Genomic DNA, 72,089 nt, shown 5'->3' on the forward strand with positions numbered 1-72,089 from the left:
ATGCCCCACAGGTGTATGACAGATTTTTTGAACAGTCGTCCGTAAAAATGAAAAATAAAATGTTTCATTTGCACAGCCCACTGTTCCAAAGATCTGTCAAATGCCAGTGGGGTGTAAATGCTCACTGCACCCCTGATTAAATTCTGTGAGGGGTGTAGTTTCCAAAATAGTATGCCATGTGTTTTTTTTTTTTTTTTTTTACTGTTCTAGCATCATGGGGGCTTCCTAAATGCGACATGCCCCCAAAAAACATTTTGGCAAAATTCGCTCATTAAAAGCCCAATGTCGCTCCTTCCCTTCTGAGCCCTCTAGTGCACCAGCATATCACTTTACATCCACATATGAGGTAGAGAAATGGGGTTACAAATTTTGTGTGGCATTTTCTCCTATTAATCCTTGTGAAAATGAAAAGTTTTGGGGTAACACCAGCATTTTAGTGTTAAAAATCAAATTTAAAATTTTCACGTCCCACTTTAACGAAAGTTCGTCAATCACCTGTGAGGTGTTAAGGTTCACTGTACCCCTTGTTACGTTCCTTGAGAGGTGTAGTTTCCAAAATAGTAGGTCATGTGGTTTTTTTCTGTGCTGTTCTGGCACCATAGGGGCTTCCTAAATGTGACATGCCCCCCAAAAACCTTTTCAGAAAAATTCACTCTCCAAAATCCCATTGTTACTCCTTCCCTTCTGAGCCCTCCACTGCGCCCGCCGAACACTTGACATAGACATATGAGGTATTTCCTTACTCGAGAGAAATTGGGTTACAAATTTTTCTCCTATTACCCCTTGTAAAAATTAAAAACTGGGTCTACAAGAACATGCGACTGTAAAAAAAAATGAAGATTTTGAATTTTCTCTTTCACTTTGCTGCTATTCTTGTGAAACACTTTAAGGGTTAACAAACTTTTTGAATGTCATTTTGAATACTTTGAGGGGTGCAGTTTTTATTATGGGGTCATTTGTGGGGTATTTCTAATATGAAGGCCCTTGAAATCCACTTCAAAACTGAACTGGTCCCTGAAAAATTCTGATTTTGAAAATTTTGTGAAAAAGTGGAAAATTGCTGTTGAACTTTGAAGCTCTCTGATGTCTTCCAAAAGTAAAAACATGTCAACTTTATGATGAAAATATAAAATAGACATATTGTATATGTGAATCAATATATAATTAATTTGGAATGTCTGTTTTCCTTACAAGCAGAGAGCTTCAAAGTTAGAAAAATGCAAAATTTTTAATTTTTTCATCAAATTTTGGAATTTTTCACCAAGAATCGACAAAAATTTACCACTAACAGAAAGTAGAATATGTCATGAAAAAACCATCTCGGAATCAGAATGAAAAGTAAGCATTAATAACTCTGGGATGCTTTTAAAGTGAAAGTGGTCAGAATTGCAAAAATGCTCCCGTCCTTAGGGTTACAATGGGCTCCGTCCCCAAGGGGTTAAAAATTATAAACATAAATATTTTTAAAATGTAATAGAAAAAAATGGCCACTAGTTGGCTCTGTTCTGTTCCCTACCACAATTAGTACAGTGAGTTTGGTCTCCTCCCGGCCTGACAGGAGTCCAAACTCGGGAAGTGCTTCTCTGCACTGAGCTTGATTGTCAGCTGCACAGAAAGTGAAAGCTCCATAGATTCTCACAGAAAGCTGCACAGACTGAAGGCTGCAGGAGAGCCTCACTGATAGCAACACAGACTGAAACATGCGCAGAGCTTGAGGTCTTCTATTCATCACAGCACTGCAACCATCTGAGGGCAGAAGTTTTTCCTCCAGCAGGTTTCAATGATGTCATGCCTGCTGGGAAATGCCCGCTTTCTCCTGCTTGGAAATTGCACTACCTCTATAATGGATCGCCCTTTGACAGCGCCGGTCTAAAGGGTTAATAGCCAGCCGCGGGGATAAAGGGAGGAATCCCGAAAGCTTGTCTCTACGAAACTGTGTGAGAGAAAAACTTGAGTGATTTTCCTCCAGCAACCAATCACAGCTTAGCTAACGAGCTGTGGTAAAGTGAAAGCTGAGCTGTTATTGGTTCTTGTGGGAAAATCACTACATTTTTTCTCCCACACAATTTGATAAATCTGTGCCACTGTGACTAGCAATGATCATGGCAGCTAAAGGGTCTGTGGCGGCAGCAGCTGCTTGTCATTAACGGTGAGGTCCCAGCTACCGCCTTTGAATTGAGCACAGCTCCTGTGCTCACTTCAAAGGCAGGGGTGTGGAAATTTAATAAAAAAACGACTTGTCCACAGGACTAAAACGGAGCAAAATCTACTTGTCCCTCATGACGATCCACTTGTCCGGACCAATTTTCGCTTTTACACTCTCATTCTTTCCTCCTCGCCCTATAATAGCCATAACTACCTACTATAATGATACCTTTTAATTTTTTAATAACATATGCTCCGAACCCCCCCAAAAAAAAGATATATATATATATATATATATATATATATATATATATATCCAAAAAGAAACAGTGGCACTCCCGTACTTTTAGTGTAAAGTGATGTCTTTTATTTCACTCCACCGTGTGCTACGTTTCAACAGCCTCTCGCTGTCTTTGTCAAGCCGACAAAACAGACAGCGAGAGGCTGTTGAAACGTAGCACACGGTGGAGTGAAATAAAAGACATCACTTTACACTAAAACTACGGGAGTGCCACTGTTTCTTTTTGGACATATACTTTACTGGACCTCTAACCAAGGTTTACACCAGGAGGCACCCCTACATCCCTACACTTGGAGTACTGCTTTTTTCCTTTCTATATATATATATAGATATAGATATAGAGAGAGAGGGAGAGAGAGAGAGAGAGAGACATGCAAAGTATCTTGTAATACCTTTTTTATTGGACTAATAGAATTTTGTAGAGACAAGCTTTCGGGATTACTCCCTTTATCAAGTCCAAAGCAAATCTTGATAAAGGGAGGAATCCCGAAAGCTTGTCTCTACAAAATTCTGTTAGTCCAATAAAAAAGGTATTACAAGATACTGCAACATTTTATGATTTGCATCTGCATCTCTGGATTAATACGGCTACTCAAATTTACTATATATATGTATAGATAGATAGATAGATATAAAATCGGTGAAGTGAAATTGAAATAGTAAAAGATAATTTTGCAAATTTGGTGGTTTTCTTTTCTACACCATTTACCTTGTGGTTGAGCTAACAGATTTGTATAGTTTCCGTCATGGTTTACTAATTTAAAAAAAAAATCAGAACTTTTCAAAAAAAATTTAATTGCCATTTTTTGACTCCTGTAGCTTTTTTTATTTTTTTTATTTCGCATACCAGGCTGTATGAGGGCTCATTTTTTGCGACATAATCTTTTTTGTGTATTGGTACTATTTTGGTATTGATCTGACTTTTGAATCGCTTTTTAACTTTTTTTTTCTGCGATGTTATAAAAATTGCAATTCTATTGTTTGGTATTTTTATTTCACATTTATGTCATTTACCGTACGGGATACATAATGTTATATTTTAATAGTTCGTACAATTACGCACGCAGCGATACTAAATATGTTTATTTTTATTATGTTTACATGTTTTTATTTAAGAAAAGGGGTGATTTAAACTTTTAACATAGAAGGGGTTAATGTGTGTCTTTTAAACTTTTATTAAAACTTTTTTTTTTTACACTTTATTAGACTTTTAGGAGGAATCATTAGATTCCTCATACAGATCAATAGCGTTCTATTGAACTCCATTGATCTGTGTGCTCTGTGTTCCATTGAATGCGTCAACCACGGTTTTAGGTCCGGTTGTAAAAGCGCATACGGCGCAAAAATGAGCCGACCGGACCGAACGTTTCACTCCGGCCGGCTCATTGAAATGAATGACATACGGGAGCGCATACGGTCACATACGGGAGCGCGAGATTTTAGCTCCCCCCTGCCGAATGCGCTCCCGTATGGGACAAAACGTAGTGTGAACCCAGCCTAACTCTATAGTGGATCGGCATTTTTATAAATTTGGTGCTCCTACACATTACCAGCACACAAAAAAAGGTGTAAAAAAATGCTTCACTTACACTACAATGATAAATGCCGGCCATTGTGCTTTTGCACCAAGATGTCCATTTCTGCTGTAGATTATACCTCAAATTCACAGAAAAATCTAAATGTTTTTAAATTCAGATTTGACGCATCACATTTTACGTTATCCATTGCAAAGGGTAAATAGTCATAGAAGGATTTGCCATGTTGCAGACTTAAATGGTCAATGTCATTTCAAAAACTTCCCCTCTATTTGATACCGAGGTGATTTTCAAAATTTTTGTCACTTGATTTACCAAAAATTACTCTTTATACCCCTTAAAAAGCTCTAAAGCCTTTGCCACTAGGTGTTCCAATTTTCTGCTGTACATTGCCTGTTAGTGGAATTCAGGGCTGCAACGATTAATCGATTAAATTAATAAAATTTGATAACTGGATTCGTTGTCAATGAATCCCGTTATCGAATAATCGGCCTATTCATTGCAAAGAGACGCCGGTAGTCATGAGGCTGCTGCAGCCGGGTGCGGATGGTCAGGCACTATGTCTGCAGACCCTGCAAATCCCACACCGCTGCAGCTTCTTTAAGCTAACAGTACTTGCCCCCCAGTCCCAGAGCCGGGCAGGTACCGCTGGATGTGGTTGCGGCGCAGTTGCTGCGGGATCAGCTGCTGCTCACGGATCTGGAGCTGCCCACTGAGCTGCTGGAGACCGGCAGGTAGCTGCCCCGGCACTACTTCTCCAATCCTGGCAACTTCGAGAGGCCAATGGCGGGGGCTCTGCCCATAGCGAGCATCAGTAACCCCAGCGGCGGTGGACAGCTGAGTGAGTGACAGGGGGCGGGGCATGCTGGGGTGTGTGGAAGGATATAGTGACAGACGGGTGGCTGCCCTGATACACAGGGATCTGTAGGGTGGAAGCCATGTTGGTGTGTGTCACCTTTCATTACAGTCTGCAATAGTAAGCTTGGTGGGGCCAGTATCAGTATATAGTGTAAGGTGGCATGTGTCACCACTGCTGTGCCCCTACTATGTGTATGGCCTATGTGACATCATAGCATGGGTCTAATGGTGCCAGTATCAGTATATATATATATATATATATATATATATATATACACACACACACACTGCTATACACATGGGGGTATATGCAGAGCATTTGCACCCTAGTGTCTGTCTGTATTACTACAGCGTCTGTACTATAGACATGGGTGCAATGCTCTGCAGTCTGCACATACTCCTATGTGTATAGGAGTGCTATATAAAAAGTGTAAAAAAAAAAAAAAAAAAGTTTTACGCTTCTTTCACCCTGCCGTTATGACACAGCAGTGTGACAATCATTGGGGGAGCCGGGCAGAATAGCGGGAAGAAAATTACTGCTTGCGCCTTTTTTTCTTCCTCCGCTATTCCCCGTCAAAAAACAATGGCGCCTGACGGCCCCCATAATAGTAAGTGGGAGCCGTCGGGACCCATTGTTGCTTGTTGCTCCCAATCACAAGAACGTCTGTTAAAGTCAGACAAAAAAAAATACTTTAACAGCCATTCACGATGGGGAGCAACGGCAGTGTGAAAGGGGCCTTATTAAAATGTAAATAAACTGCTCCCTCCACAAAAAAATTGTCCCCCCTTTTCCTATTGCTATACAAAAAAAAAGTTAAAAGCATTAAAAACATTTTTTTTAATATTTGATACTGCCGCATGGCTGTCGCAATTATTAAAAATAAATCATTTACATTTTCTTTTCATAGTTCAGACAGTTACCCATGTGGCAGTATCAAATTCACATTGGTTGCTGTACAGGATCATTAATGATGATCCTACACAGCAACCGGCGTAAATGTAAAAAAAAAAAAAAGTCCAAAATTGCTGCTGTTTGGTCACATCACATGCTAGAAACTTTTAATATGGCCATTGTACCTAATTTTTTCAAGTAGAAGCAACTAAACCCCTGTTTTTGGCATTTTGAATTTTTTTTGATTAATTGATGAAATAATGGACCAACTAATCGATTTCAAAAATGATTGTTAGCTGCAGCCCTAGTGGAATTACACCTGTAACATCATAGAGAGAGCATGGTCTGAGCCTGTCTGCCTTCCCCACAGAATCTACACAGTCTCTAATAGGTAAATGAAGACTTCCCTATCATCTCAGCAGCAGTTCATTATGAAGTGTAAGCTCTTCCTTGCTGTCCTCCTGTGGTGTCTTTCATTTCTGCTCATACACCACCATTACATTACATCTGTTACCCTCTTCTCCCTTCATATGTCATCTATTGTAGATCACTGGGAATCATCACCCAGCACAGTGCCAGCTTGTTTAGTCAAGTAAGCTTTCGGCAGCACTATAGCAGCAGATAGAAGTAAGTACTGTGCTGTAATTGGCCAATAGCTGTGGAGAAAGAAGTATCTGTGTGTGTACACCTTGCAATATCCAAGCTCTGGCCCTGCCCCCTTAAATGGAGAGGATGAGAAATAGCTTGGCTCCACAGAGGGGTTTCTTAGGGGTAAAATAGATTGAGCGCTAAAATCACCATTCTATAAAACCATGAAAGTTCTTAAAACACTTTTAAAAAGACATGTAAGCTTTACAAGTCAATTTTCATGTTTATTTTTCTTCAGTGTGTGGATAAGAATTAAAATCTCATCCACTTTGCAGCTGCTGTATTCCACTGTGGATTTTCTGCCCACAAGTCTGAACAGAAAACTGAACGGTCTGAATGTTGTGGTAGCTTTTTCGAATGCATATGACAAATAATTGCATTTTACTGCTTAATATGCTAAATGCAAAATTTGTTTATTTTTCACACACAAGAATGCACAGGTTTGTTAATTGAATTTAAAGCCTTATTCAAATCACACACCCACAAATTATTACACCGTAATGTTTCTATCATCAGTATAAATGGTTAAAACGCAGTAAAACCTTCTTTGGAAGGATTGCAGAGAAATTGTAGCGTATTGACAGATCATTCTACTAGTATGCAGTTTTAAGGTTAAAATATGCCATATGCCATTGTCAGATTTTTGCCTTAATGTGCTGAAAATGTTATCATAAACATTAAAGTAATGACATCATGAACAATGCATTAAAACGTATGTCAGCCAAAGCAGATGCATTTATAAATGGCTATGTTAATCAGGGGCTCTTATACCATCATGGTTTTTTTTTACCCTTTTTCCTTTGTTTATATTGTGGTTTACAGAACTAATATCCATGTAATTTTTTCTTTTTCATTCGGAAAATGAATGCATACACAGTTGCTAATATAGCATATATGAATGATGTTGCAGTGCAGAAAAGCAGTATCTATAATGAATAACAGTACAATAGATCAGATGGATGCAAGTTCTTGCAGAAAACTTGCATACAGTTTTGTTCCTTCAATATAATTGTACCTATAAAGAAAAAAATATATAAATGATCAGATTTGTGTAATAAACAACAATAACATACAATGCATTCGGAGAGTCATCTGACCCTTTAAAGGGGTACTCCGGTGGAAAACTATTTTTTTTAATCCCTTAAGGACGGACCCATTTTTTACCCTAATGGCCAGGCTCTTTTTATTTTTTTTTATTTGACTGGGTCTCTATAAATGGGAATAACTTTAGAGCGCTTTTTCTGAGCGGAGCGATTCTGAGATAGTTTTTTCGTGACATATTGTACTTTATATAAGTGGTGCATTATTATTGACACATGCAGCATTTTTTGTGAAAGACTCCAACATATTGTGAAAATTTTTGGTGTTTTTAAAAAAAAATTTGTTTTATCGTGTTCACTGTGTGATGTTATATTTATTCTGTGGATCGGTACAATTATGGCAATACCCGTTTTATATAGCTTTTTATGTTCTTTTTCCTTTTCTGAGCAAAATTTATTTTTTCCCTTTTTTATGTTATCATTTTCCGACAGCTGTAACTTTTTTTATTTTTCATCCGACGCCATTGAGTGAGGGCTTATTTTTTTGTGGGAAAAGCTTTTACTTTTTATTGGTATAATTTTTGCGATACATTCTACCTTTTAATTTTTTTTTATTATTCCGCTATTTGCACCAAAATTAGCCAATTTTGCGTTTTTTTTTTTAAGGCGTTCACCGTGCGGGATAATTTACATTATAGCTTTAAAGTACACGTCATTACGAACGTGGTAATACCTAGTATGTATTCGATTTGTGTTTTTTTTTTATGATAATACAGAGCTTTTATTGGGAAAAAGGAATTAATTTAATTTTTTTACACTATATTTTTATTGAAGAACATTTTATAATTTTTTTTTCACGTATTACAGATTATACTATGCTGCAATACATTTCTACTACAGCACAGTATGACCTAATGAGCTGCACACACTACAGTCTGTGTGATCCAGCCTCTGGCTGTATCTCACAGGCTTCCGTAGCAGGCATACAGGAGGTCATCATCTGACCTCCTGCTGCCATAGCAACCAACGGCGACCCTCGATCGTATCGTGGAGCCACCGTTGGTGAACAGGGGGAGCACCCTCCCCCTGTCAACACGATAGAGGACGTGATCAGGAGTGATCACAGCATCTATGGGGTTAATGCTGCCAGGACCGGCATGATCGCGGCCCCAGCAGCTGCAGCGGGACCCCGGCTGTGATTGACAGCCGGGTCCCGCCGGCAATCTCCTGCAGCGCAGAGCAGGATATCGCTAGGACGTATGCATACGTGCAGTAGCGCTAACAAGCTAGCAACTTGGAGGTATGCATACGTCCTGGGGTGGTAAGGGGTTAAATCAACTGGTGCCAGAAAGTTAAACAGATTTGTAAATTACTTCTATTTAAAAAAATGTATCCTTCCAGTACTTATCAGCTGCTGTATGCTCCACAAGAAGTTTTCTTTTTGAATTTATTTTCTGTTTGACCACAGTGCTCTTTGCGGACACCTTTGTCCATGGCAGGAACTGTCCAGAGCAGGATAGGTTTGCTATGTGGATTTTCTCCTACTCTGGACAGTTCCTCACATGGACAGAGGTGCCATGATCACAATTGATCATGGATTTTAGGGGGTTAATGGTGGACACTGGTGGGATCACTGATGTCTGCCATTTACTGTGAATACACGGCTGCTAACAGCAGCTTTCACTCAAAGTCTATAAGGAGAGTGCTCCTCCCATAGACTTGCATTGAGGGGACGGGGTGTGATGTCACACAAGGGCGGAGTCGTGACGTCACAATAATCTGTCCCCGTGGTCAGGAGGCAAAAGACTGAGAACCTCCAGCGCTTCCGGCAGTACTTACAGGTGAGTGCTGCATGCTAGATTGCGGGGGTCCCCAGTGGCGGGACCCCCCGCGATCAGACATCTTATCCCCTTTCCTTTGGACAGAGGATAAGATGTCTTGGGGCATTAAAGAAATAAATAAATTATCACTAACTATAAAAGTTCTTAAATCCAAACAATCCTTACATGCTTATTTTCTCATTCTGGCCATGAGGAGCATCGTCTGGTCCACCAATACCAAGTAACATGACACTTTTTCCTAAAACATCTTCAAAGTTTTTCGCTATTGGTATTGTACCTCCTGCACGGATCATGTCTGCTTCCACATTGAAAACTAGCAAACAGATAACAAACATTAATAGCTTAAGCATTCCAACAATTTACTGCAAAGACAGTAGCGGGCTACAGCTAAACACATAAACATAAGATAATTGGGTTGTTCCAACAGGGCATGGCATAACATTTTGTAGTTCTTTATCCCACTTAGACTGGGTTCACAGGGACAAAAAAAATTACAGAATTTGACCGCTCGAAAATGTACTGTCTCATAGGCGGCAATGCATTGTCTTGCAGATTCTGCAAAAACATTGAACATGTTTAATGTTTGTGCGGACGGCGGAATCAGGATTCAGAAATATCTGGTGCAGTAATTCTGCCGTGTGCACAGTGCAGCAGAATTCCATAGAAATCAATGGGACTCTGCTGATGCGGAATTTCCATGTGGAATTGCAGATTTCCAGAGCACTTTTTGACAATTGAAGTGGTAAAAATCAGAGCTTTTACATATATTTAAATGCATTTTTAAATATTACAATCCATATTGCAAGTCCATTTCCTACTGTATTTTACATAATTTTTTTATGTACCATAAGGATAAGACCACTTTCTGAACCCAACCAATTTGGTGAATAAAAGTGCTACAATGCTACTTTAGCACCGCAACCCTTTATCCTGCATGGCAGTACTCCCTGCCAATTGTTGTGCAGAAAACTTTTCCATACTAAGCAATCTATAAAATTAGCTATACAGTGATTACAAATAAATACATTTCTTGTTTTTAAGGAGGATTTGTTGTATTTATTTAGATTTTGCACAAATTTAAAAAATCTCTTCCCTTAAAGGAGATCTCCGGTATAGAAAATGTATACACTCTCATAAGGATAAGTTTCAGATCACAAGGGATCTGACCACCGGGACCCCCGCAATCTCCTGTACAGCCCCTCGGCTCTCCTCCTAAATGGGGTGTGTCGACCACTGCATGAAGCGATAGCCGACACGCCCCCTCAATGCAACTTTATGGGAGAGCCAGAGCACTCGGGAATCTCCGGATCTCCCATAGAGAGCTAGGGCACCGTGTGGAAGATTGAGGGTTTGTTTTTTTTTTCACAGCAATTGTACTTTGTACTTACACCTTTTGCTTTACCCTAAAATGTATGGCTCACCAGAAAAAAAAAATATTTTGAGGGAAAATGAAAAAGAAAATAATCGCAAATGTCCAACTTTTGGACGGTTTAGTTTTTACGCAGTGAACTTTACAGTGAAACTGACATTTTTTTTATTCTGTGGCTCCATACGAATAAAATTTATATAAATGTTTACATGCTTTACTATTGTACTACTTGGAAAAAATTTTTTTTTTAACAAAATAAGTATGTTTAAAATCAGCCTATTCTGAGCCCCATAACATCCACATGTTTCCATATACGGGGCTTTATGAGGGCTCTTTTTTTGCGCTGCTTTTATTTGTTCCACTTTTACTTACATAAGACTTTTTGATCCCCTTTTCATGTCATTTTACTGGGATGGGATGTGACCAAAAAGCAGCAAGTTTGGATTACAAGTGATTTACTTCTCTGGCCTGCTAGAAGGCAGACCAAAGGGAAAGATTGCCGGAGCTGCCAGGAGGCAGGTCAGAGGGGACCTCCAGTGGCGGCCATCATGACTCATTGGACCCCCTGCCATTACACCGCAGGTGGTCCGATGAGTCCCTCCGAGCACTAATAATGCAGCAGATGCCATGATCAGTATCGATCCATCGTTGATGTCCACCATTACTGGCGGGTCATGCCGTGCATGAGCACAGCTCCTGTGCTTGCTTCATGTACAGGATGTAAATGTATGTTCTGGTGCGTTGGGTACCAGGATGTACATTTACACCAGTTTTCCTTAAGGGGTTAAGAAGGTCCTTAGTATACAGTATGTAAATATGGACAGTGGTTTCTCACAAGTTTCCTTAGTATTGTCACAGATATGAGATTTCAGTTATTGTGAGTTGATTTCCTGGCTGATAGTGCTGTATCACTTACCCGGATTTACGATTCGGTTTCGGAGATACCTGTTGTATTAGCCTCCATGGTTAATAGCTGGATTTTTGCGCAAAGAAGACTGGACCAAGCATGCTAGATCTCGCCTCCAATGTGCAAAGCCGACTTTTAGCAATGGAGGCTAATACAACAGGTATCTCCAGAACCAAATTGCAGGTCTGGGAAAATGATACCTCGTGTATGCTGTCAGTTTCGTTTTAAGTAATTTGTCACACCCTTGACCTTTGGTCTTAAAGGGAATCTGTGTTAACATATTCATTGTATTGGTCCATTAATTGGCAGGTGTAATAGTGAACAAATTAACAGTTACACATTTTACTACTAATTTCCTTACTCAACATTTTTCTAATATTACCTCTTCTCACTGCATTTCGGGCAGCCAGATATTGAGGGTCACTCATATTTGCTAACCAGGGCTGTGCACCTATGACCATGGTTACCTTCATTTTGTTAGGGCTCTTACGTTCTGCAAATTTGCTTTCCAGATAATTAGATACCTAGTAAAAATATAACATTGTGAATGGTAACTTGGAATTAAAAAAAGACATAACACATTTGTTAGAAATTGCATTAGACCCTGTTCACATCTGTGTTGGAGGGCAATTAGAAGCCTCTGATGCAGACAAATAGCATGTGCTATTTTGTCCCACAGACCCTATCATAGTCAATGGGATCTGTTGGGCTGTAATAAAAAAAATTTGCGCCATTGTTTTATGCCCTATGATGCACCAGACGCTGCTGTCAGTTTATTTGTGTTCATATAATGGAAAATTGGCTTCCTTGTAGGGGAAAATATAAAGTATATAACATTTTATTAATAAATGGTGTATTTTTTTAATTTCAATGTAAAATTTCTAGTGTGTTTTCTCCTCAAGTTCTTAAACATGATTTTCAAATGTCGGGAACTTTTATGGCATTGGACATATTGGCCAAAATATGCTCATTTATGCTCATTTCATTTATTTGACCTCTCTTTTAGAAGAAAAGATCAAAGGGGAAAAATTGCCAAAAACAGGGTGGAAAATGAAATAACCTGAATTATGAAAAAGTATAAAGCCACGCCCACATTTTGGTACATACTATCAATAATAAGCGATATACATTTCTGTATGCTTCTCTGTTCTTTCTGTCAAATCTTCTAAGACTATTATATAACAGATATACCTGTTTCTCTACAACAGATGGCTTCATTTTAGGAACCTGACGAATTGAGAACTTTCCAATAACCTTTGCAGGTATAACTGTTTTTGTACCAGATCCTGAAAATGCTCCTTCAATGCCATGGATTGATACAGAAGGAAACCTCCATCTGTGCATAAGTAGATCACCCTGAAAGGAAAAAACATTTTCAAGAGTTCCTGTCCTTAGAAAAATCTTTTGACATGTCTATGTCTTTAATCCCAAATCCCAACTCCACTGGAAATGTTTTTTTTAAATCAACTGATGCCAGAAAATGAAACAGATTTATAAATTACTTCTATTAAAAAAATCTTAATCCTTCCAGTACTTATCAGCTGCTGTATGATCCACAGGAAGTTCTGTTCTTTTTTAATTTCCTTTCTGCCTGACCACAGTGCTCTCTGCTGACACCTTTTCCATTTTAGGAACTGTCCAGAGCAGGATAGGTTTTCAATGGGGATTTGCTCCTACTCTCGACAGTTCCTAAAATGGACAGAGGTGTCAGCAGAGAGCACTGTGGTCAGGCAGAAAGGAAATTCAAAAAGAAAAGAATTTCCTGTGGATCATACAGCAGCTGATAAGTACTGGAAAGGATTAAAGGGGTAGTCCAGTGGTGAAAAACTTATCCCCTATCCTAAGGATAGGGGATAAGTTTGAGATCGCGGGGGGTCCGACCGCTGGGGCCCCCTGCGATCTCTCTGTACGGGGCCCCGGCTCTCCGCTGAGATAGCGGGTGTCGACCCCCGCACGAGGCGGCGGCCGACACGCCCCCTCAATACATCTCTATGGCAGAGCCGGAGATTGCCGAAGGCAGCGCTTCGGCTCTGCCATAGAGTTGTATTGAGGGGGCGTGTCGGCCGCCGCCTCGTGCGGAGGTCGACACGCCCCCTTCCAGCAGGCTGTCGGGGCTCCATACAGGAGATCGCAGTGGGCCCCAGGGGTCGGACCCCCCGCGATCTGCAACTTATCCCCTATCCTTAGGATAGGGGATAAGTTGCTCACCACTGAATCACCACTGGACTACTCCTTTAAGATTTTTTATTAGAAGTAATTTACAAGTCTGTTTATCTTTCTGGCACCAGTTGATTTAAAAACAAATGTTTTCCAGTGGAGTGCCCCTTTAAGGACTCAGTGTTTTTTCATTTTTGCACTTTAATTTTTTTCTCCTGACATTCTTAAAATCATAACTCCTACAGACCTATATGAGGGCTTGTTGTTTGTGCCATCAGTTTTACTTTGTAAAATTTTTTATCATTTTACCACACAATCCACATAATCATAATATGATTACAACGATGTTGAACTTATATAGGTTTGATTTTTGTTTTACTGATTTAAAATTTTTTTTAACTTTTTGTTCAAAAATTTGTACAATTAAAATTGTCCTCTTCCGACCCCTATAGCTTTTTTATTTTTCCGTTTATGGGAATGTATGAGGGCTAATGTTTTGCGTCGATATCTTGTTTTTATTGGTACCATTTGTGTTTCGATGGGAATTTATTGCTTTTTATAAAAATTTTTATAGAGTATACAAAGTGACTAAAATACGCAATTCTGGAATTTGGTATTTTTTTTACGTATATGTCCTTGCGGTTTAATTAATGCTATATTTTATAGTTCAGACATTTACACATACGACAATACCACATGTGTATGTTATGTCTAGGCTGATTTGAGCCTTGGAGAACCTGATCGGACGGCAAAGAGGCTAGTAAGGGCTCTACCATCGTCCTCTCAGCTGGTCGGGACATCGCGTTTTCACAGCAATGGTCCTGATCAGCTCCGCTGAGGTGTTAGAAATGTTTACATTTAATTTTAGACGCCATGATCAAAGTCTAAGGGGTAAATTCTCGGCATCAACGCGATCAATGATTTCCGGCTTTAGACACGGGTCCCAGTGGCTGATATCCGCCAGGACCACTCCGCTATTATGCGTGCTCAGCTCCTGAGCACATGTTATAGAAGGGGCGCAGGGGGTACATGCTCTGCATCCTTAAGGTGATATAGCTCATCTTGTGCAGCGAGATGGAAAAGGCAGCAAGCCCGGGAAGGAAGCACCTAGCTACACACTCCTCTCCCCTCCTTCTGGAGATCAGTGAGGATCTGAACACGTTCTTATCATATATACAGACTTTTTCGCTAAATATATATTATGCAATATATTTTTTAACTATATTTGTTGCACAGTAAATTAATCTTAATAAACTGTGTATTAATAGACATCTAGAGATGCTTCTTACTTACCTTCGTGCTATGGAGAAATTTGCTTACTCCTGAGTCTCTCTGCATATCTTTCAGGTCGAATATAAGATCTTTGTATAACTCTTTTTCTTGTTCGGTAACAGGTAAAACATCATCATAAATACCAGGAATCAGTATTTTTCCATTCACATCAGCAAGCACACCTTGAAAAGGATAAGAAGGGATCTGATTATAAAATACTTTTATACATTTCTAAAATATATAAGCAATACAGAGCTAGGCTTTATTTGTACAGCCATATGAAGGGCCCTTGTGAAAGCCTTAGTGTGTGCCAAATCAATTCCACTTTTCTGTTCTAATATAGAAGCAAACAGATGAAGATGATGGAGTGCCTGATGGATTCCACTTACTTATAATGGGGTCAATTGTTTTGAATGGCAGAATCTTATTGCATGCTGTGCTATTCTTATTGTCAAAATGACACAATTTGCAGCAAAGACATGAACAGTACCTCCAACACAGACGTGAACATAGCTTTACTTAGTTCTATATGTTACCTGCTGGTAGTGATTCTGTCATAGAATTACCTTCCAAATGTGCAAAGTCCCACAGGGGGAATCTGCAGCCAGCCAGGAAACAACTTTTGATGGATACTGAGGAATCTGGCACCTGAGGGCAGGCTGGGCTTTGTTCTTTCACAGCCTTGTCACAATTTTGTCAACTGTACATGGGCACAAGGGGTCCCCACAGATATTCTCTGATTATAAGAATAAGGGATAAATGGTAGTAAACAAAGTATTGGGCCTGTCCCTAAAATAATTCATTCTGCCCAGCCAAAATACAATATGTAATGTTACTGACCATTTGCGTTACCAGGGGGGCACAGGCTGTATCGTCAGCTGGCTCCTGACACAATACTTCTGTTAGTTTTAGTGCAGAAGTTCCTACTGTGGGGTGTAGATCAATAATTTAGCTAAAGCCACTACAACTTGTCTAGGCCCAGCCAGAATCTCATCAGTTCCCAGATTGCATCAAGGTCCTTGTGTATTGTGGCTTCTCCTTGCTGTCTTAAAGAGGTACTCCACTCCGTTGTTCGGAACGCTTGGAGGGGGCGGTGGGGTCGTGATGTCATGGCCACACCCCTTGCGATGTCACACCATGCCCCCATAATGCAAGTCTATGGAAGGGGGCGTGGCTGCAACACCCCCTCCTCTAGACTTGCATTGAAGGGGCGTGCTGCGACGTCACGAGGGGCATGGCTGTGACGTCATGACCCTGCCGCCCGTACCCAGCATTCTAAACGAACGCTGGGTGCTGCACAGAGATCCCGAGGCTCCCAGCTGCGGGACACCTGCGATCAGACATCTTATCCCCTATCCTTTGGATAGGGGATAAGATGTCTAGAGGCAGAGTACCCCTTTAATCTGCAGCCTAAATACCCTTACTAGGATAGGAGATAAGTGTTTGATCATGGGGGTCTGAGCGCTGGGACCCCCGTGATCTCCTGCACGTGGCCACGGCTCTCCCGTGCTGGAGGCGTGATGGCCGCAGCATAATGCCATGGCCGACACGCCTCCTTCCATGTATCTCTATGGGAGAGGTGGGTATGCAGCGTTCGTTCATCCCCGACTCTCCTCTAGAGCTGTATGGGGAGGGGGCATACCGTCAACCTCACTGAGGGTGACGCTATGCGCATTAGCCACAGCAATGCCCGGCGGTCGGACACCCCGCCATCAAACACTTATCCCCTATCCTGTGTATAGGGGACAAGTGTATTTAGGCTGCAGATTTCCTTTAACCCCTTAAGGATTCAGCGTTTTTCCGTTTTTGCATTTTCGTATTTTCCTCCTTACCTTTTAAAAATCATAACCCTTTCAATTTCCCCACCTAAAAATCTATATGATGGCTTAATCTTTGCGCCACCAATTCTACTTTGTAATGATATAAGTCATTCTACCCAAAAACATATGGCAAAACCCCCAAAAATTAATCATTGTGCGACAAAATTGAAAAAAAAAAAACGCCATTTTGTAACTTTTGGGGGCTTCCGTTTTAATTCAGTGCATTTTTCAGTAAAAAATTACACCTCTTTATTCTGTAGGTCCATACCATTAGAATGGTACCCTACTTATATAGGTTTGATTTTGTCTTACTTCTGAAAAAAAAAATCATAACTACATGCATGAAAATTAACACGTTTAAAAATGTAATTTTCTGACTTTATTTTCCCCCATATGGGGATGTATGAGGGCGAATTTTTTGCGCCGTGATCTGAAGTTTTTATCGGTACCATTTTTGTTTTGCTCAGATTTTTTAATCGCTTTTTATTAATTTTTTTATGGTAGAAAAAGTGACCAAAAATACGCTATTTTGGACTTTGGATTTTTTTTTTACGTGTACGCCATTGACCATGCGGTTTAATTAATGATATACTTTTATAGTTTGGATATTTGTGCACAGGGCAACACCGCATATGTTTATATTTATTTACAGAGGGTTTTTTTTATGGGAAAAGGGGGTGGAAAAGGGGGTGATTCAGACTTTTATTAGGGAAGGGGTTAAATCACATTTAACCCCTTAACGGCCGGGACCCGCGGCTAATACCACACATCGCCGATCGCGGCGATGTGCGGTATTAACCCTTTAGAAGCGGCGGTCAAAGCTGACCGCCGCTTCTAAAGTGAAACTGAAAGTATCCTGGCTGCTCAGTCGGGCTGTTCGGGACCTCCGCGGTGAAATCGCGGCGTCCCGAACAGCTGATCGGACACCGGGAGGGCTCTTACCTGCCTCCTCGGTGTCCGATCGACGAATGACTGCTCCGTGCCTGAGATCCAGACAGGAGCAGTCAAGCGCCGATAATGCTGATCACAGGCGTGTTAATACACGCCTGTGATCAGGATGAGAGATCAGTGTGTGCAGTGTTATAGGTCCCTATGGGACCTATAACACTGCAAAAAAAAAGGAAAAAAAAAGTGTTAATAAAGGTCATTTAACCCCTTCCCTAATAAAAGTTTGAATCACCCCCCTTTTCCCATAAAAAAAATAAAACAGTGTAAAAAAATAAATAAATAAACATATGTGGTATCGCCGCGTGCGTAAATGTCCGAACTATAAAAATATATCATTAATAAAGCCGTATGGTCAATGGCGTACGCGCAAAAAAATTCCAAAGTCCAAAAAAGCGTATTTTGGTCACTTTTTATAACATTAAAAAATGAATAAAAAGTGATCAAAAAGTCCGATAAAACAAAAATCATACCGATAAAAACTTCAGATCACGGCGCAAAAAATTAGTCCTCATACCGCCCCGTACGTGGAAAAATAAAAAAGTTATAGGGGTCAGAAGATGACATTTTTAAATGTATACATTTTCCTGCATGTAGTTATGATTTTTTCCAGAAGTGCGACAAAATCAAACCTATATAAGTAGGGTATCATTTTAACCGTATGGACCTACAGAATAATGATAAGGTGTAATTTATACCGAAATATGCACTGCGTAGAAACGGAAGCCCCCAAAAGTTACAAAATGGCGTTTTTTTTTTCGATTTTGTCACACAATGATTTTTTTTTTCCGTTTCGCCGTGCATTTTTGGGTAAAATGACTGATGTCACTGCAAAGTAGAATTGGTTACGCAAAAAATAAGCCATAATATGGATTTTTAGGTGGCAAATTGAAAGGGTTATGATTTTTAAAAGGTAAGGAGGAAAAAACGAAAGTGCAAAAACGGAAAAACCCTGAGTCCTTAAGGGGTTAAACACTTTATTTTCAAAAAAATTTTTTGCAATGTTATAGCCCCCATAGGGGGACTATAACATTGCACACACTGATTTCCTACACTGATCATTGCTATGCCATAGAATAGCATTGATAGTGTTATCTGCCTGGATCTCAGGCACTGAGCAGTCATTCGGAAATTGGACAATGAGGAGGCAGGTAGGGACCCTCCTCATGTCCATACAGCCCGACTGAGCTGCTGGGAAGGTTTCACTTCAGACGTGGCAATCAACTTTGCTTGCAGCGTCTGAAGGGTTAATACCAGGCATCACCACGATCGGCGATGTCCGGTATTAGTCGCGGGTCCTGGCCGTTGATGGCCGCCGGGACCGACCTGATATGATGTAAGGTCACCGTGTGACCTCGCATTATATCACGGGAGCCGGCGCAGGACGTAATTATACACCATGCGTCATTAAAGGGGTACTCCATTGGAAAACATTTTTTTTAAGTTAAAGAGATTAGTAAATTACTTCTATTTAAAAATCTTAATCCTTACAGTATTTATCAGCTGCTATATGCTCCAGAGGCAGTTCAGTGCTTCTCTCTGCTGATACCTCTGTCCATTTTAGGAACTGTCCAGAGTAGGAGCAAATCCCCATAGCAAACCTATTCAGCTCTGGACAGTTCCTAAAATGGACAGATGTGTCAACAGAGAGCACTGTGGTCAGACAGAAAAGAAATTCAAAATGAAAAGAACTTCCTTTGGAGCATACAGCAGCTGATAAGTACTGGAAGGATTAACATTTTTATATAGAAGTAATTTACAAATCTGTTTAACTTTCTGGCACCAGTTGATAAAAAAAACAAAAACCTTTAACCACTTAGGGACCCAGGGCGTACCTGGGACCGGACCGGGATGCCTGCTGAAATAATTCAGAAGGCATCCCGTGACAATGCCCAGGGGGGTCCTGAGACACCCCCCATGTCAGTGATTGCTGGTCAATTCAGACCGGTGATCTGCGGCGATTCCGGGTCATACGGGTCTCCGGTGAACCGGAAAATAAGGGGGTCGGGGATGTCCAAGACACCCACGATCCCCATGAAGGGATAAGAGTGAGCTGGCAGGGGTGCCACCCCTCCTATCCCTGCTTTTGGTCGGTCAGAAGCAACCGACCAATAGCAGATCGGGGGCGGGGGGGTTAAAGTTAGGTTCCCCCGTTCTGCCCACCCACGGTAGTCAGGGCAGAACAGGGGAACTGTAGTGTGACCAGCAGTGGAGGTCCACTTACCGGCAGCGGGCGGCAATCCTCTCCCTGGTGCAGCGATCCTGCGACTACGGAAGCCGGTGAGTTGTTGCCTAGCAACATCTGGAGGGCTACAGTTTGGAGATTACTATACAGTGGTCTCTAAACTGTAGCCCTCCAGATGTTGCAAAACTACAACTCCCAGCATTCCCAGACAGCTGTTTGCTGTTTGGGCATGCTGGGATTTGTAGTTTTGCAACAGCTGGAGGGCTACAGTTTGGAGATCACTGTGCAGTGGTTTCTAAACCGTGGCAATCTAAATCTTGCAAGACTACAACTCCCAAAATGCACGAACAGCAAACAGCTGTCTCGCCATGCTGGGAATTGTAGTTGCGTACCTCCAGCTGTTGCATAACTAGATATCTCTGCATGCCCTTTGGCGATCAGAACATGCTGGGAGTTGTAGTTTTGCAACAGCTGGAGGCAGACTGGTTGGAAAATACTGAGTTAGGTAACAGAACCTAACTGAAGGTTTTCCAACCAGTGTGCCTCCAGCTGTTGCAAAACTACAACTCCCATCATGCGTTGGTCTGTCAGTGCATGCTGGGAGTTGTAGTTTTGCAACAGCTGAATGTTTGCCCCCATGTGAATGTACAGGGTTTTCTGCCGCATTGCAAACTCCTAGCAGGAAACTCACCATAAACCCCTGCCTGTGTGAATGTACCCTAAAAACATTACACTACACTACACTAACACAAAATAAAGGGTAAAACAGTACATATACACCCCCATTACACAGTCCCCCCCCCCCCCTCAATAAAAATGAAAAACGTATCATACAGCAGTGTTTCCAAAACGGAGCCTCCAGCTGTTACAAAACAACAACTCCCAGCTTTTCCGGACAGCCACTGACTGTCCAGGCATGCTTGCAGTTTAGCAACAGCTGGAGGCATCCTGTTTGGGAATCACTGGCATAGAATACCCCGTTGTCTACCCATATGCAATCCCTAATTTTGTCCTCAAATGCACATGGCACTCTCTCACTTCAGAGCCCTGTCGTATTTCAAGGAAACAGTTTAGGGCCACATATGGGGTATTTCCGTACTCGGGAGAGACTGCACTACAAATTTTGGGGGGCTTTTTCTCCTTTTACCTCTTGTGAAATTGTAAAGTTGGGGTCTACTCCAGAATGTTAATGTAAAAAAATTAACATGCTGGTGTTGCTCCATACTTTTCATTTTCACAAGAGGTAAAAGGAAAAAAAGACCCCCAAAATTTGTAACGCAAAATTCTACTGAGTACGGAAATACCCCATATGTGGGCGCAAAATGCCCTCCGGGCGCACAACAAGGCTCAGGAGTGATAGCGCACAATGTATATTTGAGGTCTAAATTGATGATTTGCACAGGGATGGCTGATTTTACAGTGGTTCTGACATAAACGCAAATAAATAAACACCCACATGTGACCCCATTTTGGAAACTACACCCCTGACGGAATGTAACAAGGGGTATAGTGAGCCTTAACACCCTACACTGTACCCCTTGTTATGTCCCTTGAGGGATCTTGTTTCCCAAATAGAGTGCCATGTGTTTTTTTTTTTTTTTTGGTTGCTGTTTTGGCACCATAGGGGCTTCCTAAATGCGACATGCCCCCCAAAAACCATTTCAGTAACATTTGCTTTCCAAAAGCCATGTGACTCCTTCTCTTCTGAGCATTGTAGTGCACCCACAGTGCACTTGACGTCCACACATGGGGTATTTCCATACTCAGAAGAGATGGGGTTGCAAATTTTGTGGGACATTTTCTCGTATTACCCCTTGTAAAAAAGTAAAATTTTAAGAAAAACCAGCATTTTAGTGAAACAAACAAATTAATTTACACATCAAACTTTAACGAAAAGTCGTCAAACACCTGTGAGCTGTTAAGGCTCACTGGACCCCTTGTTACATTCATTGAGGGATTCCAGAATAGTATGCCATGTGTGTTTTTAATTTTTTAAATTTTTTTTTTTTGATGATCTGGCACCATAGGGGCTTCCTAAATGTGACATGCCCCCCAAAAACCATTTCAGAAAAATTTGCTCTCCAAAATCCCATTGTCACTCCTTCCCTTCTGAGCCCTCTAGTGCACCCAATAGAGCACTTTACGTACACATATGAGAAATTGGGTTACACATTTTAGGGGGATTTCTCTCCTTTTACCTCTGGTTAAAATTCAAATACTGGGTCTACAAGAACATGCGAGTGTAAAAAATGAAGATTTTGAATTTTCTCCTTCACTTTGCTGCTATTCCTGTGAAACACCTAAAGGGTTAACACACTTACTGAATGTCATTTTGAATACTTTGAGGGGTGCAGTTTTTATAATGGGGTAATTTATGGGGTATTTCTAATATGAAGGCCCTTCATATCCTTGAAAACAAAATGGAAAATTGATGCTGAACTTTGAAGCCCTCTGATGTCTTCCAAAAGTAAAAACATGTCAACTTTATGATGCAAACATCGGAATAGAAATGAAAAGTAAAAGTATCCCAGAGTTATCAATACTTAAAGTGACAGTGGTCAGATGTGCAAAAAATGCTCGGTTCCTTAAGGTGAAAATGGGCTGGGTCCTTAAGGAGTTAATAACACTTAGATCTCTTGGGCATAAATAGGTACTCTCATAAAAAATAAATTAATTCAATAGTTTATGCCTAAATAAATATCTTTGTAATATATGTTAATAAAAAAAAAAAATCTTGTTTTCACTGTTTATTTTAATTTTGAAAACCTGTCCACTAGGTGTCACCCAGGAATCATTTCACGTTGAGCACGTTCGGACCACTCCTGCCGGGCAGCGTGGTCCAAAATGCTCGTCCTCAGCTCGCTCTCTGCCTGTATATGAAACAGGCAGAGAGCGAGCACAGTGCTCTTGCGCGCGTTATTTAAATATCCCCGCCCCCTGCATCTCCCTCTTCTCAGTGCAGGAAGGCGGGCGGAAGCCGGCCGGCAAGGCTTCAGATGATGTTGCGCCGGCTAGCCACGCCCCCTTCCTGTCCTCCGGAGAGAGCTCAACTCTGAGCTACCAAAGATGTTATTGTAAAGGTATTTTAATGGGGATTTAAATAAAAATGAATACAGGGATAGTTGTAGTTAGTGTCAGGGAGAGATCGGGAGGGGGATTAGGGAAAGTTTAGTTAAAGGAGTACTCCGGCGCGCACTTTTTTCCTTTTATCCCCTCCGGGCTGCAGAATAAACGAAAACACACTTTCTCTTACCTGCCAACGAGCCCCCGGAGCTCCGGTACACTCCGGTACAGGTGTTTGGTCCCTGGGCTGTATTCTTCTTACTTCCTGTTAGCCTGGCACGTCCCACGGAGCTTCAGCCTATCACCGGCCGAGGCGGGACATCGTTGCGGCCGGTGATAGGCTGAAGCTCCATGTGACGTGCCGGGCTAACAGGAAGTAAGAAGAATACAGCCAGGGGACCGAACACCTGTACCGGAGCTCCGGGGGCTCGTTGTCAGGTAAGATAAAGTGTGTTTTCTTTTATTTTGCAGCCCAGACGGGATAAAAGGAAAAAAGTGCGCGCCGGAGTACTCCTTTAATGATAGCTACTCTTTAAAGGTTGGAATTAGAAAAGGTCCTCATGTGAGGAGACTTGAAGCCCTGGATTCTGTGGCTTTCCACTGGGGTGCTATATTTCTTATCAACCAGGGCGCTGTTATCTAACCCTGCAAGTTTACAGACAATCTTCCATATGCTTAGTCTAGACCAGATTTAGTTAGACTGACTGATTTCCTCTCTGGATCACATGATATCTTGCCCTCTTCTAGACAGCAGATTAACTGGCAGAAAAGGCAATGCCCCTTTCTAGAAAGATTGCTCTTTTTAAAGAGGTCTAAGTAACTTTGGATTCACACTTGCTCTTGTCATAACCTATTTTAGACAGTAGATGTCAGCATAGCACAGTTTAAGTAAATTTCACATTAGACCACAGACAAATAATGGAACAGTTGAAATAACCATTTTAATGCCACAAGTTAGGTGTGTGACAAGTAACACCTAAACAAAAAAGCATGTAGTGGGACACTACACATGTTCCTTATGACTTTGGTGGCATTTCAACTACTAAAATATATTTATCTGTGGTTTGACAGCACCTCTACTGTCTCTTTACATCACATATACATTGATGAGCCATAACATGATCCCATTCCATTTTCACTTGAATTTGTTTTCTTCTTCATGTTTTAAGATATATGTTTTTATTTTTACATCAACAGAGTTTATAAAGGGCTTATTTTAATGTTGGACAAGTTAAACTGAAATGGCAGCCTTGAAATCTTTCCAAAGGCCTCTAGCTGCCATGGCAATACTGACACTACTCTCACTATTGTCCAGAGCATCTAGAGTGTTAAAGGGAAAACATTTTTATTAAAAAATTTTAAATCAACTTGTGCCAGAAAGTTAAACAGATTTGTAAATTACTTCTATTTAAAATTCTTAATCCTTCCAGTACTTAGCAGCTGCTGTATGCTCTACAGGAAGTTCTTTTATTTTTGAATTTATTTTCTGTCTGTTTACAGTGCTCTCTGCTGACACCTCTGTCCATGTCAGGAACTGTCCATAACAGGAAAAAATCCCCATAGCAAACCTCTCCTGCTTTGGACAATTTCTGACATGGACAGAGGTGTCAGCAGTGATCACCGTGGTCAAAAAGAACTTACTGTACAGGAAGGATTAATATATATATATCAACTGGCTCCACAAAGTTAAACAGATTTGTAAATAACTTCTATTAAAAAAAATCGTAATCCTTCCAGTACTTATCAGCTGCTGAAGTTGAGTTGTTCTTTTCTGTCTGAAACCAGTGCTCTCTGCTGACACCTCTGTCTCGGGAACTGCACAGAGTAGGAGAGGTTTGCTATGGGGGTTTGCTTCTACCCTGGACAGTTCCCGAGACAGGTGTCATCAGAGAGCACTTAGACGGAAAAGAACAACATCATGGGGAACTCTGTAATAGAGTTCAAAAAGGGTCTGGATGCATTTTTGGAGAGTAATAACGTTACTGGTTATGTATACTAGATTTATAGGGACAGAACGTTGATCCAGGGATTTATTCTGACTGCCATATTTGGAGTCGGGAAGGAATTTTTACCTCTAGAATGAGGGTTTTTTGCCTTCCTCTGGATCAACTCAACTCAATAGGGACTTATTGGGGTTATGGGTTGAACTTGATGGACTCTGGTCTTTTTTCAACCTTATGAACTATGTTACTATGTTAACTCAAATTCAGCAGCTCATAAGTACTGAAAGGATTAAGATTTTTTTTTATAGAAGTAATTTACAAATCTGTTTAACTTTCTGCCACCAGTTGATAAAAAATTAATAAATAAAAAAAAAATATTTTTATATATATTGTCACGATTCGGCTCACAGGTAGTGGATCCTCTGTGTCAGCGAGGGATTGGCGTGGACCGTGCTAGTGGACCGGTTCTAAGAGGCTACTGGTGTTCACCAGAGCCCGCCGCAAAGCGGGATGGTCTTGCTGCGGCAGTAGCAACCAGGTCGTATCCACTAGCAACGGCTCAACCTCGCTGACTGCTGAGAAGGCATGGGACAGAAGGACTAGGCAGAGGCAAGGTCAGACGTAGCAGAAGGTCGGGGCAGGCGGCAAGGTTCGTAGTCAAGATGGATAGCAGAAGTTCAGGTAACACAGGCTTTGGACAACACTAAACGCTTTCACTGGCACAAGGCAACAAGATCCGGCAAGGGAGTGCAGGGGTAGTGAGCAGATATAGTCTGGGAGCAGGTGGAAGCCAATTAAGCTAATTGGGCCAGGCACCAATCATTGGTGCACTGGCCCTTTAAGTCTCAGAGAGCTGGCGCGCGCGCGCCCTAGAGAGCGGAGCCGCGCGCGCCAGCACATGACAGCAGGAGACCGGGACGGGTAAGTGACCTGGGATGCGATTCGCGAGCGGGCGCGTCCCGCTGTGCGAATCGCATCCCCGACGGCCATGACAGTGCAGCGCTCCCGGTCAGCGGGACTGACCGGGGCGCTGCAGGGAGAGAGACGCCGTGAGCGCTCCGGGGAGGAGCGGGGACCCGGAGCGCTAGGCGTAACAGTACCCCCCCCCTTAGGTCTCCCCTTTTCTTTGTCCGGTAACTGCCTCCCCTGGGATGAGGACACCGGGAAAGGATGGAGGGTTTCCTCAACGGCAGGCAGTACAGCAGGAGTGGGAATGGGGAGGGAGGGCAGAGGGCGAAGCCTGGCACGGGGCAGTGTGTCACCAGGACGGGGGCCATGAGGAGGCACTGAGGCTTGCCTGACGGGACTGGGAGGGGGGGAGAGGCACTTCCTATGGCAGGCAGAGTCCCAGTTCTTGATCTCCCCGGTGGTCCAATCAAGGGTGGGAGAATGAAGCCGGAGCCATGGCAGACCGAGGAGGACCTCAGAGGTACAGTTGGGGAGGACGAAGAGCTCAATCACTTCGCGATGGGGTCCAATACACATCAGGAGGGGTTCTGTGCGGTAACGCACGGTGCAATCCAATCTGACTCCGTTGACCGCGGAAATGTAGAGCGGCTTGACGAGACGGGTCACCGGGATGCGGAATTTATTCACCAGAGAATCCAGAATAAAATTCCCAGAGGCACCAGAGTCCAAGCAGGCCACTGCTGAGAGGGAGGAGTTAGCTGAAGGAGAAATCCGCACGGGCACCGTGAGACGTGGAGAAGCAGACTTAGAACCAAGAGACGCCACACCCACGTGAGCTGGGTGCGTGCGTTTCCCAGACGTGGAGGACGAATAGGGCAATCCACCAGGAAATGCTCGGTACTGGCACAGTACAGACAAAGATTTTCTTCCCTACGGCGATTCCTCTCTTCCTGGGTCAGGCGAGACCGATCCACTTGCATGGCCTCCTCGGCGGGAGGCCCAGGCGTAGGTTGCAACGGAGACTGTGGGAGAGGTGCCCAGAGATCTAAGTCTTTTTCCTGGCGGAGCTCTTGATGTCTCTCAGAAAAGCGCATGTCAATGCGGGTGGCCAAATGGATAAGTTCATGCAGGTTGGCAGGAATCTCTCGTGCGGCCAGCACATCCTTGATGCGACTGGATAGGCCTTTTTTAAAGGTCGCGCAGAGAGCCTCATTATTCCATGATAATTCAGAAGCAAGAGTACGAAATTGGATGGCGTACTCGCCCACTGAAGAATTACCCTGGACCAGGTTCAGCAGGGCAGTCTCGGCAGAAGAAGCTCGGGCTGGTTCCTCGAAGACACTCCGGACTTCAGCGAAGAAGGACTGGACTGTGGCTGTGGCAGGATCATTGCGGTCCCAGAGCGGTGTGGCCCAAGACAAGGCCTTTCCTGAAAGAAGGCTCACTACGAACGCCACCTTAGACCGTTCTGTAGGAAACAAGTCCGACAACATCTCCATATGCAGGGAACACTGAGACAGAAATCCACGGCAGAGTCTAGAGTCCCCATCAAATTTGTCCGGCAGGGACAAGCGGAGGCTAGGAGCGGCCACTCGCTGCGGAGGAGGTGCAGGAGCTGGCGGAGGAGATGGTTGCTGCTGTAGCAGAGGCAGAAGTTGCTGTAACGTGGCGGTCAACTGCGACAGCTGCTGTCCTTGTTGGGCAATTTGCTGCGATTGCTGAGCGACCACCGTGGTAAGGTCAGCGAGACTTGGCAGCGGCACCTCAGCGGGATCCATGGCCGAATCTACTGTCACGATTCGGCTCACAGGTAGTGGATCCTCTGTGTCAGCGAGGGATTGGCGTGGACCGTGCTAGTGGACCGGTTCTAAGAGGCTACTGGTGTTCACCAGAGCCCGCCGCAAAGCGGGATGGTCTTGCTGCGGCAGTAGCAACCAGGTCGTATCCACTAGCAACGGCTCAACCTCGCTGACTGCTGAGAAGGCGTGGGACAGAAGGACTAGGCAGAGGCAAGGTCAGACGTAGCAGAAGGTCGGGGCAGGCGGCAAGGTTCGTAGTCAAGATGGATAGCAGAAGTTCAGGTAACACAGGCTTTGGACAACATTAAACGCTTTCACTGGCACAAGGCAACAAGATCCGGCAAGGGAGTGCAGGGGCAGTGAGCAGATATAGTCTGGGAGCAGGTGGAAGCCAATTAAGCTAATTGGGCCAGGCACCAATCATTGGTGCACTGGCCCTTTAAGTCTCAGAGAGCTGGCGCGCGCGCGCCCTAGAGAGCGGAGCCGCGCGCGCCAGCACATGACAGCAGGAGACCGGGACGGGTAAGTGACCTGGGATGCGATTCGCGAGCGGGCGCGTCCCGCTGTGCGAATCGCATCCCCGACGGCCATGACAGTGCAGCGCTCCCGGTCAGCGGGACCGACCGGGGCGCTGCAGGGAGAGAGACGCCGTGAGCGCTCCGGGGAGGAGCGGGGACCCGGAGCGCTAGGCGTAACATATATATATGTATATATATATATATATATATATATATATATATATATATATATATAGTTTTCCACCGGAGTACCCCTTTAAATGACGAGGGGTGATGGGAGCCCAAGACCTATACTATTCTCAATCACTGTGTTTGGTAATGTTGCCAGAAGTTTGGTTGTTACTTCACGTTTGCTATATCTTATGCACATGCTCCATTTGGCCACTGCACTTTGCTCCTTAGTCCTTCAGTTGGACTTAGTTTGTGGCTATGAGCTTTACACCATTTAATATGCAATTTATCTGGTACGTATCTACCTCTCCCTTACTTGCTGTAATGGCGGTTATATTTTTTTTTTTACCAATTCGTCATTCTCTCCCGGCATTGTTGTTCTCTGTGCCCTTACCGCCTTTCTTTTAAGTGCTTTTATTATGTAATATTGTTGTCCCAGTAAAAATGTTATAATCTTTAAAATGTATCTTGTAGTAGCTCAATTTTCTTTCTATTGTTCAATATGCTTATTGGAGTCTACATGTAGGCTATATACATGGGAGGGGGTCATATGTACTTAACTCACTGTAGTTGATCTTATCAACAGAAAGATATAAAAAAAAAAAAACATTTCTTGGCCCCACTCGCCTTACTATATTTGTTTGTGTTGTAACCTCTTAATGAGCACAAATACACCTTTTTATAGCAGTCATTACAGGTACTTACTTATTCTAGCTCGCCATGTTTTCATGTTTCTTTTCCTCATCACCTTCTAAAAATCATAACGCTCTCAATTTTGCACCTAAAATTCCATATTATGGCTTTTTCTTTTGCGCCACCAATTCTACTTTGCAGTGACATTAGTCATTTTACCAAAATATCCATGGTGAAGCGGGAAAATAAATCATTGTGCGACAAAATTGAAGAAAAAATGCAATTTTGTATATTTTTGGGGCTTCCATTTCTACGCAGTGCATTTTTCGGTAAAAATTACATCTTATCTTTATTCTGTAGGTCCATACGGTTAAAATGATACCCTACTTATATAGGTTTGATTTTGTTTTATCTGTTTAAATTTGTCATTTTCTGACCCCTATAACTTTTTTATTTTTCCACGTACGGGCCAATATAAGGACTCATTTTTTGCGCCATGATCTGAAGTTTTTAGCGGTACCATTTTTATATTGATATGACTTTTTGATCGCTTTTTATTCATTTTTTCATGATATTGTCCAATTCTGGACTTTGAAATTTATTGACTGTGCGGTTTGATTAATGATATATTTTTATAGTTCGGACATTTCTGCACTAGACAATACCACATATGTTTATTTTTTTTACAATTTTGATTTTTATTTACACATTTTAATTTTTTAAATGGGAAACGGGGGGTGATTCTTACATTTATTAGGGAAGGGGTTAAATTATCTTTATTAACTTTATTTCACACTTTTTTTTGTAGTGTCATAGCCCCCCTAGTGGTTATTACACTGAACATACTGATCTCATACACAGAGCATTGCCGTGCATTGACATGGCAGAAATCAGTGTTATCGGCGGTCGATTGCTCAATGCCTGGATTTGAGGATTGGAGCAATTAATCGCCGATCGGGCGTGACGGAGGCAGGTAAGGGGACCTCCGGTCGAGTTCTAGCTGATCGGGACATCGCGATGGTCCCAATCAGCCCGACTGAGCTGCCGGTAAGCTTTTACTTTCATTTTAGATGCAGCGGTCAACTTTGAACGCCGCGTCTAAAGGGTTAATAGTGCGTGGTACAACAAGCGGTGCTGCACGCTATTAGCCTAGGGTCCCAGCTGTCATTAGCCGCTGGGACCGACCCGGTATGACACGTGGTCACGGCGTGACCCCGCGTTATATACCGGGCACAGGGCGTACAGGTACGCCCTGCGTCCTTAAGAGGTTAACCTCTTACTTGCTGTGGTAAATTCATGACTGCTGCATGTAAGGAGTTTCTTGAGCCATTAACCTCATCGGTTTCCCGGTGACATGATCGCTGATGCAGATGGGTTACTTTGGTAGCTGTGGTTCCTGTGAATGCCCCCTGACTTGCTATGGATATCTGCCTACCTATTCCTGCTTGTAGTCGTGCCAGGTACTTTGCCAGAATAGGCAAAATATACTGCCCTACAGTATTACTGCAGTGTATTATACCAGCAATCTGCTAAACTCTGTTAAAGTGGGACTAGTAAAAAGTTAAAAAAAATAAATTAAAATTAAAGAAAATCCGTCCAAACCACCAAATAAAAAAGAGATTTTTTTTCCCTTTATATTCCCTTTTTCTACATAAAAAATACATATATTTGGTATGACAGCATCCATTAAGCAATTAAACTATTTTATTACTGTACTTATCCTGCATGGGAAACAGTAAAAAAATTGCTGGATTTTATTTATTCTCCACCTAAAAAGTCATATGTATTCTAAAACGGTTCCAATAAAAATGACAAGTTTTTCTAAGAGAAGTAAGCCCAGTCAGGTAAAAAATAAAAAGTTATGGGTCTTGGAATATGACAACACTTTTTTTTATTTTTGTTTCTATTGTGCTAAGATGAATTTTTTTTTAAATAAATTTTGTATCATACTGATCGTAGGGAAAAGCTATAGTGTATTTTTATCATACGGTGAACATATAAATTAAAACCACAAAAAAGGAACAAATACATTACATTTTTTTCTATTTCCCCTTTAGAAATAAAAGTCTAAAATAAATATTGGTTATCTTTTTAACCAATAAGAACCCCAAAATGGTGCCATTAAAAAGTACAACTTGTCCTGCACAAAACAAGCCCTTATAGCTATGTTGACAGAAAATTGAAAAAGTTACAGATCTCTGAATTTACGATAGAAAACAAAATATAAATTTGCTTGCTCATTAAGGCCTATAATGTATGTTGGGGGAAAGAGTTAATATGAAGCTTAAATAAAAGCTGTATTTAGTACATTTCCTCGGCTGAAGGACCATGGGTTTAATTGTTGGTTTAAAAATAAAATTACAGTTTAAAGGAGTACTCCGGCACGCACTTTTATCCCGTCCAGGCTGCAAAATAAAAGAAAACACACTTTCTCTTACCTGCCAACGAGCCCCCGGAGCTCCGGTACAGGGGTTCCGTCCCTGGGCTGTATTCTTCTTACTTCCTGTTAGCCCGGCAAGTCACACGGAGCTTCAGCCTATCACCGGCCGAGGCGGGACATCGCTGCGGCCGGTGATAGGCTGAAGCTCCGTGTGACGTGGCGGGCTAACAGGAAGTAAGAAGAATACAGCCCGGGGACCGAACACCTGTACCGGAGCTCCGGGGGCTCGTTGGCAGGTAAGAGAAAGTGTGTTTTCTTTTATTTTGCAGCCCGGACGGGATAAAAGGAAAAAAGTGCGCGCCGGAGTACTCCTTTAATGCTTTATATAGAGCCTGAGGTAGCAGGGCATGACATAGGATTCTCTTTGGTCTTCTTTGAATAATTGTGTCATGCACCACCGCCTAAGGCCATGCCATAATGAGTTTTACTTGGAATTTTTGTATAATTTCAGCCTTCTGGGATCTAGCAGACTTTATGCTCTTGTTGCCTTCACAATAGTATGCTTTGCAATGTTTTGAAATACAAATTGAAGTAAAGTTCTTATTCATCCTAACTGGTCGGACATGTCTAACCTGTCTACCCAACTGAAAATTTGATATTTCAAACAGTGATTCAGACCCCTAAACACGCAGTTTGTTGAGACCAGTAGTTTGTATGTTTTTCTGTATTTTGCCCTGGCTTTTTAACAGTAAATACCTTTTTTAATTTGTTCATTGATATATACGTATGAAATCTTTTTTAATGCAAGACAAGTTGCAGTGTTAGGTGTCATGTTGTTGTACTTGTATTAACCACCAGAAAGCAATGTGTGACACATTTTAGGGTTATCAAATAGAGTATATCATGCACTAATGTGTATATACATAGTAGAAGTAGTGGACTGCTTTAGAAGAGTTTTTGCAGTGGTTAATGTTTTCTCAAGTGAGACTTTTTGCAAAAAGTTATTAAGTGCTGTATGACATTTGATTAATTTTTCCCACGCATGTGAAAATCACCACAACATTTATATTCTAAACCTGCACGGAGAGTAGATTCCCCCCCCCCCCCCCCCCCCCCAAGACTCTAATATGTAAAATCAAAGTCTTTGTACATTACCTAGTAAATACACTAAATCACTCATGGCTTCATATACTGTTCCTCCAAATCCTCCTGAATGAAGGTCCCGCCTTGCACCTTCAACCTGATACAGACAAATAGAGATTACATTATCACATTCTGATGATCATACGTGGATATAAAGCTGCTGTATACAACATATGTGGGGAGATTTTTCGTTGTCTTTAGAGCCTTTTTTCTTGTGCTTATATTTGGCACATAAAATGTCACATGTGCCAAAACATTTCTTTGTTTGCTACTTTTGGCTGTAAGCAAAAAGCTACCAACAATTCAGCAAAGGTCAGTTTAAATTTTCGCTTTGCAGCGGTAAAAATTTATCAAGTGTGACTGTCGCCCAAAAAATCGCAAATCGCTGGGTAAACACACAGTTTGCATCCATGGCATAACAAATGTAATTATTCTAGGAAAATGTTGCTGTGGCAGTTGATATGAAAAACCTCAATGAAAGTATTTACATGTCATTTTCAATGTATTCTCCACTGTATGTAATGTAAACGACCACTGCAAAGTGTTAACATTTCTACCTTTTTTTTTTATATGCATTAGAGTATTGGGAAAGAAAGAAAAACAGAAAACAAAAAAACAGGGGGCGCACCCTGATATCGTATGAAATGGTGTGCTCCCTCACCACACCAAACTGATATACTGACTTGCTGAGTTGTTAAACCTTGGTGCACAACTCTGTTGTGATGGTAAAGTAGGCAATGTATATGATGGCAGCTGCACTCTGACCGGTATCAAACTTCAAAAAGATGCCGATATGAAATGGTGGAAACACAAGCAAAAAAATCGTCTAGGAGACGCTGCTCACATTAGACACACAACAGACACACAACAAGGACCCAGGTTAACCAGGACAATGCATACTTTATTTGCTTTTTACAGTAGGGAAAATGCGTTGTCCCTACTGTAAAAAGCAAAAATAATTAAGCCTACCTTGTCCTTTGCTAGCCTGGGTCTTTGTTTTGTGTCTACAATATGAGCAGCACCTCCTAGACCCTTTTTTGCTCGTGTATATGCAATTTAAAGGGGTATTCCAGGAAAAAAAAATTTATATATCAACTGGCTCCATAAAGTTAAACAGATTTGTAAATTACTTCTATTAAAAAATCTTAATCCTTATCCTTAGTACTTATGAGCTTCTGAAGTTAAGGTTGTTCTTTTCTGTCTAAGTTCTCTCTGATGACACCTGTCTCGGGAAACGCCCAGTTTAGAAGCAAATCCCCACAGCAAACCTCTTCTAAACTGGCATTTCCCGAGACAGGTGTCATCAGAGAGGATTTAGACAGAAAAGAACAACCTTAACTTCAGAAGCTCATAAGTACTGAAAGGATTAAGATTTTTTAATAGAAGTAATTTACAAATCTGTTTAACTTTCTGGAGCCAGTTGATATATATAAAAAGTTTTTTTTCCTGGAATACCCCTTTAATGTGCATGGCATTTTATATTTATCAGCTATCTCTGCTTTCAACTGTCTTCCTACCTTTTGTTTCACACTGGGTATTAAAAGGAAAACGGGTGAATGGCTACATAGGTCTTCTTATTAGAATTCTGGGCATTCATTATTATTATGATTCTTTTTTATCACCATAATAGTTTTCTGCACCAAAATGCGAGGCTTTTTGTTAATATGTAAATGAGGCTCTAGTGTCCAGAGGGTGTTCCCAGGAGCTCAGGATTAGCCAGCCCATCTCCTTTACCGAACTCCATCCCCTCTGTCAATCAAAGGGGCTTAGGCATATGCAAGTGGGCACAGACATGGTGATTAAAAGGTGATGGGCTGGTTAAAACGTGGGTCTTGCTGTGCTGGGAAACACCCCTGGGCACTTGAGCCTCATTTACATATTAACAAAAGGCTTATATCTCGACTCTGGAAAGGTGAATTTATGGAGATAAAAAAAAGTATGCTCAGAATTATGATAACTAGCCCTATCTAGCCATGTTATTCCAGTTGACAGTTCCACTTTAACAATGTCCACATAGATATGTGCTTCCTCCTCTGATTTATGCTGACGTGTATGCAGTTCCTAGTGTTATTAATTCCTGGCAAAGTACAGAATAACCTACCTCTATGAAAAAGTAGCAGTTTCCTCGGGCTCCATAGGTGATGCCTGGTTTAGTGCTAAGCCAGGGGGTATCAGTTACCACAATATAGTCAACATTGGAGAAAAAAGTGTCCTTCTTCTCTTCAACAATTTTTTCAAGACCATTTGACCCCACCTCCTCCATTCCTTCAATAAATAGCTTCACATTTACTGGAAGGTCCTTAAAAAATAAAGTACATAATAGAATATTTAGAATAATTTTTTTTAGATTAAATACTAAAAAGGAAACCTAATTTCCATTTAAATTTAAATTTCCATTTATTAATTAAAGAGTGGCTAAACCTTTCTATAACAAAAGTCACACCCCCTCCCATAGACTTGCATTGAGGGGGCATGGCCATGATGTCACGAGGGGCGTGACCAACACCCGCAGTGCGAAAACAGCATTCTGAACATTTACTTCCGATTGCTGGCCAGTGGAGTACCCCTTTAAGTAAGCGGGAGTAATTTATGAATTTGAAAAATATATGCTTTTCTTTCTTATTTCTTAGAACCACAATAGTTATAGAGCAGCGCCTACTATGCATTTACAAGGGAATCAGGCTTATGGGTTGAATGACTGTACATTAAACATGTTGAATAGGGACAAAGTTCTGTCAGAGCCTCAGTCATTCAGAGCTACAGAAAAAACAGTTGGGCATTAAATTTGATCTTAAAGTATACCTGTAATTTGCAAAAACTTTTTATATAATGCAGATAATAACATTATATGCTTATTTGTAATATACATTGGTTAGTAAATATGTATATTTGTGGGTAATAATAATGTAGCTTGTCCCTGCAGAGACAAAATACAGGAAGTGTGGGTGGACAAGCAGGGTTCTGTACACTGAGGACAAGCAGGGCTCTCTGCACTAAGGACAAGCAGGGCTCTCTGCACTAAGGACAAGCAGGGCTCTCTGCACTAAGGACAAGCAGGGCTCTCTGCACTAAGGACAAGCAGGGATCTCTGCACTAAGGACAAGCAAGGCTCTGCACTAAGGATAAGCAGGGCTCTGTACACTGAGGGCAAGCAGGGTTCTTTACACCAAGGACAATCAGGGCTCTGTACAATGAGGACAAGCAGGGCTCTGTACAATGAGGACAAGCAGGGCTCTGTACAATGAGGACAAGCAGGGCTCTGTACAATGAGGACAAGCAGGGCTCTGTACAATGAGGACAAGCTGGGCTCTGTACACTGAGGACAAGCTGGGCTCTGTACACTGAGGACAAGCTGGGCTCTGTACACTGAGGACAAGCTGGGCTCTGTACACTGAGGACAAGCTGGGCTCTGTACACTGAGGACAAGCTGGGCTCTGTGCACTGAGGACAAGCTGGGCTCTGTACACTGAGGACAAGCTGGGCTTTGTACACTGAGGACAAGTTGGGCTTTGTACACTGAGGACAAGCAGGGCTCCGTACACTGAAGACAAGCTGGGCTCCGTACACTGAGGACAAGCTGGGTTCCGTACACTGAGGACAAGCAGGGCTCTGTACACTGAGGATAAGCAGGGCTCTGTGCACTGAGGACAAGCTGGGCTCTGTGCACTGAGGACAAGCAGGGCTCTGTGCACTGAGGGCAAGCAGGGCTCTGTGCACTGAGGACAAGCAGGGCTCTGTACACCGAGGACAAGCAGGGCTCTGTACACTGAGGACAAGCAGGGCTCTGTACACTGAGGACAAGCAGGACTCTGTGCACTGAGGACAAGCAGGGCTCTGTACACTGAGGACAATCAGGGCTCTGTGCACTGAGGACAAGCAGGGCTCTGTGCACTGAGGACAAGCAGGGCTCTGTGCACTGAGGACAAGCAGGGCTCTGCACACTGAGGACAAGCGGGGCTCTGTACACTGAGGACAAGCGGGGCTCTGCGCACTGAGGACAAGTGGGGCTCTGCACTAAGGACAAGTGGGGCTCTGCACTAAGGACAAGCGGGGCTCTGTGCACTAAGGATAAGCGGGGCTCTGTGCACTAAGGACAAGCAGGGCTCTGTACACTGAGGACCATCAGGGCTCTGTACACTGAGGATACACAGGGCTCTGTACACTGAGGATACGCAGGGCTCTGTGCAATGAGACTTAGTGACATGCTCCTGACTCACACAGAAGGATGATTGACAGGCTGCACAGAGCCATGCTTATCTACCCACACTTCCTGTATTTGTCTCTGCATAGAGACACACAGGCAATAGCTGCAGGGACAGCGCCCCAAAAGTTTTTTTTAACTAAGGTATATTACAAATGTACTTATTATTTTATTATCTACAATACATTATATAAAAGGTTTTCGCAAATGACAGGTACACTTTAAGGCCTATTATAATCATAGAGACTTTTCACTAGAGATACATGGTAGCTAAGGCAAGATTTACTTTTCTGTGTGTTTTAAAAATCCCCATTGATTCCATTAGGAATGTTAATGAAAGTAAATGATGGAACTATAGATAATTCATTGCCTAATATAGTAGCCCATATCTCTCCAAATGAGCAATTATAATGTCCTTTCACATCATAAATCCTAATATGCTGCAAAGTACATAACCAAAGCAAGACATATTCTCTAAATGACATACAAATTTCATAACAGATTCCACTGCATGAAGTAAAGCTAAAACTTGTCCTTTGTCATCAGAGGTTCCTCTTCCAAACAGTTTGCCTATAAAAAAGAAAACATACACATATGTAATGTCAATAACTGAAGACAAATGGGTCACTGTATGTTTTCTCCAAAATTAAGAATCTAATGAGTGAAGTCACTTTACTGCTATAGAAATGGTATGCTATGCTTTTTTTTTTTTTTTTATAAATATTTATACATAGATACAATTATTGACAAGTTACTGTGAACTTCTATGTTGAAGCCCTATTTTACAACTAGCCACATAGCATCTAAAAAACACAGGGACACAATTGTAGATGTTCTAGACTCTCTCATTAATCGTTTTAAATCTCCATTATCTGTCATTAATCCTTCATCAACTAGGAATGCTCCACAATAAGTGCAGCTTGTTTCAGTTCATTAAAGGAAACCTGGCAGTGGTTTCATGATGCTTGAACCATTGGCAGCATGAAACAGAAAAAGGGAACAGGATCACAACATACTATGATTTACTCTAAAATAGAGCTCTGCATACTGATCTTGCAGGCCCCGGTAAAAAAAAAAAACGTGTGGGCACAGGTGATAATGAGGTTGTTCTTTTGCGGGCAGTCACAGAACATACAGCCAGTTCTGTAAAATCTGCAAACCTCTGAAATGCCACAGGGAGCTAATGAAATGGCATGGAGGGTACTATCTCTGCCAGCATGCAAGATTGAACACACATGTTGCTGGGGTGGGCTGAAGTAAAACACTTACCTTGCGGGAGTAGATGGAAAATGGTCAGAAATCCAGCGGGCTAGGGTAAGATTAAGAAAACAGTAGTGTTGCTCGCGAATATTCGCAATTCGAATATTATTCGCGAATATCGTATATTCGCGAATTCGCGAATTTCGCGAATATAGCGCTATATATTCGTAATTACGAATATTCGTATTTTTTTTTTTTTTCTTCACAGTACACATCACAGTGATCATCCCTCTCTGCTTCCAGCTTGTGTGGTGTAAAGAAGGCTGTAATACTACTGTGCGAGACTGGCGTGCGTAAATTCGCATATGCGAAAAGTAGCATATGCAAATTTTCGCATATGCGAATTTTTATGTATGCTAATTTTGTATATGCTAATTTTCACATATGTTAATTTTTGCATACGCGAATTTTCGCATATGCGAAAATAAAACGATATAACGAATATGCGAATATTCGCGAATATATGACGAATATTCGTCCATATATTCGCGAATATTCGCGAATTCGAATATGGCCTATGCCGCTCAACACTAGAAAACAGTCCTGCGCAGGGTTCTACTCTGAAGCACTTAAATGGACACTGACATGCTGCTAGGATTTTTACAAATGACAAAAGTTTAGATCAGCGGAGGTCTGATGAAGAGCTACAAGAAGTTTGCACTCAGCGCGTTCTCTCCCGGCTCACACTCGCAATGTAAGTTTATGAAGTGTGTCTTGATCACGTGACACAGAGCAGAGAGAGGAGCCGTGCAGCAGCGCAGATTTCTTGCTCATTCTCCTGATCGGCAAAGGGCTGAACACTCAACTGCTCCCCACCCTGCAGGGCCTTAAGTGATGTATCTCTCCTTTACACACAAAGGGAGAGACATATAGGGCAGGAGGAGCTGATACCAAGGATCGCCCACTGACTAGTTATCCTGTTGCCAGCAGCTTTAAAGGAGTACTCAGGTGGAGAAAAAAAAATTCAAATCAACTGATGCCAGAAATAGATTTGTAAATTATGTCTATTAAATAAATCTTAATCCTTCCAGTACTTTTCAGGTGCTGTATGCTCCACAGGAAGTTGTATAGTTCTTTTCTGTCTGGCCACAGTGCTCTCTGCTGACACCTCTGTCCATGTCAGGAACTGTCCAGAGCAGGAGAGGTTTGCTATGGGGATTTTCCTGTACTCTTGACAGTCCCTGACACCGACAGAGGTGTCAGCCAAAAGCCCTGTGGTTAGACTGAAAAGAACTATACAACTTCCTGTGGAGCATACAGCAGCTGATAAGCACTGGAAGGATTACGATTTTTTAATAGAAATCATTTAATCTATTTAACTTTCTGGCACCAGTTGATTTGAAGAAATATGTTTTTCAACGGAGTACCCCTTTAAAACTAAGCAAGCATTTCAGGCTAAATAATAGTATTTTGTAATCTCTCTTCCTACCTCTGTTTCATAATATACATGGTTGGAGCAGTATGAAACCACTGACAGGTTCTCTTTGAAGAACAACTTCTGAACAATCCCCTTGCAAAAGCCAGTCTTTCCATCGCCTAGTGACCAGCTGATTTCCACATAAGTTGCTGAAACCCTTGCTGTTATTGCCAGGGAAAGTTGTGAGTGGCCATCTAGTGTAATGGAAATGTCATATTACATGTCACCCATTCAGACTGTGCCAGATCAGAGGTTGTCCTTTGCTGCACCACTTCACTATGGTTAATATAATACATAACAAGGGGTCTTTTCTGTAATATCCAAATGCTCTAGAGTAGTTTTTTTACAGCCCGTGTGCCTTCAGCTGTTGCAAAACCAAAGGCTGCCGGGGCATGCTGGGAGTTGTAGTTTTGCAACAGCTGGAGGCACAATGGTTGGTAAACCTTTCTCTAGTAGAATCAGTTGGGACAACTTTTTAAAGGGGTACTCCGCTGTTAGACATCTTATCCCCTATCCAAAGGACCCCCGCAATCCCCCCTGCAGCAGCCCGGAGCTAAGTTTTCTCTGAGGCTGAGGCGGTGCAGGGGACGGGGCATCGTAACGTCACGGCCCCACCCCCTCGTGATGTCACGTCCGCCCCCTCAATGCAAGTCTATGGAAGTCACGTCCCCTCCCATAGACTTGTATTGAAGGGGCGGGGCATAACACCACGTCACAATGCCCTGTCCCATGCACCGCCCGTCATCAGCCTCAGAGAATACTTAGCTCCGGCTGCTGCAGGGGGGGTCGCCAGCGGTGGGCCCCCCACGATCAGACATCTTATGGGGATAAGATGTCTAACAGCGGAGTACCCCTTTAACTATGGTTTTGATTATCATCTTGTTTCTTCAAGAAGTGGAACATTGGGGTTAGTTAACGTTAGTGAAACCTGCATTTTCAAGTTGCTTTGCATAGAGACTAGCTATAGGGTCCTTACAAAACTCTCCAATTTCATGACAAATACTAAATATTGTAGGACCTACTATCTTTTTCTGTGAGAACGTATGGGTCTGTTTCCCATCCATCATCCTTCTTTGCAGGCTGTACATCCATATGTCCATAGAAACAAACAGTTGGTTTGGTTTTGTCATTTCCGAATTCTGCGAGAATCACAGATGGCAGAGGAATTTTTACCCCGGGGGAATACTAAAATTGTTTAGAGAAAAAGTATTATTAGTATTGTGGTAGCTAAATAAACATAGCATATTTGAAGATAATGCAGCATTCTGACCTCTTGATCACCGAGTTCTACCATCTCTACTTTTCCACCTATCTTTAAGATATAGTCCTTTGTCACTTGCATCATGTGTTCAACCTGGTCTCTTTTTGACGGGTCACTGGAATCACTTTCTATTGCTACCCACTCTTTCAATCTCTGCAAGGAACATGCATATTTAGATTAGTAACATGCTCATTTTGGTTATGTGCTTGCTGACTTATTTATATAACAAGCTTTTAACATACAGAAAAACAGATCATATATGTCATTAACAAGAGAAAATATTAGAAGGACTTTTAAATTATACCCAATTTTCAAAAGTGGTTATTCAATGCAAAGGGCTTGTCCCACTATTAACATTAACACCACAGGATAGAGGATAACTATGATTGTGGAAGGTTTGACTGCTGGACCTCCTGCAATCTCAAGAATGGCATCACAAGTTTCCTGTTGGAATGAAGAAGCAATTGCACGTGCACACTGTTGCTCCATTGATTCTCTATGGGAGCTGTTGGAGATAGCAATGGAAGTACAGTGCTTAGCAGCTCTCTGTCAGCACCTATAGACAACAGTATGGAGACAAAGTGCAAACGTGTGATCAACCTTTTACTCTGACAGGAGACCTTTGACCTTGTTCTTGACCCATATCCCATATTCTTAAAGGGATACTCCCATATCCCTTAAAGGGATACTCCAGCCCTAAGACATCTTATCCCCTATCCAAAGGATAGGGGATAAGATGTCTGATCGCTGGGGTCCCGCCGCTGGGGACCCCCGCAATCTCTCATGCAGCACCCACCTGTCTCAGCTGCACAAATCAATGATCGCTCCGTGTCTGAAGCCTCACGACCATGGGGCCGGAGTATTGTGATCTCACGACTCCGCCCTCTTGTGACGTCATGCCCCAACCCTCAATGCAAGCCTATGGGAGGGGGTGTGACGTCACGATACTCCGGCCCTGTGGTCGTGAGGCTTCAGACACGGAGCGATCATCGCTTCGTGCAGCTGAGACAGGTGGGTGCTGCATGAGAGATTGCGGGGGTCCCCAGCAGCAGGACCCCCGTGGTCAGACATCTTATCCCCTGGCCTTTGGATAGGGGATAAGATGTCTTAGGGCCAAAGTACCCCTTTAATATAATTGGTATTGTTCCAAAATGTCAGTACTTTTAAAACATAATGTTATTTATCCCACTATAGATGAAAATAAATGCTTAATACTGATTTATGTATGTGGGTGGGAGAGGGGGGGGTCATCTTACATCTCAGAAAACATTGGATTTCAGGTTTAATAAAATGTTACACAGAAAAAAAGTTTAAAAAATGAGAGAACAATATTTAAAAAACAGTACACAACTGGTGTCAATGGGGGAGATTTATCAATACCAGTGCAGAGGAAAAGTTGCTGAGTTCATTTTCATTTTGCAGAGGCCTTGTTAAAAATAAAAGAAGAAATCTGATTGGGCAATTGGACATTTTTTGCTCTGCACAGGCTTTGATAAATCTCTCCCAATGTGTCCATAATGACAAACTATAAAATTGTATGTACAATTAAGGTATGTTGTTAACTGAATACAAAGCCAGGAATGGACTGGAAAAGAGGAGAAGGCTCAACCTTTACATTATATGTGTCATCCATTTATGAACTGATCCTGGCTTCGTACTCAATAATTGCAATTAAAACCCTAAATGTGTGAACACATCCTAAATTGGTGCCAACAAAAATTACATCTTGTCCTGCAAAAACAAACCCAACACAGTTATGCTGAGAGAAGCTCCATCAATGGAAAAATAAAAAAGTTATGACTCTGAGAGTATGGCAAAAAACATATTAGGGGACATTCATCAAGGTATTTAGAGCCTTTTTTTTTTTTTTGCAAAAAAAAAAAAAAATTTTACAAACAGCCGTGCCTAAGCAAATTTCAGTTTTCACTTTGCAGTGGTCAGGTATTTATGATGTGCAAAAGTCAAACTTAGGCAAAAAAAAAATTTGCAAACCCCCTACAAAAAGTCTCAAATCTGCTCCAGGTCTGACCTGGAGTCCAAAATTCCTGTACGTGAGCAAATTTAAAAAGTAACCGCTGCCCATCTCTCCCCTGCCGCAACTGCTCATATCTCCCCTGCCGCCTCCGAGTGGCGGGGGAGAGATGGCAGGGGAGGAGAGATGAGCGGCAGGGGACAGATAAGCGGCCGGGGCAACGGAGCCTGCAGGCTCCCAGAAATATGAAACTTCACTGTAATTTCATATTTACCAGCCTGGGCTGTGATTTGCTGGTTGTTCTCGGCCAATCACAGCCCAGGCCGGGAAATCTGAAATTACAGTGTAGTTTCATATCCCTGGGAACCGGCCTGCTCCGCTCCTCGGCCACCCACCCGCAACTACCAGCCGTTGCAATTACAACTCCCAGCATGTCCTCACTGAAAGGACATGCTGGGAGTAGTAGTCGCAACGGTTAGCGCGCTGGTGGTAGTTGCAGGTGGGTGCCCGAGGAGTGGAACCGGCCGGCTCCCAGGGATATGAAACTACACTGTAATTTTTATATTTCCCGGCATGGGCTTTGATTGGCGAAGATTGACCAGCCAGTGTAGTTTCATATATCTGGGAGACGGCCAGCTCTGCTCCTCGGCCACCCTCCCGCCCGCAACTACCAGCCGTTGCAACTACAACTCCCAGCATGTCCCCACTGAAAGGGAATGCTGGGTCCCAGAATGATGGCTCCCAGAAATACTAAACTACACTGTAATTTCATATTTCGCGGGCGGTGCCGTGATTGGCCGAGACCAACCTGCCAATCACGACACTGCACAGAAAATATGAATAGTTTCATATTCCTGGGAGCAACCCGGCCACCCACCCACAACTACCACCGGCCTGCTAGCCATTGCGAATACAATTCCCAGCATGTCCTCACTGTTAGGGCATGCTGGGAGTTGTAGTCTTGCAACAACTAGCGGGCAGGTTGTAGGTGCGGGCGGGTGGCCGGTGAGCGGCTTGTGTCTCCAGCTGTTGCTTAACTACAACTCCCATGATGGGAATTGTAGTTGAGGAACAGGTGCCTCCAGCTGTTTCTAAACTACAACTCCCATGACGGGAGTTGTAGTTTAGGAACGGGGTGCCTCCAGCTGTTTCTAATCTACAACTCCCATGACGGGAGTTGTAGTTTAGGAACGAGGTGCCTCCAGCTGTTGCTAAACTACAACTCCCATGATGGGAGTTGTAATTTAGCAACAGCTGGAAGCACCCCGTGTCTAAACTACAACTCCCATGACAGGAGCTGTAGTTTAGAAAAAGCGAGACTCCAGCTGTTGCTAAATTACAAGTTATATTTTTCCCAAACAGCCAAAGGCTGTCTGGAAATGATGGGGAGTTGTGTTTTAGCAAAAGCTGGAGACTCCTTTTTTGGAAACGCTGGTTTATGGGTGTTTTCTGTAAGGGAGGGCACCATAAATGTACTAACCAATTTTCCGTGTTTTTTTTTCTCAATTTTAGATCCATGTATGCAAAGGACTTCTTCATAATCAGTGGACTACGTCGATGACCAGCGTTTTTTTTTTTTGTTTGAAATTTATAAAATGGTTAGCAAGGGCTTGTGGGGGAGTTTTTTTTTTGGGAATAAAAGTTTTTAAAAAGTGTTGTTTTTTTTATTTTATTTACTTTACAGGCTTAGTAATGGAAGCTGTCTGATAGACAGAGTGCTTTACTAAGCCGGGCTTGGCGTTAGCCACAAAAACAGCTAGCACTAACCCCCAATTATTACCCCGGTACCCACCGCCACAGGGGTGCCGGGAAGAGCTGGTACCAACAGACCGGGAGTGTCATAAAATGGCGCTCCTGGGACTAGGTGGGAACAGGCTGGCATTATTTAGGCTGGGGAGGGCCATTAACAATGGTCCTCGCCCGCCCTGGTAACGTCAGGCTGTTGCTGCTTGTTTGGTATTTGGCTGAGAATAAAATAGGGAGAACCCTATGCGTTATTTTTTTTTATAATTATGCAAAATATGTTTGGGGGTTCCCCTAATTTTCATTCTCAGCCCGATACTACCCAAGCAGCAACAGTCTGATGTTATCAAGGTGGGCGAGGACCATTGTTACTGGCCCTCCCCAGACTAAATAACGCCAGCCTGTTACCGCCTAGGCCCAGGAGCGCCATTTTATACTTTGGACCTGTTGGTACCAGCTCTTCCCGGCACCCCTGTCGCGGTGGATACTGGAGTAGTAAATGGGGGTTAGCGCAAGCTGTTTTTGGGACTAACGCTAAGCCCCAGCTTAGTAATGGATTCTGTCTATAAGACAGCTTCCACTACTAAGCCTGTAAAGTAAATAAAAAAATTTAAAAAACTTTATAAAAACTTTTACACCAAAAAATACTCCCCACAAACCATTTTAATAATATAAAAAAAAATGCTGGTCATTGACGTAGTCTACTGAATCCAAAGAAGTCCTCTGCATACACGGATCTGAAATTATCTGGGGAAAAAAAACATGGAAAATTGGTTAGTACATTAATGGTGCCCTCCCTTAGGGAAAATGCCCATAAACTAGCATTTCCAAACAGGGAGCCTCTAGCTGTTGCTAAACTACAACCCCCATCATTATCAGACAGCTTTTGGCTGTCTGGGAAAGATATAAGTTGTAATTTAGCAACAGCTGGAGTCTTGCTGTTTCTAAACTACAAAAAAATTAGTCCTCACACATCCCCGTATACGGAAAAATAAAAAAAGTTAGAGAGGTCAGAAGAGGACAATTTTAAACGTACTAATTTTCATATAAATAGTTATATATAATTTTTTTTTTAAGTAAAACAAAATCAATCCTATATAAGACCCGTTTCACGTCCATCAGCCACTTTTTTTTTGTGCCTTAACAGACGTTATTTTTTACAGGGCACAATGGGAAACAATGGGTCCCGACAGATGCCATTCACTATTATGGGGTCTGTAGGGCACTGTTGTCTTTTGACGAGAGTAACGGGAGCAAAAAACATTGCATGATGTCGTTTTCCTCCTGCTATTCACCCCGGGTTCCCCTATGGACGTCACACTGTTGTGTCACAACAACAGTGTTAAAGAAGCCTAAGTTTGATATAATTTCAACTGTATGGACTTACAGAATACATAAAATGTGTCATTTTACAAAAAGTGCACTGGGTAGTAATGGAAGGTCCTAAAAGTTACAAAATGGCGGTTTTTTTTTTCCACTTTTGCCCCACAAATATTTTTTTGTTTCGCCATAGATCTTGTGGTGAAATTATTAAGTCATGACAAAGTAAAATTGGTGGTGCAAAAAACAAGGCCTTATATGTAAGGTGGAAAATTGAAAGCATTGTGTGTTTAAGAAGGTGAGGAGAAAAAAAACAAAATTTCAAAAATAAAAAACCCTGTGTCCTAAAGGGGTTAAAAAATGGTATACAAACATGATTTATTGGTTTTTGCTTATGTAAGCCACATTAATCAACCCCCTGTGATAGTGTAATAAATATGTCACACATAAGCAAAACCAAAAACAAGAAAAAATGCCTACAGAACTTGCTTACCAAAGCAACGATGATAAATGTCCCTGATTGTTTTTTAATGTTTTTATTGTGCAGTATAGTAAAACATAAGAATAAATATATACATTTGTTGTACATAATTGTATTAACCCACAAAATAAACCTTACATGTCATTTATACCGCAAAGAGAACACCTTAAAAACAAATCCGCAAATAAGCCACAAAAATTGTGAATTGCTGTTTTTTTCACCGCCTTCCTTCAAAATATTACATCCCCTAAGTTTGTTTCCGTTGAAGGGGTACTACCGTGGAAAACTTTTTTTTTTATCAACTGGTGCCAGAAAGTTAAACAGATTTGTAAATGATTTCTATTAAAAAAAATCTTAATCCTTCCAGTACTTTTTAGGGGCTTTATACTACAGAGGGAATTTTTATCTTTTTGGATTTCTCTTATGTCACGACCACAGTGCTCTCTGCTGACCTCTACTGTTCATTTTAGGAACTGTCCAGAGCAGGAGAAAATCCCCATAGCAAACATATGCTGCTCTGGACAGTTCCTAAAATGGACAGCAGAGGTCAGCAGAGAGCACTGTGGGCGTGACATAAGAGAAATCCAAAAAGATAAACATTTTCTCTGTAGTATATAGCCCCTAAAAAGTACTAGAAGGATTAAGATTTTTTAATAGAAGTAATTTACAAATCTGTTTAACTTTCTGGCACCAGTTGAATAAAAAAAAAGTTTTCGATGGTAGTACCCCTTTAAGGCTGCTTTCACACTATAAAATTCATCCGTTAAAAGATCTGTTATAAACGTCCGTTAGAAAATCCCATTAAAGTCTGGGATTTTTTGATTATCCGTTATGACCCGTTATAGCCCGTCATGACTAACGGACGTTATTTGTGACTGAAGAAAAACGGCACATGCATTCATTTTCATTCCGTCACAAGAAACGGGTAAATTAATGGCCGTTATTTTTAACATTGAAGTCTATGGCAAAAGGATGGGCCTTTATGTCATCTGTTTGCACCTGGTTTATAATATCTGTTATTACTTCTAAGCATGCTCAGAAGAGGTGACATCAGCAGACTCCTGCAGTGCTGAGGGATTACTACTACTCCCATCATGGAACAGACTTGTTTCCATGATGGGAGTAGTAATTCCTCGGCTGCGGGAGTCTGCCGGTGGCTGGGGAGGCAACATAGTGTTTGTACTACAACCACCATCATGGAACATATTCTGTGTCTCAGTGAAGTGTCACTAAATTCATAAACCCCAAAGCAGGAAAAATATCACACAGTGATCCAAAAGAGTTATATATTCTTTATTTAAATAAATAACACTTTTAAAAGTAAAAATATGGCACCAGTAACAATTTCTATGAAGTATATGGCATGATAAGGCGTAATAGGTTACTAATAAGATGATATCATACCATTTACATATATCGGCATAGCATGCTGCTACAATATTTATTTACAATTTTTATATGCTGCTATAGTGCCTGTTTATCTTATTATGGATACATAAAGTGCAATACCCTTGCATAGCAATGAACCACATGATATCATCTTACTCGTAACCTATTATGCCTTATCATGCCATATAATTCATGGAAGTTGCTACTGTTGCCATATTTTTACTTGTTTTTTAAAAGTGTAATTTATTTAAATAAAGATTATTTAACTCTTTTGGATCACTGTGTGATAGTGTTTCTGTTTTGGGGTATTGCGATTAGAAGTTACTAAACAGAGGAGTGGGCGGCATGCTCCACTCCCCTGCAATGTATCATGTATTTACTTTAATTTTGAAATCCCCCGCAGGGAGCCCTGAATGGCCGGTTCTGAGGAGCCATTCAGGGCTCCCGGCGGGGTTTTCAAATTGAAGCGCTGCGGTGTGGCAAGATATATAGAATCGCTGGGGGGGTGGGTATATGTCTGTCCCCCACAGTGCTTCTATATACCTTGCCCTCAGCAGCACACCGCACCGGCCAGATGCACTGCTGTAGAATACTTTTCATTCATAGCGCTGTGATGGCATATGATTATAGAAGCGCTGTGGGGGCCAGACATATGGATATATGTCTGACCCCTGCAGCGCATCTACATACAGATGCCGCTGCAGCGCTATGAATGACAAGTATTCTTTCAGCAGCACATTGCGCCGGCCAGATGCACTGCTGTAGAACACTTCTCATTCATAGCGCTGCCGGGGGCTTATGATAGCACTGCGGGGGGGAACATATATAAATGCGCAGCGGGGGGAATATATAAATGTGCTGCGAGGGGAACATATATAAATGCGCTGTGGAGGGAACATATATAAATATGCTGCGGGGGTAAGATATAAAGAAATGCTGTAGGGGGGCAGATATATTCCCCCCCCCCCCCCCCAGTGATTCTATACATCTTTCCACACCACATCGCTTCTATTTGAAAACCCCACCGGGAGTCCTGAATGGCTCCTCAGTACCGGCCATTCAGGGCTCACGGCGGAAATAAAAAAATGAATGTAAATACATCGTACATCACAGAGGAGTGAAGCCTGCTGCCCGCTCCCCTGTTTAATAACTTCTGATCACATGGGGTCTCAGAAGTGAGACCCGGTGCGATCAATCCCTAAGCCCCTGTATTACAACCCCCATCATGGAACAGTCTGTTCCATGATGGGGGTTGTAGTACAAACACTAATGTAGCCTCCCCAGCCACTGACAGACTCTCGCAGCTGGGGAACTACTACTCCCATCATGGAAACAAGTCTGTTATATGATGGTAGTAGCAGTAGTCCCAGCTGTGGGAGTCTGTAGGCAGAGGTGTTAAAACGGCCGTAAATGACGTGCCCGTTATTTTGAACATGCCCGTTATTTTCATGGACATTATTCAGCCGTTAGCACCCGTTATTTCATCCGTTATTATACATCCGGTTTTACACAGAAAACGAATGTTTAATAACAGATGAATGCTCATAGTGTGAAAGGAGCCTAAGATACATCTTATCCCTGCAAAAAAAAGCTCTCATAAGGCTAAGTCAACCAAAAATATTTAGAAGGATGGATTTTAGTGATCCTCAAGGCCATAAATAGTTGTTTTCTAAAGGTAAAAAATATAATAGCTTTCATGAACAACATGTCTTACCTGAATATATTCATGTGAATGGTCATCAATATGTTTAAATAAGGGATCATTTTGCACAGGAGATAAGAAAGCAGGACTAAGTAGCAAAGATACAATGCACAGTATAAAAAGCTGTAAAAGAAGAAAAGAGGAGTGTGGGGTTTATCACAGCTAATAACATTAAATTCAGCGTTGACATTATATTTAAATAGTTATACCACTAAAAGCAGTAACCAACAACCCCATCTGATATTGTTTCCCCCGTTGGCCAATTTTTATTAGTCATAAGGTCAGATCACTACAGTCACTATGTATATGTCCACCATTGCCATACTCTTCCCCTTTATAATATTTTTAAAGTAAAAATAAATAATGAAGATAATAAAAGTAATCCAAAAAAAGTACAAGTAGGAAGTTTCTTGAGGATAAAAAAAAAAACGAAAAACAATAATAATAATAATAAAGTTATTTTAATAATAACAAAGTTAGAACCATACATTGTAAGACATGCAAAAATGTGGCTCTGTCTTCAGCACAATTTCAAAATGTCCATATTTGGGAGGATTTATCAAAACCTGTCCAGAGGAAAAGTTACTGAGTTGCCCCTAGCTACCAATAAAACTGGTTCTTTCATTTTCAAAATTTCCTTTGAAAAATTAAAGAAGCAATCTGATTGGTTGCTTTGGATAACTCAGCAACTTTTCCTCTGGACAGGTTTTGTTGCATTTCCCCACTATGTCCATTTTCTTAACATACAGCTAGTGTCAGCAATGCAAATCAGCACTGGCAGGGTTAATAGAAATGGAAGGCAGAAGGGTTCTTGTGCAATTTATAGGCAACATTCTGGTGGTGCCATTGGTTTCTTTATACCCAAGCGTTAACCGAATCTTTACTTTTGTGACAGTACCCTATATTGTCGAGTAGATGACCAGAAAACTGGAAAGCAGCTATGTGTTTGACAAGCAATAGAATAAAAGTAGAACAAACATTTTAATGAAAAAAGTTATTGGATGGAACCAGCATGTATTATGTATGCTGGACAGTAAACGGTTTTCTTACACAAATCTCACCTTACAGGGAGAATATATATATATATATATATATATATATATATATATATATATATATATATGTATTCATATTAGAAAGATTACCTAGACACAGAGTTTCATTAAAATAGTAACTAAAGTAACAAAATATATGAACTATTTAAAGGCCTGACAGAAATTGGCCACACCATTCTGGTGATCTCTTTTAGGGAAGATCATGTTCCTAAATATGACCGGAAAAAGGAACTTGAATCATTTTTATGTCCTGTTGCTTCCCGTTGGGTACGTTCACACGTGCAGTGTTGGCTTCAGACTTAATGCTGTGGATTTGACGTAGCAGATTTGATGGATTGTAATTAATGTAAGTAAATGACTTAACACAGAATCTCATCTGCATAATCGAATCTGCAGCAAACACAGTATGTGTGAAAGTACCCTAAGGGTGTATTCACTCCTGCACATATTTGATGCACAGGATTTGATGCTGCAGAGTTCAGTATGAACTAAATTACTGAACACAGCATCAAAACTGCAGCTTCAAATCCTGTGCATCAAATATGCGCAGGATATTGTACATGTAAATGTCTTGCGTGTTCCAATTTTTAGAAGTGTACTGCATATTAGGATCACTATGAAAGTACAGTATGTGTCAGCTAAAGGAACTTACTAAAGTGCCTTACATTATGGTGCATCAAGAGATAAATAGAGCAGTGTGTGAGATATTTTTAAATCTCTCTTATTTGCCTGCGGCTGTAATCCAATGTGGGTGTTACCTGAGAAAATCCACAAGTTAAATCATAACTTCTACCACATGTCAATTTAAACCTAGCACGCCCATGACATTTTATTTACATTTATTCTCAACTGTTCATGGATACAAAGTATAAATATTCTGTCCATATATTCTGTCTGCTGTCCATGTCTTATGCTATCCATGGTTATATAACTGTGTGCAATAGGCAGTGTATTCAACCATGTATAGGGGTGATTACTACTAAAATATTGACAACATTTAAAAATTCCTCTTAGACCACTCTTACGCTGCACTGACATCCTATAGCTGCCTCCCATATCTCTGTATAGTATATAGCACCTGGAGATGCTTATAAAGGTAACTCCAGGTGCCAACTGCAATGACTACAGACGTGCGTTGAAGAACGGACTTAGCTAAGAACAGATTATAAGACTAAATATAGGAGATAAATTAGAAATAAGTAATAAATGTGATAGTTACCATGGCTGGAGTGCTGCCCAGTCCTGTCCAGAAGGGATCACTACTGGGTGTGAGTGAGGGATTTGTGCCTTATATGCTGCTGATAAGCCACTCCTTTGTAGCAGTCCTCTCCCACTAAATCAGATTTTGGAGCAGCAGTTGAATAGGCTTAGTGATAATAAATACTTGGTTAATAATCTCTGAAATGTAAATATACTGAGCGATTACAATATTATAATTTCTCTACATTGTCATGACAATATCCTCAGATGGTGCTGCAATAAGCATTGAAGATAAATAGTACACAGCGTTTTATGTTTGTTTTCTTATTTTATCTTTGTGAAACAATAATATTATAAACAAATAAGCTAATTCATACTGTTTATGAGAAACGCACTACAGGCAGCGGGATACTCTGCTGGTAAAGTTTGTGAAAGGTACCCTCTTGGAGTTGTTTATGGTATGCTCTTCCTGTCATGGGGGGGGGGGGGGGGGTCGGGAGGGTGAACGGACGGGGGACAGTGCAATGCTGAAGATTATGGGAGGCAAGTAGAAATGTAAAATGCTGAGGAATTAACTTTCAACCATATCAGGTTTCTTGGGAAAATCTGTGGGGAAAATGGAACTGTCAACAAAGGTTTCCAGCACCGCTAAAATCCACCCATTAAAGAAGTCTATGCTTATGCATTTCAGAACCTTAGAGGTCCTTGTTTACATGAAATCTATGAGGCTAAGTTTCCACTTGTTTTTTTTTTTTCTTTTTTTGGGGGGGGGGGGGGGGGGGGGCAAAAGCCCCTAAAAACACCATACCTGCTGCACAGCATTTGTTTGCAGCAAAAATGCCTCAGCCAGATGTTGGCAGGGAGTCAATAGGTTATTATAAAACTCCAAAACCACTTTTCATTTTTGGCTTTGGTGTTTCTTTCATGCTTCCCTGCTTATTTTTTTCAAAGAAATCTCTGCAAGTAAGGGCATGCATCACTACTTACCCCCTTACACTCCATGGGCCAGATTCTGTGCATCTGACCCATAGAGTGTAACCCTGAAGGCAGGTTAAGACTACCACAAAAAAAAAAAAAAAAAAAAAAGTCATTTGCTCTAAAATGAAAAAATACCAGAAAAAAACCTAAGTAGAAACCTAGACTAAATGCAACCTGATAATACTGGTTAGTAAACACAGGCACTTGGATGGACAAGAACATCAGCGCTGGAACTGGCAAGGTGAGCATGGTGTATTTTATTATTTAACACCCTAGCAGGGCCTGCTAAGCTTATCTCATTTGGTGTTTATTTAAATTGAAGAACCTCTAAGGATAAAAACTGCTAAGATAGAACAGGAACAAATGACTTTTATCATTATTGAAGCTACAAAAGAATCCCATCCCTTTGTCTACAATAAAGAATAGCATTCACACCAAAGACAACTGGCATCACAAATGGGCATATACAGTATATAGGAAGTAATAAGACTTCACTTAATTGAAAAAAATTGAAATTACATAATAAAAACATATAAACAAGTCCAAACAGAGCAGGAAAAATTGAAATAATGGGGTTACTGGATGCTGAAAAAGTATTGTCTATATGCTTTTAATAATTTAAATGGCCACTGTCATTTTAAAACGTTTTTGAATTGTCCTAGTGACATGCCAAAAGTTTGGATCAGTGGGGGTCTGAGTGTTCAGACCACCCTGATCAGGAGAATGAGCCGGGAGAAATTTGCGCTCAGCGAGTTCTCTCCTGGCTCCATGACACACAGCAGGGAGAGTAGCGCGTGGAGGTGCAGATTTCTTCCAGCTTGCTCTCCTGTTCATAGAAACATAGAATGTGTCGGCAGATAAGAACCATTTGGCCCATCTAGTCTGCCCAATAATCTGAATCCTATCAATAGTCCCGGACCCTATCTTATATGAAGGATAGCCTTATGCCTATCCCATGCATGTTTTAACTCCTTCACTGTATTTGCTTCTGCAGGAAGGCTATTCCATGCATTCACTACTCTCTCAGTAAAGTAATACTTCCTGATATTACTTTTAAACCTTTGCTCTTGTGGTAGTTTTTCTTCTTTTAAATATGCTCTCCTCCTTTACCGTGTTGATTCCCTTTATGTATTTTAAAGTCTCTATCATATCCCCTCTGTCTCTTCTTTCTGCCAAGCTATACATGTTAAGGTCCTTTTAACCTTTCCTGGTACGTTTTGTCCTGCAATCCATGTACTAGTTTAGTAGCTCATCTTTGAACTCTCTCTAGAGTATCTATATCCTTTTGGAGATATGTCCTCCAGTACTGCGCACAATACTCCAAGTGAGGTCTCACCAGTGTTCTGTACAGCGGCATGAGCACTTCTCTCTTTCTACTGCTTATACCTCTCCCTATACATCCAAGCATTCTGCTAGCGTTTCCTGCTGCTCTATTACATTGTTTTCCTATCTTTAAGTCTTCTGCAGAGGTCTGAATACTCAGACCCCCACTGATCAAAACAATAAAAAGTTTTTTCCAAATTGCAGTTATTCTTTTTGATACAACAGGTCTTGAAAGTCTGGTGTACATACAGTAAATGTAATTACAACAGGGCAGAAAAACTGCCTTCAAATGAACATCAATATACAGGAGCCCTAAAAAGACAAAAGAGACACAAAAATACAAGTACCATAAAGTAAGGAATACTTCAAATGTCTTACAAGACCAGTAAGGAATAGAAACATACAGCAATGTAATACAGTACCTTGGCATCCCACCAAACCTGCTGTTTAGATGCTGGAAAACTGAATTGGGGGGGTTGCCCAGCACCTTCTATATGCGGCCCACAAACTGCTGGCACCCTACGCTTCCCCAGCATCACAAGACCAGACTGCAATCTAAAAAAAAGAAAGTTATGATAAACATAAGGTATTATTTGATGCTTTGGCCAAGTTTGCAACCCATGTTAAGGGTCCTCAATGTCTTAAGAGTCCCTACACTGATGTTACAAAAAAAAAAACAAGATGGGATATTTTGGCCATTCGTACTAATCAATTAGTATGGTTGTAACTAATAGGTTGAAAGCCACCAGATGCACTACATGTTATCATGTAAATGGCCCCCTTTTTATGCCTTATCTATGTGCAGTTACAATACATAGCAGCTTCCCCCATCATGAATAGTAGGCGTGTGAGTAGCTGTTTATCAGTATTTTGCACCTGTGTGACCTCTCCCATATAGCAATATGGATGATCTGCATCATAGTGGGAAGAGGTTTTGAACGTGCTCTTGTACCAGTAACTAATGGCCCCTTTTTTGTGATTATGATCCCCTTTTTTTGGTTCTTTTGTAGCAGTGTAGGGACTCGCAAGATATTGAGGACCCTTAATGCTACACATGACATTATAAAAACACCCTAAAGGCAGCCTGAAATATTATACTAAGGCTAAAAGAGAGAATAATAAACAATCAGCTAAAAATTTGTGAGATTTAAAATATATATATAAAAAAATCGGTGACCAATATAGCCACCCTTCTTATCAATAACAGTCATAAGCCTTCCATTCATGTAGTAATGTTGTACAGCAGCAACCACAGCCTCCAAGACCCTGTTCAGAGAGGTGTACTGTTTTCCTTTACTGTAAATCTCCCATTTAAGAAGGACCCACAAGTTTAGAATAGGATTTAAGTCAGGTGAGGAGGGGGTCCGTGTCAGCATATATTTTTTTTCTCTTTCAGGCCTTTAATGGCTAGCCACTGCGTGAAGCATGTCAGTGCATGCAATGTTGCAGACTTTTTCTTGTACCACTGCTTGGAGAAAGTGTCTTTTAAGAACCGGAAGTAGGTTTGGGAGTTGACTTTGAGTCCTTCTTCAACACAGAAACGTCAACAAGCTCATCATTGATAATTATAGCCCGTACCTTGCTGGCTCCTCAGTGAAAGTGGATACAGCCACAGGCCCATCCATCTTGACCATCATGAGATATTTTCATCTCATTATTCCCTAAACCTTCGAAAAATTTGTCTTTAGATATGTTTTTGCCCGTTCTTGATGTTTCCACTTGTGTGTCTTGTTTAGTGGTGGTCAGATTTTAGCCTTCCTTACCTTGTTACTGAGCACTGAACTCCTTGTACTTTTAGATACTCTGGGTAATTTGCAGTTCTGGAATATAACAGCAGTGGAGGATAATGGGTTCCTGGTAGCTTCACGTTTTATTCTCAAATATTCGGCATTTCATTTGCATCTTTTTTCCCCCAACACATTTCTTGTGATCTATTGACTGTTTGCAACAAAACATTTGATGGTTCTGTGGTCACACCCCAATATCCGAGCAAGTGTTACATTTCTATGAAAATCTTTATACTGTATTTATACTGTATTAATTGTAATTTTTTTTTACTTTTTGGAGCCCGTTAAATATGGTTTATGTGGTAAAAATACTCACTTGCCTAATAATTGTGGGAACAGGGTAGAGTATGTCCCTGTACAACCAAGTTGTCCCTACACATTACCTCCTGAAGTCATGCAGGATTCATTCAAGATCTAGGGATTCAACAGAATAAGCATTATCATCCACGTCTAAGCACTTAATATAATTAGATATAGGGTCCACAGTGAATATTCATTTATTAGGGGTTAGTTAGAAAGATGAACTCAGATATTCCTCCCTTTCCCCATATATATGCACTCTCAGCTTGATGGAGCCTGTATATGTTCTCAATAGCAGAAGGGGAATGAGCTGTCCTCAGAACTGACTGGCAACAACTTATCTCTGGTAAGAACAAGGGATTGGACATTCCAAACATCTTTCACACATTAGATGGTCAGCCGTCCCAGCCAAAATAGTCAAGTTCAGACAATGTTCATTTATTGTCTATGGGGCACCTTAAGAGCTTGACTAAAAAAAACTTTTTTTTTTTTTTTTTAGTTATTTACAGAACTGTTTCCGCTTTATTTTAAATATTCTGTTTAAAATTTTACATTTGTTATGTTCCACATTCCTTACTTGATATTAACAGTGTGACTGGCAGGGAATTCAGATCTGAGCTCTTAATCAGCTTTTTTCTACCCAATAAATATATTACTTATGAAGTTAAGCTGTTAGGCCACTTATGCTGTGGGTGAGAAATTTCACACCACCGGTAATCTTATTTTTTTGTTTTCTTAATTTGGTTTATATATTTAACCAAATTCCACAGAATGTTTATCTTCTTTATCATTAATGTGCCCATATATGTTAGATAAAAGGGGTACTCCTGTACATTAAAATGGCCTGCACTCTGACACAGGAACCAAAGTTTTTTCCAGAAATCTCTCATTGTTACTCACTTTCACTGAGATTGTACGTCCATTTAGATACACCACCTGGTATAGTGAGAGGTTCTTTAGGAGTGCTACACTTACCTGATGCTTGATTTCATCTACACACTCTATGTTGGTGCTTTTGCTTCTGTTTTGATCCCATGGGAGTCAGAGGAGCTATTGCTGGGCTCGAGTGTGGTTCCCTGAGCATGAGGCCGCGCTTGGCGCACGTTTGTCATTTATGGGGGACGAGAGCTTGTGTTTTGATGTTCCTTCTCCCAGTTGATGCTGCTTACTTACCTTGGACTGACTGTTTTGTGATGATCGCCAGTACCGTCTCCTGGGTCATCGTTTCTTTTTTTTTTTTTTTTTTTGTGGACTGTGTCTAATTGATTTCATGTTCAGGGAGGAGGGTAGCGAAGGTTTTTTTTGTTGAACTGGGTGAACTTTTTGTTGCGGGTCGGGATCCCTGATATGACTGGGGATGGGGGATGTCGCGGTTTTTACTTTCTATTCTCACCACTTTGACCGCTTGTTCTGTTTTGTTTATTGTTTATTGAAAATGTATTTAATAAAAATATATATAAAATCCATCATATAAAGTTCTATAACATTGCAATGTATATACACTACAGTTTCTGAAAACATGCTTTTTTCACCCTATGCCCCCATGCCCCTATTCCAAAACTTATTATATGTTGTACATCTTGGCAAAATATTACTTTTCTAATATACTTCATAAGAAATTTTAATTTCCTTTTTATAAAAATCAGGGCTTAAATTGACCACTAGGGGTCCCCATGCTGTACGGCTGCAGCATCAACTTTGTACAAGCTGAAGCACAAGCGTCCAGTAAGTGAGGGTGGACTAGTACTCCTCTATGCTCACTCCTGTCCTATCGGACTCCTTTCTGAAAACAAAGAGGAGGGGTTACAGAGCAACCTGCAGTGATTGGATGACAAGACCAAGCACTGCACAGTTGACTCAGGGAGGAAGCTGAGTCATGCACAGTGAGAGCAAGAGATGGACATGCCCCCTCCAAAGCACAGAATGATAAACCAAGTGAACAACAGATAGAAGGGTATTTGTGAGAGAAATATAAGTGCTAGACACATAATATATATATATATATATATATATATATATATATATATATATATACATGATCAAGAGATAAAGGAAAAAAAAAAAAAAGCCAAGTGGAGAGGGCCTTGTGTAATTCCGTGGGGTATTTTTCAGGATTTCCCTGAAAAAGTATTATGCTCAACTGGGGTGAACCTTGGTCATGCGTTTCACCCCTCCGCGATGGGGTACAGACATGTGATCTCGGGCTACAGCCTGCAAGGTCGGACCAGACTCTTCAAAATGAAGGAAGTCAGTAGTATAGCACACAAATAGTAGTAAGTAGAAAAGAACTTTGCGATGGCACTGCCCCTCTATGATCAGTTTCAGGTAACATTCAGGGTAAAAGTATCAATTAGTTTATTGACACATACATACACAAGTACGGACAGGGTGCAAGACCCATTTTGGGAGCACCTTTTCCCTTTTCAATTGGATAAGAAGCCTCCTATGCAATTGAAAAATTGAGAAGTTGCTCCCGAAACGTGTCTTGTACCCTGTCCATGCTTTTATATGTATGTGTCAATAAACTAATTGATACTTTTAGCTTGACAATAAGGGTATGTTCACACTGCGGATTCCGTCTGGCGGCCACTGCCAAAAATACCATTGACAGCTATGCAGTGCTCGCGGACTTCTGCGCAAATAATGAACATGTTCTTTCTTTGCACGGAACAATTTCAGGGGCGGAATTGTCCGCCTCTGAAATTCAGCAGTGTGAACTGGTCTCACTGATGGTAATGTTCACTGCGCGAATTCCACTCGTGGAATTCCACTCACGGAATTCTGTGGGAATTCCGCAGTGTGATCATACCCTTACATGTACATGATCAGGATTAGGAACTAAGTAACATGTAACTTTTTTGGGGGATATGACAGGCACTCTTCAAATTCATAAGCAAAATTGTTATTCTGATTCACAATGGAAGGTGTCTATGAACACTTCCATATTTTGGAGTTCTATCAGACTCTACTTTACAACACCGGATTACACTGGGCTATAGGTTAATGAAAACACTTCAGATACTTTTACAGCCATAGTAAAAAAAAAAAGACGACAAGCGATACTGTTGCTCATTTCAGACGTTTTTCTATAATCTTCATGACTTGACATCTAACAAGATGTATAAAGTGCAAATAGTAGGGAGATGCATCTCACTGTAAACGGAAGCATTTAGATCCACTGTTGCTCCATGATCTCGGCACAATGTTTCAGGGACGGACCCCACTTGATGATGCATGATTAACCCCTTAAGGATGCAGGGCGTACAGGTACGCCTTGACATCCTGGTACTTAAGGACTCAGGGAGTACCTGTACGCCCTGGTCACGTTTACTAGGTTTAAACCGTTCTCCCCAGTGGAGAATGGGTTAAACCCGATGGGCTCTGGTAGCTACCGGCAGCCAGGACCCAAGGCTAATGCCGGGCACCGCCGATCAGGCCGATGCCCGGTGTAACGCCGGCGGTACAGCTGCAGATCAGTGATGTCTGCAGCTGTACCTGTTCCTGATGCCTCCAGCAGAGGTTGCTTTGAAGATTCGTGCACTACCATGATCCAGCCCTCTCATCACACTCTAGTTCCTGTTATATAAGGAGCCTCTGAACTTCCAGTCTATGCCTGCTCTTCTAGTATTTACACCTTGAGCTAGGCACCTGCTATCTGACTTGCTGTTTATTGATGCTCGGCCTGTTCCTGACTTTGTTCCTGCTTGACTCTCTGTTCCTGTTTAGCCTCTCCTCGATTGATTCGGACTGCTGACCTTTCTACTTGCTGTTGGAGCTATTACTTCTACTTCACCTGCACAGCTCTGTTACATCTTGCTAAAAACACCTGAACTGTTCCAGTTTCCAGTCCTGGTGCTCACCAGCGCCATCTGATGTCAGCCAGCTCCTTCTGTGGTGACCTTTCCTACAAGAGTTCCTGATCTGCTTCTGCCAGCCATCATCTAGCCGAGGCCGTCTACATCATTTGGATTCTGGCTAAAAAGAAATCGGTAAGTGACACAGAGGGTTCACACCCTGTGGAGCGTTATACCTTGCATTAACCCTTTAGACTCCGTGATCAAAGTTGATGGCGTACAGGTAAAAAAAATAACAATGTCCAAAATTGTGCATTTTTGGTGACTTCATATACCATAAAAATATTAATAAAAAGCGATCAAAAAGTCCCATTAAAACAAAACTAGTACCAATAAAAACTACAGACTATGGTGCAAAAAATTTGCACATAGCTCTGTATGTGCAGAAAAAGAAAAAAGTTATAGGTACGTGTAAATGTACGTCCTGGTGCATTAGTTCTTTTACGTCCTGTACATGACCGTGAGCATCGGACTGATGCTCAGGTCATGTGCAGCAGGTCCCGACTGCTATCAGCAGCCAGGGACCCACTGGTAACGGCGCACATCAGCGATCGTGCTGATGTGTGCCATTAACCCCTAAGATACAGATCACGGCATCTGCGGCAGTGCAGTCACTAAAATGGATGATTGGATCACCCGCAGCACTACCGCGGGGATCCGATCATCCAATATGGCAGCCGGAGGTCCCCTCACCTTCCTCCGGCCGTCTCCAGGGGTCTTCTGCTCTGGTCTGAGATCGAGCAGACCAGAGCAGAAGAGGACCGATAACACTGATCAGTGTTATGCCCTATGCACAGCACTGAACAGTATTAGCTATCAAGTGATTGCTATAGATAGTCCCCCTATGGGGACTATTTAGCCCTTAACGACCCTGGATGTATATTTATGTCCATGGCGGGCTCCAGATCTGTGAAGCGCGCAGATACCTACCTGGCTCCACGCTGTCTGATCGGCGTTTGATTGCTCCAAGCCTGAGATCCAGGTTTGAGCAATCAAGCGCAGATAACAATGATCAATGCAATGCTATGGCAATACATTGAACAGTGCCTGCAATCAGTGTAATGCATGTTATAGCCCCACATTGACCCACATATGGGCAAAAAGAAAATGAATAAAAAGCAATCAAAAAGTCTGATCAAAATAAAAATGGTACTGATAAAAAGTTCAGATCACTGCGCAAAAAATGAGCCCTCATTCCGCCCCATACGCAGAAAAATAAAAAATTTATAGGGATCAGAAGATGACAATTTTAAATGTATACATTTTTCTGCATGTAGTTATGATTTTTTTCAGAAGTAATACAAAATAAAACCTATATAAGTAAAATGTACTGTGTAGAAACGGAAGCCCCCAAACTTACAAAATTGTGTTTTTTTCTTCAATTTTATATACGGTAAATCAAATGGATCCAAATGAGATTTTCTTAAATTTTGTCGCACAATGATTTTATTTTCCATTTCGCGTAGATTTTTGGGTAAAATGACTGATGTCATTATAAAGTAGAATTGTTGGCGCAAAAAAACCTGCTATCTATGGATTTTTAGGTGCAAAATTTTAAGAGTTATGATTTTTAAAAGGTAAGGAGGAAAAAACGAAAGTGCAAAAACGTAAAAACGCTTGGTCCTTAAGGGGTTAAAGTGTAAAAATAAAAGTAAAAAAGTATTAAAAAAATTGGAAAAATGTAAATTGTGCTTTTCCCCCAATTTCCCCCCCAAAAGTGTAAAAAATGTAAAATAAAAAAATGTAAAATACATATTTGGTATTGTCGCGTGCGTAAATATCCAAACTATTAAAATACAATGTAAATGATCCCGTACGGTGAACGATGTGAACGTGAAAAAAAAAAAGTCCAAAGTTTGTGATTTTTTTTTTTTAAAGCGGTACAATAATAGAAAAGTATATAATCATGGGTATCATTTTAACCCCTTCCCGCAGAATGTCATATATAAACGCCGGGTTGTGCAGTGCGTTCGCGCATCCCGACGTTTATAAATGACATTCAGTTAACCCGGCGATGCGCAGCATCGCACGGGTTAACTGGCAGAAGTCCCGCTGTTTCCAGCAGGGGACAACTTCTGCTTCACCCCCCAGGACCATCCATTGATGGTCCTGGTCAGCGATCACTGTGATTGGTCCCTGTGGACCAATCACAGTGATCTGGGGTGAAAGTTCAGATCCCCCGCACTGCCCGCCCCTGGAAGTCGGGCAGAACGGGGGACGATGGCTGCGGGGGCTCGCGGCATAGGTGGGGGAACAGGAGGGGACCGACGGCCTTACCTGGAGCAGCGGCGGGACCAAGGAGCAGCGCGGGACCGGCCACGTGGACGAGCAGCGATGGGATCGGCAGGTGAGTATATGGTCCTCAGAAGCAGCAGTGAAGAACTTCACTGCTGCTTCTAGGAGTCTGAAAACTACAACTCCCAGCATGCCTAGACAGCCTTTGGCTGTCTGGGCATGCTGGGAGTTGTAGTTTTGCAACATCTGGAGGGCCCCAGTTTGGAGGTCATTGTATAATGGTCTCCAATCTGTGCTCTTCCAGCTGTTGCAAAACTACAACTCCCAGCATGCACTGACTGTCCAGGCATGCTGGGAGTTTTAGTTCAGCAACATCTGGCCCTTCAGATGTTGCCGAACTACAACTCCCAGCATGCCCTTCAGCTGTCTGGGCATGCTGGGAGTTGTAGTTTTGTAACAACTGGAGACACACTGGTTGGGAAACATTGTCTGTTTCTAACTCAGTGTTTCCTAACCTGTGTGCCTCCAGCTGTTGCAAAACTATAACTCCCAGCATGCACTAAGAGACCATGCATGCTGGGAGTTGTAGTTTTGCAACATCTGGAGGGCCCCAGTTTGGAGATCATTGTATAATGGTCTCCAATCTGTGCTCTTCCAGCTGTTGCAAAACTACAACTCCCAGTATGCACTGACTGTCCAGGCATGCTGGGAGTTTTAGTTCAGCAACATCTGGCCCTTCAGATGTTGCCGAACTACAACTCCCAGCATGCCCTTCAGCTGTCTGGGCATGCTGGGAGTTGTAGTTTTGCAACAACTGGAGACACACTGGTTGGGAAACATTGTCTGTTTCTAACTCAGTGTTTCCTAACCTGTGTGCCTCCAGCTGTTGCAAAACTATAACTCCCAACATGCACTAACAGACCATGCATGCTGGGAGTTGTGGTTTTGCAACAGCTGGTGCACCCCCCCCCCCCCCCCCTGTGAATGTACAGGGTACATTCACATGGGCGAGGCTTTTACAGTGGGTTTCTCGCTGCAAGTTTGAGATGCAGCAAATTTTGCGCTGGGAAACTCGCTGTAATCCCCTGCCCATGTGACTGTACCCTAAAAACACTACACTACACCAACACAAAATAAAATAAAAAGTTAAAAACACTACATATACACCTACACAGCCCCCCTCCCCCAATAAGAACGTCCGGTACACCACTGTTTCCAAAGCAGAGCCTCCAGCTGTTGAAAAACAACAACTCACAGTATTGCCGGACAGCCGTTGACTGTCCACGCATGCTGGGAGTTTTGCAACAGCTGGAGGCACCCTGTTTGGGAATCACTGGCGTAGAATACCCCTATGTCCACCCCTATGCAAATCCCTAATTTAGGCCTCAAATGCAAATGGCGCTCTCACTTTGGAGCCCTGTCGTATTTCAAGGCAACAGTTTAGGGTCACATATGGGGTATCGCCGTACTAGGGAGAAATTGCGTTACAAGGTTTGGGGGGTATTTTCTTCTTTAACCCTTCATGAAAAGGAAATGTTGGGGTCTACACCAGAATGTTAGTGTAACATTTTTTACTTTTTTACACTAACATGCTGATGTTGCCCTATACTTTACATTTTCACAAGAGGTAAAAGGGAAAAAGAGAAGGGGTTTCAAATATTGGGGGGGTATTTCCTGCTATTATCCCTTGGAAAAAATGTGAAATTTGGGGGGAAACACACATTTTAGTGAAAAAAAATTTTTTTTTTTTTACATATGCAAAAGTCGTGAAACACCTGTGGGGTATTAAGGCTCACTTTATTCCTTGTTATGTTCCTCAAGGGGTCTAGTTTCCAAAATGGTATGCCATGTGTTTTTTTTTGCTGTTCTGGCACCATAAGGGCTTCCTAAATGCAACATGCCCCCCAAAAACCATTTCAGAAAAACGTACTCTCCAAAATCCCCTTGTCGCTCTTTCCCTTCTGAGCCCTCTACTGCGCCCGCCGAACACTTTACATAGACATATGAGGTATGTGCTTACTCGAGAGAAATTGGGCTACAAATATAAGTATACATTTTCTCCTTTTACCCCTTGTAAAAATTCAAAAATTGGGTCTACAAGAACATGCGAGTGTAAAAAATGAAGATTGTGAATTTTCTCCTTCACTTTGCTTCTATTCCTGTGAAACACCTAAAGGGTTAAAATGATGACTGAATGTCATTTTGAATACTTTGGGGGGTGCAGTTTTTATAATGCGGTCTTTTGTGGGGTATTTCTAATATGAAGACCCTTCAAATCCACTTCAAACCTGAACTGGTCCCTGAAAAATAGTGAGTTTGAAAATTTTGTGAAAAATTGGAAAATTGCTGCTGAACTTTGAAGCCCTCTGGTGTCTTCCAAAAGTAAAAACACGTCAATTTTATGATGCAAACATAAAGAAGACATATGGTATATGTGAATAAAAATTTTTTTTATTTGTAATATACATTTTCCTACAAGTTCAAAAAATGCAAAATTTTTAAATTTTTCATCAAATTTTAGGATTTTTCACAAGGAAAGGATGCAAGTTACCACAAAAATTTACCACCATGTTAAAGTAGAATATTTCCCGAAAAAACAATCTTGGAATCAGAATGATAACTAAAAGCATTCCAGAGTTATTAATGTTTAAAGTGACAGTGGTCAGATGTGCAAAAAACGCTCTGGTCCTTAAGGCCAAAATGGGCTTTCTCCTGAAGTGGTTAAATGTATTGACAAACAGAATAAAGAAAACGTCATTTTTACCATAAATTTCACTGTGTGAAAACAAAACCTTCCAAAATTTTCAAAATTGCTGTTTTCTTTTCAATTTCCCCACACAAATAGTATTTTTTTTTTTTGTTGCTCCATACATTTTATGATAAAGTGAGTGATGTCATTACAAAGGACAACTGGTTGCGCAAAAAACATACCATATGGGTCTGCGGATAAAAATATAAAAGAGTTATGATTTTTAAAAGGCGAGGAGGAAAGACGAAAACGTAAAAATAAAATTCTTTAAAGGGGTACTCCGGTGGAAAACTTTTTTTAAATCACCTGTTGCCAGAAAGTTAAACAGATTTGTAAATTACTTCTGCTTTATGCCAGGAACTGTGCAGAGCAGGATAGGTTTGCTATGGGTATTTTCTCCTGTTCCGAACAGTTCCTGACATGGACAGAGGTGTCAGCAGAGAGCACTGTGGTCAGACTGGAAAGTAATTCAAAAAGAAAAGAACTTCCTCTGCATTATACAGCAGCCGATAAGTACTGGAAGGATTAAGATTTTTAACACCTTAAGGACCAGGCCATTTTACACCTTAGGACCAAAGCGTTTTTTGAACATCTGACCACTGTCACTTTAAACATTAATAACTCTGGAATGCTTTTAGTTATCATTCTGATTCCGGATTGTTTTTTCATGACATATTCTACTTTAACATGGTGGAAAATTTATGTGGTAACTTGCATCCTTTCTTGGTGAAAAATTCCAAAATTTGATGAAAAAATTGAAACTTTTGCATTTTTCTAACTTTGAAGCTCTTTGCTTGTAAGGAAAATGGATATTCCAAATACATTTTTTTAATTCACATATATAATATGTCTACTTTATGTTTGCATCATAAAATTGACAAGTTTTTACTTTTGGAAGACATCAGAGGGCTTCAAAGTTCAGCAGCAATTTTCCAATTTTTCACAAATTTTTCAGTCAGCATTTTAACCCTTTAGGTGTTTCACAGGAATAGCAGCAAAGTGAAGGAGAAAATTCACAATCTTCATTTTTTACACTTGCTTGTTCTTGTAGACCCAATTTTTCAATTTTTACAAGGGGTAAAAGGAGAAAATGTATACTTGTATTTGTATCCCAATTTCTCTCGAGTAAGCACATACCTCATATGTCTATGTAAAGTGTTCGGCGGGCGCAGTAGAGGGCTTAGAAGCGAAGGAGCGACAAGGGGATTTTGGAGAGTTCGTTTTTCTGAAATGGTTTTTAGGGGGCATGTTGCATTTAGGAAGCCCCTATGGTGCCAGAACAGCAAAAAAAAAACACATGGTATACCATTTTGGAAACTAGACCCCTTGAGGAACGTGACAAGGAATTAAGTGAGCCTCAATACCCCACAGTTGTTTCACGACTTTTGTATATGTAGGAGTCATATTTGGCTTTTTGAGAGCAAATTTTGGTCGGGGGCATGTCGCATTTAGGAAGCCCTATGGTGCCAGAAAATCAAAAAAAAAAAACACATGGCATACCATTTTGGAAACTAGACCCCTTGAGGAACATAAAAAGGAATAAAGTGAGCATTAATACCCCACAGGGGTTTCACAACTTTTGCATATGTAAAAAAAAATAAAAACATTTTCACTAAAATGTGTGTTTCCCCCCAAATTTCACATTTTTGCAAGGGTTAATAGCAGAAAATACCCCCCAAAATTTGCAACCCCATTTCTTCTGAGTATGGAAATACCCCATGTGTGGACTTCATGTGCCCTGCGGTCGAACTACAATGCTCAGAAGAGGAGGAGCGCCATTGAGCTTTTGAAGAGTGAATTTGTTTGGAATGGTAGTCAGGGGTCATGAGCGTTTGCAAAGCCCCCCGTGGTGCCAGAACTGTGGACCCCCCCCCCATGTGACCCCATTTTGGAAACTATACCCCTCACAGAATTTAATAAGGGGTGCAGTGAGTATTTACACCCAACTGGCATTTGACAGATCTTTGGAACAGTGGGCTGAGCAAATGAAAAATTAAATTTTTCATTTTTGCCGACCACTGTTCCAAAAATCTGTCAGACACCTGTGGGGCGTAAATGTTCACTGCATCCCTTATTACATTACGTGAGGGGTGTAGTTTACAAAATGGGGTCACATGTTGGGGGGTCCATTGTTCTGGCACTATGGGGGCTTTGTAAACACACGTGGCCTTTAATTCCGGACACATTTTCTCTTCAAAATCTCAATGGCGCTCCTTCTGTTCTGAGCATTGTAGTTCGCCCGCCGAGCACTTTACATCCACATTTGGGGTATTTTCTTACTCAGAAGAAATGGGGTTACAAATTTTGGGGGGCTTTTTTCCTATTTTCCCATGTGAAAATGAAAAATTTAGGGTAACACCAGCATTTTAGTGAAAAAAATTTTTTATTTTTATTTTCCCATCCAACTTTAACGAAAATTTGTCAAACACCTGTAGGGTGTTAATGCTCACTATACCCCTTGTTACATTCCATGAGGAGTGTAGTTTCCAAAATGGGGTCACATGTCGGTATTTATTTTTTTGCGTTTATGTCAGAACCGCAGTAAAATTAGCCACCCCTGTGCAAATCACCAATTTAGGCTTCAAATGTACATAGTGCGCTCTCACTCCTGAGCCTTTTTGTGCGTCCGCAGAGCATTTTACGCCCACATATGGGGTATTTCTGTACTCAGGAGAAATTGCGTTACAAATTTTGGGGGTCTTTTTTTTTTTTACACTAACAGGCTGGTGTAGACCCCAACTTTTCCTTTTCATAAGGGGTAAAAGGAGAAAAAGCTCCCCAAAATTTGTAGTGTAATTTCTCCCGAGTACGGAGATACCCCATGTGTGGCCCTAAACTGTTTCCTTGAAATACGACAGGTCTCCGAAGTGACAGAGCGCCATGCGCATTTGAGGACTAAATTAGGGATTGCATAGGGGTGGACATAGGGGTATTCTACGCCAGTGATTCCCAAACAGGGTGCCTCCAGCTGTTGCTAAACTCCCAGCATGCCTGGACAGTCAGTGGCTGTCCAGAAATTCTGGGAGTTGTTGTTTTGCAACAGCTGGAGGCTCCGTTTTGGAAACACTGCTGTAAAATAGGTTTTTAATTTTTATTGGGGGGGGGGGACAGTGTAAGGGGGTGTATATGTAGTGTTTTACCCTTTATTATGTGTTAGTGTAGTGTAGTGTAGAGTTTTTAGGGCACATTCACACTGGCGGAGGTTTACAGTGAGTTCCCTGCTAGGAGTTTGCGCTGTGGCAAAAAAATTGCCGCAGCTCATACTTGAAGCAGAAAACTTACTGTAAGCCTGCCCGTGTGAATGTACCCTGTACATTCACATGGGGGGGGCAAACCTCCATCTGTTTCAAAACTACAACTCCCAGCATGTACTGACAGACCGTGCATGCTGGGAGTTGTACTTTTGCAACAGCTGGAGGCACACTGGTTGGAAAACCTTCAGTTAGGTTCTGTTATCTAAATCAATATTTCCAAACCAGTGTGCCTCCAGCTGTTGCAAAACTACAACTCCCAGCATGTACTGATCACCGAAGGGCATGCTGGGAGATGTAGTTATGCAACAGCTGGAGGGATCGCAACTACAACTCCCAGCATGCTGGGATTTGCAGTTTTGCAATATCTGGAGAGCTACAGTATAGAGACCACTGCAAACTGTGGCCCTCCAGATGCTGCAAAACTACAAATCTCAGCATGCCCGGACAGCAAACAGTTGTGTGGGCATACTAGGAGTTGTAGTTTTGCAAGATCTGGAGGGCTATAGTTCAGAGACTACCATATAGTGGTCTCAAACTGTAGCCCTCCAGCTGTTGCAAAACTACAACTCCCAGCATGCCCAAACAGCTGTCTGGGCATGCTGGGAGTTGTAGTTTTGCAACATCTGGAGTGCTACAGTATAGAGACCACTATATAGTGGTATCGGACTGCAGCCCTCCAGATGTTGCTAGGCAACTTACCGGCTTCCGTCGGATCCAGGGAGCTTGCTGCACGACATCGCCGCCCGCCGATCTCCGACGCCGATCGTCGCCCGCAGCCTCTGGATTGGTAAGTGGATCTTCGGCATTCGGTCCTCTGTCGTTTCCCCGTTCTGCCCCGCCTATTGTGGGTGGGCAGAACGGGGAAAACGAAAGTTAACCCCCCACCCCCGATCTGCTATTGGTGGTCTCGTCTAGACCACCAATAGCAGGGGCAGGAGGGGTGGCACCCCTGCCACCTCACTCCTATCTCTTCAGGGGAATTTTGGGTGTCTTAGACACCCGCAATCCCCCTTATATTCCGGGTCACCGGGTCACCATAGACCCGTAATGACCCGGAATCGCGCAAATCGCAAGTGTGAATTCACTTGTGATTTGCGCCGATTGCCGACATGGGGGGGTCAGATGACCCCCCTGGGCATTTGTGCGGGGTGCCTGCTGATAGATATCAGCAGTCACCCCGGTCCGTTCCCCGCCCGACGGGGACCGAAATTCCCACGGGTGTACAGGTACGCCCTTGGTCCTTAAGTACCAGGAAGCAAAGGCATACCTGTATGCCTTTGGTCCTTAAGGGGTTACATAGATATCATTTACAAGTCTGTTTAACTTTCTGGCAACAGGTGATTTAGAAAAAAATGTTTTACACCGGAGTACCCCTTGGAGGCCAAAATGGGCTGAGCCCTTAAGGGGTTAAACATACTAATTTTGGTGCATGTAGTTATAATTTTTTTAAAGTTTTAAAATAAATAAAAACTACATAATTTGGGTATCCTTGTAACCGTATGGACCTATAGAATAAAGCTAAAATGTAATTTTTACCAAAAAGTGCACTGCATAGAAACGGAAGCCCTAAAAATTTGTCCTTATATGCGTCTGTAGGCACATATTGATCGCGTTTTGATCAGAAGGCGAGGAGAAAAAAATGAAAGTGCAAAAATGTAAATTGTTTTGAGTCCTTAATGGCGACTACAGGGCGGGCGGCGTGTGACATCACGCCCCCGCCCCCGTGTTATATTACGCTCCGCCCCTCAATGCAAGCCTACGGGAGGGGGCATGACAGCTATCACGCCCCCTCCCGTAGGCTTGCATTGAGGGGCGGAGCGTGCCATCACATGGGGGCGGGGGCGTGACGTCACACGCCGCCTGCCCTGTAGTCACCGGTAATCAGTCCCGGAGCGAACATGCTCCGGGAACTGATTACAAACGGGGTGCCGTGTGCAAGATCACGGGGGTCCCCAGCGGCGGGATACTCCGGTGCGATAAGATGTCTAAGCACCGGAGTACCCCTTTAAGGTGAAAATGGACTGAGTCCTTTAGGGTTTAAGGGGATCCGCCCTTAAAATGTTGTACAATGTATGCATTATATCATCTAAGTCTATGTTCTCACAACATTTTTAGACTACACTTAAAGTATATATCAAAACAATTGCAGCCGTATACCACTGCGTCGCCCCAATGGGCTCATACAGCTTAAGGGTACGTTCACACGCACCGATTTACAGCGCATTTTACGCTGCAAATCCGTTGGTGAAGGCCTGCTCTATGCTGGCTTTAGGTGTGCCTGCTACCAGCAGACACACTGCAACGATGTGCGAGTCGCAGTGTACTTGCACATCGCGGGAGCGAGCAGGGAGAGCAGCCGCGATGTGCGAGTACGCCGCGCACATCGCTGCCCTGTGTCTGCTGGTAGTGGCGTATTGCCACTACCAGCAGTTACATATAAAGCCAGCATACAGCGGGGCCTTCACCAGTGGATCCGCAGCTAAATACGCAGCGAAAATCCGCGCGTGTGAATGTATCCTAACAGAGTAACGTCAACTTCCAAATGTAAAGAGATCCAGAGAAGCAGCACAACCAATGTGCATAAGTGTAGGTGACAGCAATCCAAGCAGGCTTGGTCCAGGGCTCTTCAAATACAATAGATCAAAGGAATTTTAACACTCAAGTATTATGGTGAAAAATTATAGATATTTATTCCATCCAAAGTGCAACGTTTTGGTCGCCCGCTGCCACCGTTTTCAAGCATCATACAAACAGGAAGTGCATCATATATATATATATATATATATATATATATATATATATATAATATATAGGGTTGGTAATAAAATATAGCAATTACAATAAAGTACATAAAAGTGCTTACATATAATACAAAATATGATAATATAAATAGTCATATCCATAGATCACAATATCAAAATAGTGTACAGTACATTGCGTAATGATTCCAAGTGATTTCCTACACAAAAAGTGCCGTAGATACTTAATGAGGTAATAAATATTCATGTGTGTAGCATAGAAAGATTACATGCAGGGTGGAGCAGAGCATCTCGTTTGACACAAAATTCGGGGACAGTGTCAGCGTGTAGCCCGGAAACAGGAAATACAAGCGGGGCCAATCGCATAATGGAGTCTGTACCTGACGTCAATGCCGGGTGTCAGACATTTGCGCATGCACACATTAGATGCGCAGCTCATGTCAGCCATATTAGTTAAGGGAGGATGGTGCATAGATTTCAATAGAAGTAAGGGCAAAGGCATCTGACGACTGGCAGGCTAGGTTCATTTAGCTGGAGAGCCACAGCAGTCCCAATACATCATAGTACCCGTTATGTCACCCAAAAACTAGGGGGACCCACAGTATGTCAGGGTTCAAACTACCGACACCAGAACGGGGCTGCAAACAGCAGTCACCTATCCCGGATTGGGAGTGCGGGATCTAAATACTGTGCAATTAAAGGGACAGTGACTCCATAACACCAGAACCACATAATAGCCACATCAATAATGCATAACACATATAGACACCTTCCATCTAAATAAAATGTACAAATATCGTATTGGCCCCACTATATATACCCTCCAGGAAGAAAATACAGTATATATATACCGTATATATATACATTATATATATATATATATATATATATATATATATATATATAAAAGACATAAATATAACAGGTTTGGTGTTGATGTTCTTTAATCCATACTGTAATCTCTAAAACAAATAGAATAAAACAAGCATTAGAAAATGGATAGATGCACAATTTAATTAATATACAAACACAGTAAATCCGAAAATCTTTATATTAATACATATCAGGGGTGACAGTAAAATCAACGTTAAGGCCTTTTGGCCACAGTGATTGTAATTCATAGATCCAACGGAGCTCGCAGCGCTTCAATAAAGCAGTGCGGTCTCCGCCTTTTTTAGGCACTGGGGCATGGTTGATTAATATAAAACGTAAATCTTGCTCTGTGTGACCTTTCTCAACAAAATGGTTGGATACAGGTAGATCCATCCGCTTTTTGTGGATGGTATATCTGTGATGATTAAGGTGAGTATGAAAGTCCAGGGTTGTTTCCCCTACATAGAGCAATTTACAGGGACATTTTTGGACTACACTTAAA

General features: G+C 41.8%; 1 protein-coding gene across 1 annotated transcript; it reads right to left on the bottom strand.

The window, feature by feature from the left end:
• Positions 1 to 6,771: 6,771 nt before the first annotated feature.
• On the bottom strand, positions 6,772 to 51,541 carry LOC130273915 (beta-Ala-His dipeptidase-like). Its single transcript, XM_056521435.1, has 12 exons — positions 51,495 to 51,541; positions 49,233 to 49,343; positions 40,623 to 40,766; positions 40,375 to 40,537; positions 37,163 to 37,245; positions 34,576 to 34,773; positions 32,487 to 32,571; positions 14,987 to 15,147; positions 12,728 to 12,892; positions 11,919 to 12,060; positions 9,426 to 9,573; positions 6,772 to 7,394 (listed from the first exon to the last, which is right to left on the bottom strand). The coding sequence occupies exons 1-12, from the start codon at positions 51,495 to 51,497 to the stop codon at positions 7,331 to 7,333; spliced, it is 1,467 nt and encodes a 488-aa protein (XP_056377410.1). The 5' UTR covers positions 51,498 to 51,541; the 3' UTR covers positions 6,772 to 7,330.
• Positions 51,542 to 72,089: the final 20,548 nt, after the last annotated feature.

This window comes from Hyla sarda, chromosome 5, assembly GCF_029499605.1.
Source record: "Hyla sarda isolate aHylSar1 chromosome 5, aHylSar1.hap1, whole genome shotgun sequence".
Classification (NCBI taxonomy): Eukaryota; Metazoa; Chordata; class Amphibia; order Anura; family Hylidae; genus Hyla; species Hyla sarda.

Bases quoted from the DNA above. Each gene is read 5' to 3' on its own strand.
- LOC130273915 (XM_056521435.1), bottom strand. The intron at 40,538-40,622 runs GTCAGAATGCTG...AAACAATTTTAG, and splicing joins TAGAACTCGGTGATCAAGAG to TATTCCCCCGGGGTAAAAAT. The intron at 32,572-34,575 runs GTAGGTTATTCT...TGTCTGTATCAG, and splicing joins ACTGCTACTTTTTCATAGAG to GTTGAAGGTGCAAGGCGGGA.